Source organism: Myotis myotis, unplaced genomic scaffold (genome assembly GCF_014108235.1).
Source record: "Myotis myotis isolate mMyoMyo1 unplaced genomic scaffold, mMyoMyo1.p scaffold_m19_p_1, whole genome shotgun sequence".
NCBI lineage: Eukaryota > Metazoa > Chordata > Mammalia > Chiroptera > Vespertilionidae > Myotis > Myotis myotis.
This window is the reverse complement of record NW_023416313.1, coordinates 34643197-34715285: the sequence shown is the minus strand read 5'-3', so window position 1 is coordinate 34715285 and position 72089 is coordinate 34643197. Positions and strand designations below refer to the sequence as shown.

General features: G+C 43.5%; 1 protein-coding gene and 1 pseudogene across 4 annotated transcripts; one reads left to right on the top strand and one right to left on the bottom strand.

The window, feature by feature from the left end:
• Positions 1–29597: 29597 nt before the first annotated feature.
• On the top strand, positions 29598–58552 carry HOPX (HOP homeobox). Of its 4 annotated transcripts, XM_036334960.1 has the most exons (4): positions 29598–29981; positions 32695–32809; positions 51414–51570; positions 57751–58552. In XM_036334960.1, the coding sequence occupies exons 3-4, from the start codon at positions 51427–51429 to the stop codon at positions 57826–57828; spliced, it is 222 nt and encodes a 73-aa protein (XP_036190853.1). In that variant the 5' UTR covers positions 29598–29981; positions 32695–32809; positions 51414–51426; the 3' UTR covers positions 57829–58552. The 4 variants fall into 4 exon arrangements, with proteins under 4 accessions (XP_036190853.1, XP_036190845.1, XP_036190863.1 ...); XM_036334952.1 differs by lacking the exon at positions 32695–32809 and having other exon boundaries at positions 29605–29981; XM_036334970.1 differs by lacking the exons at positions 29598–29981; positions 32695–32809 and adding an exon at positions 33752–33871.
• Positions 58553–60555: 2003 nt separating this feature from the next.
• On the bottom strand, positions 60556–60933 carry LOC118669126 (annotated as a pseudogene).
• Positions 60934–72089: the final 11156 nt, after the last annotated feature.

Genomic DNA, 72089 nt, shown 5'->3' with positions numbered 1-72089 from the left:
ATCCTAAATCTACCTCTCTGGTTCAGAATTCTCTCTGTGTCAGACTATACATTAAGTGGTATAGGCTATTTATATCTCACAGGCACTTAAACTCAAAATGACCAAAATTAAGCTCATTTTCTCTACCCCTCTAATCTCCTGCCCAAATCTTCCCTTTTTTCCAGCATTTCCTCTCAGTACCATCATTCACCCAGACAGAATATGAGACTCATCCAAATCCCTTCTCCTTACCTCGCCCTTCCTCTTCCAATCTCCTGTCTTATAGATTTTACCTCCTAAATACCCATTTCCCGTTCTCCACCATCTCTGTCATGGGCCTATTTTAAGCTTGTGTCTTTATTTAAAAACCAAGTCGGATGCAATAACCTTTATATTGATTTTCCTGTCTCAATGTTCACTCCCTCTGCTTGATCCTTGATGCTGGGGCCAGTGTGATTTTTCTAATTGCTGGGAGTATACAGTTTTGACTTAAACCCTACAATGGCTCCCCACTGTCCACAAGGTAAAGTCATTATTCATCAGCTTGGTGTTTGCAGCTCTTGGTGATCTGGTTCTGGCTCCTTCTCAGGCTCATCTCCAGCCACTTCTACCACAAACTCTATGCTCTAGCTACATAATTTGCAGTCTTCCTGCCAGGCTGTGACTTGCTTTCTTTCCTTTGGAAGGCCCTCCTCCAATCTTGTCAGCAATGTGAATGCCAAGTAATCCTTCAAGACTCAGTTTTAAACATTTCTTTGACTTTCTAAAGGTAGATGGGTGTCCTCTACTGTCCTCTGCATTGCCTTTATTGTAGCTCTTTGCTACCTTATTTGCATTCAGTTGTTCCATACTAGTGTTCCCTGTCTGCCCGTGAGCTCTTTGAAGACAGAATCCTGTGCTTTTGTCTTCGATTCCATTACTTGGCCCTCACTGAGCATCCAGTGAAGGTTTACTGAGTGAATAACTGAAGAATGAACAAATGAATCAACTGGTCAGTGCAGTGCTGAGTCTGCAGATGAGGAGATACATGGGCCCAGCCATGGGCAATGGAGAGAAGGGGAAATGGAGCAATTCCTTTCCCCTCTAAGGGCCGGTAGCCTGTGTTTATCACTTTATACAGATGCACCTGCTACAAGCCTCCTAATTTAGTGAAGTCAGCCCATAAGGTATAAATCACGTAAAATCAAAATTAGCCCCTTGAGAATCACTTATAATGCCTCTAAAGTACACTGTGAAGATATACCATTTCTCAATCCAGTACATCTGGTTTCCTCTCTGGTATAGGAACAGATCTATCCCTTCCATTGAGCAGCAAATGAAGTAGTTGGCTTGCAGTCAGGGGCCCTGTTGAAAGAAAAATGATCATCACACTCATCATGGTGAGCTTCTCCTTACTCTGAGATATAGTAGGAAACTGAGACTGAATAAGAGACCATCTGATTCTAATCTAATGTATTTCACTTCCACTCAAGGTTATACATACTCAGTAACACTCCACCAACCTCCCCTGCTCCAGTCACCCAAATCCCAAGCCACTTTTTTACTTTAAAGCCCCTGCCTAAGCCTGGTCCCCCCTTACCAGCCCAACTACTTGCCCTGCTCCTCTCAGGAGGTAGTCTTTGTTCAAGTGAGGTCAGCTTTCTACCCGATTTCTACTCCAAGCTCTTTCCTACCTTTTTGTCTTTGCTCAAGCTGTGCACTCTGACAGGATGCCTTCTTATTTCTCATCCTTTATTCAGATCCCACGGACAGGTCAAAGCCCCACACATTTTAGCCTCTCCAAAGGTTCATGTCTCTCCATGTCCATGCTGATCTCTCCTATTTCTGAGTTCCTGTTGCCCTTTGGGTCAGCATTTAAGTTCACCCTTTAACTCTTGGTCTATGGAACTTTTCCGATGGCTGGGAGTTTTGCAGTCCATTAGACATAACTGTACGTATCTCTTTGTAGAAGCATATCTTAAAATCAAGACAAGTAGGTAATTAGAAGGACTGACAAAATCCAGTACTGGTAAGACTATATAGCAACTGAAACTGTCATACACAGCTGATGGAAGTGAAAACGGTACCATTAAAGCTAAATATTTTTATATCCTTTAACCTAGCAATTCTGTTCTTGGATATACACTCAAGAAAAATGAATGCTATGTCTACCAAAAGACATGTACAAGCATGCTCATACCAGCTTTATTCATATAGTCCAAACTTGGAAATAATTCAAATGTCCATCAATAGTAGAATGGATAATAGTCTATCCAACAGAATGTTTCACAGCCATGAAAAATCATAAATTATTGCTCAGTGCCAGCTCCACTCACCATTGCTAATCTTTGCAGTGCCCTTTTACAGCCAAGGTAGCAGGAAGCTCAGGTAGCCTTGGTGACATCATGAGCCTAAAGTCACATAGCAAGCACATTGAAAAAGTAGATATTTGAATGTAGATCCAGGGGCGAGGAGTGTCCCAGAAATGACAACCTCAGAGCAGTATCTAATAAGCTGCACAAGCAGCATATCCAAAGGAATATCTCAGTGGGCACCAAATCCTGCCAAGGCAAATTCTGCTTCATGTGGTCAGCGCCTACACAGCAGGTGGCACACCATGGTTGGAGTTTGAGCCTCACAGTCAGCCAGGCTGAGGGTTGATCCCATGCATGAATGCCAATAGCAATCAAGACTCAATTACAACAAGAGGGCTTACATAACCCACACAAGGGACATTCCTGAATCAACCAGTTCAGGTAATCAAGGAGACTGCACCACTGGACCCCACTGAAGTCATATCAGATCTACCTAATACATACAAAGAAACACAGAGAGGCAGCCAAAATGAGGAGACAAAGAAACAGGCCCCAAATGAAAGAGAGAGAGAGAGAGAGAGAGAGAGAGAGAGAGAGAGAGAGAGAGAGAGAGAAATTCCCCCCCCCCCAAAAAAAAGAGCTAAATGAAATGAAGGCAACCAATTTATCAGATATGGAGTTCAAAGTAATGGTTATAAGGATGCTCAACAGCATGAAAAATGACATGGAATGCATAATAAAGGACAAGTCATAAATGAAGAATATAATATCTGAAATGAAAAACATACTGGAAGGAATTAATAAGTACCTCAAGCCAAGGGTTGAACCCATTCACATACAGTTCAGTTGTTCAAATGGGACCAGCTCCCCTTCCTTTCTACACTATTACCCTGGCTCATTATGCCATGCTATAATAGTTGGTCACATTGTTTGCCTTCTAAATGGAACTATGAATTCTTGAAAGAACTGAAGATCAGAGAGAAGTGTCTTGGCCAAGGCTGCACAGCTAGGAAGAAGCCAGCATGGACTTGAACCCAACGTTCTCCATATTTGACCCTGGGATATTTTACTTCTATTATAGTCTTTATCTCCATTCCATCATTCTACTTCTTTCTCTATCTAGGAATTGAAACATATTTTCAAAAATACACTTTTTACTTTGGAATAAGTTTAGACCCACAGAAAAGTTGCAAAGATAGTACAGAGAGTCCTGTATACTCTTCACCCAGTTTGCCCTAATGTTACCATATTTAATAACCATGCTACATTGTCAAAATTAAGAAATTAATATTACTATTATTAACCAAGCTCCAGACTTTATTCAGATTTGATAGGTTTTACCACCAATATCCAATCTAAGAAACTACCTTTAGTTGAAACTATCTTTCATATACTAGAACATCAAAACCCGCTCTTTAATTCCAATAGAAAACATTGCACAATTCTGGCTGTGCTTTTCCAAGTCCTTCTCAAAGAACTTTTTGCTTTTCAATGACCATCCTCAGGGACATGCAGTCTAGACAGCTCTTTAGAGTACAAGGAACAGGGAACCCCTCAGACTAGCTTAAGTAAGGCCATGGGGAGAGCCCACAGGAAGTTATGTACAGGAAGCAAAGAATCAAGGAATCAAGGACAGCAACTGGAATCATTGTCAGGAATGGAGGCTATGCTCTCAGGCTTGTCTCTGAGTCTCTCTCTCTCTCTCTCTCTCTCTCTCTCTCTCTCTCTCTCTCTCTGTCTGTCTCTCTCTCCTTTCTACACTGTTACTCTGGCTCATTATGACATGCTATAATAGTTGGTCACATTGTTTGCCTTCTAAATGGAACTATGAATTCTTGAAAGAACTGAAGATCAGAGAGAAGTGTCTTGGCCAAGGCTGCACAGCTAGGAAGAAGCCAGCATGGACTTGAACCCAACATTCTCCAGATTTGACCCTGGGATATTTTACTTCTATTATAGTCGTTATCTCCATTCTACTTCTTTCTCTATCTCTCTCTTTTCTTCCTCTCCCTCCTCTTTGCTTCCCTTTGTACCTCTCTTTTTTTTCTTCTCTCTCCTAACCTAGTTTCTCTACTTAATTACCCTACAATGCCCACACTGGGCACCTTAGCCCACAATCACATAGTTTAATCATGTGCCACCATCTGTAACTTTACTCTGCTTAAAACCTAGCTCCTATATTTTGGCCAACCCCTAGTCATATGGGTGCTAGTCATTCAATAGTCAGTCAATGGATGGCAGTAAAACTTGGGTCTGTTTTTCATCCCAATCAACCTTGAAATATATCTACTACATTTTGTTTGTTGTTACTGTGGCAGAAAAATCTATCTTGATGCAGGTTATCACTAATTTTTGACAATAACTATTAGAGTCCACTCATAAAAATTAGAGGAAGGAGATCATCAAAAATTGAATTTGTAATTGTTGAGGGGGAGCTAGAGAAGAATGAAATCTCTTGGCATTATTAAACACAGGGTTGCAGAGACTCTATCTCAAAGGATTTGGAGCAATCCATATGAAATTCAAACATTTCCCAGAATTTCAGTGGAAACAGAATTTAGCTAATGCCCTAAAAAAGAAAGTACACAGCTAATCCAAATTTGCTAATTAATAGAACACACTGGCTCTTTTCCCTTTGGGAGAGGAAAAAATAACCCTGCTTGTAAATTCATGTTTTCTTAAACAGACAGACTGAAATTTACTATAGTTCTTCAGGGATTTCAGACTTTAATTAACCAATGGGAAATTTCTTTGAATGCACATACACATCCTCATCCCCCACTGCTGTTTCCACCCTTCCTCTCCTTCCTTCATTCCCACCATAAATATTTACAGAACACCTACTACAAACTTCTAGGTCTTGAAACAGCAGTTAACAGAAAGCAGTGAAGGGGTTCAGAGCACATCACCTCAAATTCTGCTTCTTTGGCATATTGATTATTTTGCACTAAAGTCACTTGAAAACAACAGGTACAAGAAGAGCATTCTGACCTCCCCTCTTCCTTCTGAAAACAGAAAATGCAACTCCCATGTGAAAGATGCCCTCCCTGTACCAGAAGAAAGACAACATTCTTATCACCAGAGATGAGGAGTTGAGACAGAGAGAAATTTGTACAAATAGGCCCTGTTAAAATAACTCTATGTTCCTTCAGTCCCCCATACTTTTAGTTACTCTTTTACAATTGTCATTCTTTGTTCAACCTAGTGTATAAGACTTAGGCCTAGACATTTCTTTGATTCTTCATTTTCCTCTGAGGACGTCCATGACATGTAAATTTTTAATGAAATAAATTGTGTACACTTTTCTCCCCTTAATTTGTTAAGACAGTTTCAGGAAGAAACCCTAAGAAGGTAGAGGAGAAATTACAATAATAAATAAATATTTAGAATATTAAATGTGCTTTGGGGAAATATAAAGCAAGCTGGTGGAGGAGGGGGTCAGGGAGTGCTGGTGAGAGGCACTACAATTTTAAATAAAGTGTCAGGGAAAGCTCATTGTGGAGGTGATATTTGGGCAAAGACTGAAGCAGGTGAGGCAGGAAGTCTTGCAGACATCTGGGGCAAAAGCAAATGGAAAAGTGCTGCTGGTGAAGTGTGCCTGGAAGTTTGAGAGCACCAAGGATCAACGATTGGGGGGTGGGGGAGGGTGAGTTGTACAAATGCAGGGTTGGATCCTATTTTTATATTTCCAAATTTTTATATTTTTGTATCTTGGTTTATTCTCTGAGTAGGATGGAAAGTTGCTGGAGGGTTGTATTCCTTTCTTATTGCTGCCATAACAAATCACCACAAATTTACTGGCTTAAACAACATAAATTTATATCTTACAGTTCTATAGATTGGCAGTCCAACACAAATCTCACCAGGCTAGAAATACGAAGCATACGTATTTTAGTCCTGTTGGCAGGGTTGCATTCCTTACTGGAAACTAGGAGGGGATCTGTTTCTTTGCTCATAGGCTTGTTAATAGCGTTCAGTCCATGCAGTTGTAGGACTGAGGTCCCCTTTTCCTTGCTGTGGTTTGTGGTCCCTTCCTCCATTTTCAAAGCCAGCAGTGGAGGGTCAAGTCCTCACTGCACATTTCTCTGACCCACTCTTCTGCCTTCCTCTTCCACTTTTAAGGACACATGCGATTTGATTACTCCCACTTGGATAATCCAGGACCATCTCCCCATCTCAAGGTCCATACCCGAGGCATATCAGCAAAGTCCCTTTGTTATATAAGGTAACTGTTCACAGGTTCTGGGGATTAAGATGTGGGCATCTTTGGCAAACCATTTTTCTGCCCACCATGAGGGCTTTGAGCAATGGAGCAATGGTCACTTTAGCTGCTCTGTTGAAAATAGTTGGGGTCGGGGTAAAGAAGGGGTAGAGAGGACAAGAGAAGAAACAGAAAAACTAGTAAGAGGCTAAAGCTATGGGAAAGATGCTGACTTGGACCAGGAGAGGGGCTGTGAAGGAGAGATGAAGTTAGATAATGTGATGGTATATTTTATGGGTCAACTTGGCTGGGCTACAGTCCCTAGTATTCAGTTAAACCTAATCTGGATGTTGCTATGAAGATATTTTGTGAATTAAAGTCTCTAATTAGTTGACTAAGTGAAAGAAATTAACCTCGATTCAGGGTGGGCCTGATTCCATCAGTTGAAAGGCTTTATAAGCAGAGCTGAGGATTTTTAATAAAGAAGAAAATCCATGTATTGAAAGCAGCTCCAACTTGTGCTGAGAATTCCCACCTGCCTTTCTTGAGGGCCCACCTTATGGATTTCAGACTTGCCTAACCAATCCCCACAATTCTATAAGCTAATTCTTTGTAAGAAATCTCTGAATATGTATATCCTACTGGTTCTGTTTCTCTTCTTGAACCCTACATCGATATACTGAATAAATCTCATGATTTAGATTGTTAGAGACACTGACTGATATAGATACTGAATAAATTTTGAATGCAGTCCAGCAGGTGGACTAGAAGTGGGATGTGAGAAAGAGAGGAGTCAAGAATGACTCCAAAGTTTTCACTCTGCCCAGCTGGAAAGGTAGTTCACTTGTCTCCCTCTAATGTAGGAATCGCTCCATGATGAAAGCCACCCGAAAGAGCCTATTCAAGTAACAGTGAGTTACTTACTCCCAAGGAAGCCCCTTGGACATGACAAGCAGGAATGGGTGAGTTATCCTGGCCAGGCCTGACGTAGGCAGGTTCCAGTCCAAGGGGCAAATAGAGAATAAAGTCACTACTGTGCTCCAAACTCATCCAGACTATTGTGGTTTTCCATTCTTTCTGGAAAAGCAGAATTTTTTACTGTTCTCTACTGTGAACCCCACCTCCCCCATTGGCCCACATTGTGTGGGACCAGTTAGCTGAACCCTGCCAAACCAAGCAAGGACAGTTGAATAGAGACCTTATGAATAACTGTTGCTCTGTGGGCTTTTTTCCTTGTGAAGGAACAGGGTGTGCTTGAAAGTAGAAAGTGAAGTGGTTCTTTTGTTTGCTTGTTTTTTAAAAAAATCCTCCTGGAAGGCAGAAAAGAAAAAGAAAAAATGGAAAGAACAGTATTGGTCACTTGTACTGCTCTGGTTTACACAGTGGTTGGGCCCCTGACCCCTCTCTAGGCCTCCCAACCTGGCACTGACTAAAAACAGAAGAAATGAAAGGAACTTTTCCACTAGTCTGGCAGCTATGACAGATGCTGAGGTGGCAGAATTGTGTGGTACCAGCCCACATGTGGAGGCCTGCATTTCCTTGTACCTTCCAGAATGCAGCAGCCAACGCTCCACAAACCTGATTGATCTAAATTGCAAGGTCCTGATTGGTTTGCTTGCATAGCTCTGATTGATCTAAATTGCAAGGTCCTGATTGGTTTGCTTCCTGTGTTCTGATTAGTTGTTATTGAGCTACTTTGATTTCTCAGCGTAGATGCAAATGAGGATATAGCTGCACAGTTCTAATTGGACAGGACAGGTCTCAGTCCATTGGTGGAAAGACAATACCAGGAGCTCCATTACAATGACCAACTCAGAATGCAGGAGTACAGTGCAGGAGGTCTGGCTTTTCCTTAAAGTGCGGTATGCGTGAGAGGCTCTGTCAGCAATGGCTGCTAGCTTCTGGTTATGAATGTGGGCCCAGTTAATCATGAGAAGTCCTTCATGGAAGATATATTCCTTCTTGAGGTTCACACATACAAATGGCAAAAGATTTCATACCAGGAAGTACTTTGTTAAGCCAGCTAATTTCCAGAGCTTTCTTCTTTCCTGCCCTTCTATTCTACATTGGACCACCAGTTAGAAGTCAGAACCAGATCCTGTACCCTGATAGTGTTTGTTTTTCCTTCAAAAGCCAAATCCTCAAGTTTCAGGTAGACTTTTAATGATTTCTGCAGTGTCTTTGCTCTCTTTCCACCTGAACTACTTACTGCTAAGGTCAAACTAGACAAAGTCCAGATTGCCTCAGATTCATACTGTAAAGAAAGTGAAGTATTTTTGTGCCTCTGCCCTTGATCGCTACAGGAAAGGGAAAAAGGTCCCCAAGGGCCCTGGTTTGGAATGGAAACATACTCCATACAAGATTTCTGTGAAGATTAAATAACTTAGACCAAAGAATTTTGAGAGCTGCCAAGGGCTCCAAAGATAAGATATAAAGAAGCATTGGCTGAAACTCAACCTAGATTGACAAACATAATGCAGATGTAAGAAGCTGAAACAGCTTCTGCAGTCCCTGGGCATGGCAGTCAGACAGGTATATCCAATCATCATTGATGGGAAAAGGGGTCTCCCAAGAGAAGAAGAAAAAAGAGATTCTTGGGCCAACAAAATGCTAAAGAAGGTGAGAAATGGCAGGCCGAAAAGTGAAAAGTGATAATGATGTAAGAGGATCTGTGGCGTGTTCCCATTTCTATTCACTCAGGTTATAGAGGTCAGTGCTAAGGGCACACCCCGGAGACCTGTGGGAAAACCAATTCTGAGGAGCCCGTGTCACCCCCGTCTCAGTACATGGGGTGAAGGACACCCAGAGCATGGAATCCGAGCAGTGTGGGGAATTTTGGTTTCTATATGGTGCTTTCAGACAACATATTTGTTACTTTCTGTTAGTTAAACTTCTTTTCTGATGATCTTCTGGTATACATGCTAGGAAGAAAACTGAGCTGGCCATGCTTGTCTCACATTTCAGCTGTTCCTAAGAGTGCTTGGCAAAGGAGAATGTGGGTGGAAAGTGTGTCGGCAAAATGCTTGGAAACATACAGAAGGGCGCACTGCTCTCAAGGATGAAAATAAAGCTGATATAAATTGATGACTTGCTATAAGCCAGGCACTGTTCTAACTATTTTATATGTATTAGTTCATTTGCTCCTCAGTACAATCCTATGAGGCAGGATGGTTATTTTCCCCATTTAATGGTTAAGGAAATTGAGGTACAGAAAAGTTATTTGCCCAGGTAAAGCCAGGTTTCAAACTCAGATTACCTAGCTGCATAATCTTCCATTAAGTGGATATAGCATATTTCCCTAGCCTGTCTCCAATTAGAAAATGGGGAAATAACATGGTAGCAAGGGCAAGAATCATTTGGGTTGACTAGGATGAACTATAAAGATATAGCATTATAGCCAGGCTGGTGTGGCTCAGTGGTTGAGTGTTGACCTGTGAACTAGGAGGTCACTGTTGGATTCCTGCTCAGGGCACATGCCCAGGTTTTGGGCTCGATTCCCACTAGCGGGGCATGTAGGAGGCAGTTGATCAATGATTCTCATCATTGATGTTTCTATCTACCTCTCCCTCTCCCTTCCTCTCTGAAATCAATAAATAGAATATTTTTTTAAAAAGATATAACATTACAGCCTAGAATGTTAAAATGCATTTGGCCACTGCATCAGTAAGGATGCTTTTGCTACAAGTAACAGAATATCTAACCAAAATTAATTAAACAAATAAGGACATTATTGCACAGAGCAATAAGCTTGATTCAGTTCAATTGAGTTTGATCAATTTTGTCATCAGGACCCAGATTTTGTCCATCTCCTGGCTCTGCCTTCCTCAGTGTATCAGCCAGGTCTCCCTCCTACTAACAAGATGGCGACAGCAGTTCCAGGCACACATGTCAACCAGATTAAACCCAGTGAAGAAGGAATTTCCCATAAGACCCTCAGCAGACTTTACAGGTCAGTTGGATTAAATTGGGTCTCATATCTATGCCTTAGCTGCAAGGGAATCTGAGGTTATGAATAGCTAGAATTCACAGCTATATTGAAAGGACAATTTCCACCATCAAGAAGGGGGTGGGATGGGGGGTGTTGTGTCACTGATTTATCATCTCTCTCTCTCTCTCTCTCTCTCACACACACACACACACACACACACACACACACACACACACACTTCAATCTCATATCCTCCTTCTCACTCTAAAGAGTGAGATTGGAATTGGGTCATTCCCTGTTAATAGAATTTGTGTAAACTGCTAGAAATGAAGTTCCTAATGGCCACTAGAGAAAAGTTCTACTATTTCCAGCACCAGAATGACAGTAATCATGCCTGTTAGAATTAAGTTCAGCTGCAACAGGGACATTAAACATGGCCTAAATGTGACTGGGGTGTATTTCTCTCACATGTAAAAGTCCTGATTTGGCAGTTCAGGGCTGGTCATGGCTCCATAGCTCTGACATCCCATTACCTAACAGGATTGTCATATAAATGAAATAAGGTAATTTTTGTTTGTATTGCTAATTCCTACCCGAGGATATTTTTCCATTGATTTTTAGAGAGTGGAAGGGATGCGGAGAGACAGAGAGAAACATCTATGTGAGAGAAACACATCACATTAATTGGTTGCCTCCCGCACATGCCCTGACCAGGGCCAGGGATTGAGCCTGCAACCGAGGTATGTGCCCTTGACTGGAATGGAACCCGGGACCCTTCAGTCCAAAGGCTGATTCTCTATCCACTGAGCCAAACTGGCTAGGGCTAAATAAGGTAATTTTTGTGGAGTCTAGACATCATAAACTCTCTCTTCTTATTTGATAATGAAGGAAATAAAAACTAATATTAATTGAGATTTATTTATATTCCAGGCCCTGGGAAAAGGCTCTCTACATATTAATTCATTGAATCTTCACAACAACCTCCCTCCGCCCACCCACCCCCGCCCCCATTTTACAGATGGGGATTCTGAGAAATAAGGTGTCTTGGTAAACATTGCCTAGTCAGTAATTTAGTACAGAGCTGTGATTCAAATCCAGCCTGTCTGATTCCTGAGCCAACAAATATAACCACCAGGCTCTTCAACCCCCTCCCATGTCAGAGCCCTCCCAGCATCTGTCTCCTTCACTTCTTTGGCTGTAGAACAGTCACAATGTAACAGGGAAAGCAGAGTATATACCAAAAAAGGTGAATTTACAATATAAGGCAGTGTCAAATGAATGGTATAATTTGGATAAGGGAGAAGTTCCATTTCCCTGGAAGTGAGGAAGGAAGGTATCAGAGCAGAGAGGGTGACCAAGTTGAGTTATAACAGACATACAGGATATTGAAGACTAGGTAAAGTCTTGGAAGTGGGAAAGGAGATAGCGTGATTAAGGAATAGCAAGGACTCAATTCTGGCTAATTCTTGGTGTTCTGAGAGGAGTCCTGAAAGAGCCGTGTGTTAATGAAGATTGGAATTCTATAAAGAAGGGATCTAAGTGTCATTCTAAAAAGCTAAACTGTATTCGGTGGACACTGGGTGGTTTTGAACAGTGAAATTAAGTGGTGGAAGTCGTTTTTTTAGTCGTAATGTGGTGGTTACAGGAGAGGTGACTTAGCAACATGGAGGCTGAGAGACAAGTTGCGAGGCTTTTGAACTGATCTAGACATGAGGTAATGAGAACTTGAAGTGTTAGCATAAGGCATGAACGGAATGGAAGGGATGTGAGCGACATCACTAGAGCAGAACCGAGGGACTTGGTGACTGGATCTGGGAGTGAGGGAACTGGAGGGGTGGTAGATGACTGCCAAAGCCTGGTGACTGGAGGATATTGTTATAAACAATCTCTGACTCTTCATCCTCAGCTAGTCTCTGTAGCCACTGAGCATCTTTATGTATTCACCATGCACCAAAGGTTCTTGGACCAGCTGACCACCTTCTCTCTTTTCTTTGCTGCAAGTATTCCCTGTAGTAAAACCACTCTTTCTTTAAAAAAAAATATTTTTATCGATTTCAGAGAGAAAGGGGAGGGAGAGAGAGATAAAAACATCAATGATGAAAGAGAATCATTGATTGGCTGCTTACTGCACGCCTCACACTGGGGATCAAGCCCGCAACCAGGGCATCTTCCCTGACTGGGAATGGAACATTTACCTCCTGGTTCATAGGCCAATGCTCAACCACTAAGCCACACCAGCCAAGCTAAAACAACTCTTTAAAAAATAAAATCATTAAGCTATGGGTAAATAATAAACATTGTGAATGTAAACATATTATACCTGAAAACTTAAAATAAAAATGCAAAGTAAAACTGAGCACTAAATTTGGCTCTGAGGTTCCTAGAAGCCAAGATAAAATGAGAAATAGAATGTTTCTTGGAAATGATTATGAAAAAAAGACCTAAATACTTAGATCCCTGTGCTTAGAATTTAGGTGTAGAGGATCAAAATAGCATTTTGATAAGAAAAGAAAAGCTTCAACTTGTATTCTTGCTCACATGTTACTCCACATGACTATTATATAATCAAAGTGAAACATACCTTACTAGCTATACTTACACTGAGTAGAAACCCAACTTTAAAGTGAATAACTAAAGCAAAAAAGAAGGGGAAAGGATATGCTTGGTATCTCAGGAGAGGAGAACGTTATTTGGGTTTGCTTTTTGCTTCTTTGGCCTGCCTAAGGGTAACTGCTACTCAGGATGGCATCTTAAAGTAGAGTAAATCAAATAATTTGCATGCCCTTGATTCCCCGCCCCATTCAAGTATTGAACCAACTAATTACACACAATTTTCTCTCACCAGAGAAAAAAATGAGAACTTTGTAAATAATAGAGGGCATCTATCTTTTTTTTCATTTTGCTTTTCCGGTTGGGTGTTTTTTGCTTCTTCGTATTTCAAATCTTTGACTTGATTCTTGCGATCCTCTGGTCTGCTGTTGGGAGTCTGTATAATATTCTTTATTTCAGTCAGTGTATGCTTAATTTCTAGTTGGTCCTTTATCACAACATCGAGGGTCTCACTAGATTTCTTGTAGATCTCATTAAGTTTATCGGCAGTTTCTAGAAAATTCTTGAAAAACCTAAAAAGTGTGGTTTTGAACTCTATATCCAGTAGTTTTCTTTCCTCCATTTCTGCCATTTGTGTTCTGTTTCTTTGTCTCCGCATTTTTTATGCTTCCCTGTGTTGATAAAGTGGTTTTCTGTGCTGAGTGTCCTCTAGGGCCCAGTGGTTCAGCCTCCCCAATTACCTGAGGAGGACACTCTTGGTGCACCCCCTTGTGGGCTTTGTGCACAGTCTTGTCGTAGTTAAGCCTTGATTGTTGTAGTTATCACTGGGAGGAATTGACCTCCAGGCCAATTGGCTGTGAGAATCAGCTGTGTCTGCAGTGGGAGAACTTCTGTGCTGGAGACACCCCTCTGGGGCAAGATTTGCTTCAATGGGGCTTTGGTGCTCACTGAGTCTGCCCCCTGAGTGTGTCCTTTATGTTTCCACGGAGCTGCAAACTGGATGGTCCCACTCTGACTTCTGGGTTTCCTGGCTCCTGGATCTCTAGGGAGGTGCTAATCTAGCCTTTGCCTAAGGCTATCCAGCAAAAGCCTCCCTGCAGGGCTTGGGCGGGGCGGGTCCCACTGGATCAACAGGACAGGGCTAGCAGTTATGGCTGCTCTCAGTCTTGCCCTCAGAGGCTCTGCTTCTCAGTGTCCCGGTAATCGCTGCAAGCCCCTCTGAGAGAAAGCTACCCTCGAGTTCCGACCGATGCCAGACAGTCCCGCTTCTCCCGTATGAGTCTGGGTCCCTAGAGACTCACCCAGAACTGGAGCTCAGAGCCTGAGACTCCCTCCTGATTGAAAACGACAACTGCGCCCTCAGCCGCCAGTCCGCTCCGCATGCACCTCCGCACCTTAGTATTTTACTTCCGCACTGCGCCTCCTCTGAGTCTTGGTATGCTTTTCTCTTTCCTTCTAGTTGTAGGATATCCACTCAGCCAGCCTTCCTGTGATTCTGGATGATGTCCATTCCGTCTTTTAGTTGTATTTTTGAAGTGGTTGTTCAAGGCAGCAAACTCCGGTGTTTACCTATGCCACCATCTTGGTTTCTCCCAAAAGAGATTCTGCTGGGATGTCCAGCTGCTGACTCAGGGTTTCAGATTTTGAAGGCTCCCCTTAAGATTTCTGGGACCCTCTAGGGAGTGTTTTACAAACAATAATAACAAGCCTGCTCCCAGTGGGTATCTGCCAAGCATCATCTGAGTTTACTGGGCACCTGCTAACAACTTCTGCCATTCCTGCTGCTCCCTTTGCAAAGAAAGGAAAAAGTAGATGTTTGGCTTCTGGAAAAAGGAGAAAGGGATGTGGCTTGCACAGGACAAAGTGCTTGTTCATGAGACAGCTGACACCTGGGCCTGCTCCTGATTTATTATATCACCTTGCACAGGTCACTTTGGTGCTTTAATGATTGAACAGCATTTTGAAAATATCAAATGCAAGGTAAGTGCTAGGACAAGAAAGCCAAAGACGTGTGGCTTCCTTAATGAGGCAGCAGGATGTGCCTGTCCTTTTTTCTGTTCACTTTAAACTTCCAAAGAAAGTAAAAATTTTAATGTCTACATAATATTGAGGGAGGACAATCTTGAGTGCTCAGAGTCAATAAATTGCTCTTTGAGCCTCCTTAATGGACTAGTTTGCTGGATAGGTGAGCCCTGGGTTACAAGGAGGATAAAGTCTTGGAAAATCCTAGCAACTTGAAGTTATATAACCAGGGGCATTAGGACTATAGGAAATTTGGGAGGGGATGCAACTTCATAACCAACATTTGATAATTACATTTTAATAAGAAGGGTATTTAATCCTAAACTGCTCTGATGGCATTAATAGCCTTTACAAAAATCTGTACTTAATTTTTAAAGAAGGTGTTTGGTAGGTAAGAGAGAATGGAAAGGACCATGGAAAGGAGAAGACAGACATACATTTTGAAAATTTTAGCTGAGATTGGGCCCTGCTCCTCCATTCATTCTCTCAGAAACTGTATCAAAAGAAGCTCCTTTCACCCTAGCTGGTTTGGCTCAGTGGATAGAGCATTGGCCTGTGGACTGAAGGGTCTCAGGTGTGATTCCAGTCAAGAGCACATACCTGAGTTGCAGACTTGATCCCCAGTAGAGTACGTGCAGGAGGCAGTCAATCAATGATTCTCTCTCATCATTGATGTTTCTCTCTCTCTCTCCACCTCTCCCTTCCTCTCTGAAATCAATAAAAATAATATATATATCCTAATATATAAAAACCCAGGGTCCGTAATGACCGAAGCTCTACCCACCAGAAATCAATCCTGCCACAGCAACCCAGCACTGACTGCCACTGCTGCAGGCGCAGCAACCAGCACTAAATGCTGAGGGGGCTGCGGATCAGGCCCAGAGAGAGGCTCGAAGAGAGAGGCAGGGTCTGATCCACAGCCTCCATGGCAGCTGTTGATCATTGTTGCCTCTCTCTTTCTCTCCAGGTTTCATCAGCAGCCGTGCCTCTGTTTCTCTCCTGGCCTCCGTAGGGGCTGCTGATCAGCCCAGCCTCTCTGATCAGGCCCAGATGATAGGCCCAGAGATGCTGACTGGCATAGAAACTGACCAACCAGAACGAAATCTGGGTGAAGTGCAAGGAGCCAATGGCTGCCTAGGAGGCGGAGCTTTTGACGCTGACTGGCATAGAAACCAACCAATCAGAACCTAATCTGGGTGAACTGCGAAGGCAGTACCTAAGGTGAGGGCTGAGGAGGGGTTTTAAGGGCAATAGCTGATTGGTGTAAGGTGTAAGAAAGTGGTTCAATTTTTTAATAACTGGTTTGGCAGTATAGTGCATATGGCTGGCTATCAGTCCAGATATAGGAATCACGTATTTTTGTCCGCCAAGAGCATCTCCTCCTGCTGAAAAAGGCTTTTGCCCCTATTCAAGCAATCCTATTTTATATAATCTATCTATACTAATAAAAGGGTAATATGCTAATTAGACCGGATCGACCAGCCATCTTCCGGACATCTGACTTCCTTCCAGACAAAGCCATGTGGTGGGGGCTGAGGCAGAGAGGGCAGTTGGGGGCAAGATCAGGCCGGCAGGGGAGGGCCGTTGGGGGTGAGTTCAGGCCGACAGGGGAGGGCAGTTAGGGGTGATCAGGCAGGCAGGCAGAGAGATTAGGGGCAATCAGGGAAGCGGCAGGTGAGCAGTTAGGAGCCAGCAGTCCCAGATTGCAAGAGGGATGTCCAACTGCCGATTTAGGCCCGATCCAACAGTCAGACATCCCCCAAGGGGTTTCCAATTGGAGAGGGTGCAGGCTAGGCTGAGGGAACCCCCTCACCCCATGCACAAATTTCATGCACTGGGCCACTAGTATGTATATAAGAAGCTCTTTTCTTCAGGAAAGAAAAAGCATGTTATGGGTTGACTTGTGTCCCCTCAAGATTCCTGTGTTGAAGTCCTAATCCTCAGTACCTCAGACTGTGATTTGACTTGGAGACAGCATCATTGAAGATGTAATCCATTAAAATGAGGTCATTCTGGAGTAGGGAGCATGCCCTAATCCAATGTGACTAGTATTCATATATAAGGAAATCTGACACAGACACAGGCACTCAGGCGAAACATGTGAAGTGAAGGCAGAGAGTGGGGTGATGCTTCTACAGGATGAGGAACAGCAAAGATGGCCAGCAAAGCACTTGAAGCCAGGGGAGGGACATGGAATGGTTTTCTCTCACAGCCGTAGAGAGAATCAACCCTGCTGACACCTAAATCTCAGATTTCTAGCATCCAGAACTGGGAGACAATACATTTCTGTTGTTTAGACCATTCAGTTTGTGGTCCTTTTTATGGCAGCCCTAGCAAACGAATCTAGCACATTGTATCCCAGAGAATCAGAGGTAACATGGAAAAGAAGAGATTAAAGGTAGCTAACATAATATTTTTCAGTACTTTTAGAGATTTATTTAGCTTAATATATTAATTTCTTAAAATACAAAAATTTCCATTAAAGGCTTTGATCCTCAGTTATTTATACCTTCTGGCATATTGTACTTTCGAAAGGTGGCCACAAGGTCTCCCATCCTACACTTCTCTTCCAGAACCTCACCATTTCTCCATTAAGTAGTAAGATCAATTCACCTTGGATTTAGGTGGGTTTGTGACTTACTTGTAACCAACACAATGCAGTTGCAGTGATGCTACATGACTTCTGAGGCCACGTCATAAGAGTTGATGCAGCTATTGCCTTGGGGTCTGAAATGCTTGCCCGGAAGCACCTAACTACCTGTGGCTGCCATGTTGTGAGGAAGCGCAAATCAGTGCTTATGGGGAGACCACCTGGAGAGAGACACCCAGCAAGACTGCAACTGCTCAGCCCCTCTGCTGTTCTAGTCCCACATAACAGACTCCAGACCAGAATCTTCCCACTGAGGCTTCCTAAATTCCAGTCCACAGAAATGAGGAGAGACAATAAAGTGATTGTGGTTGGTTTAAGTCACGAAGCTTTGGGGTGATTTATTATGCAGCAATGTCTAATGGGCATGCCTTAATGCATTACTCTGATAATCAAATTTCTTGACTTTTAAATGAACTGTTCCAGAATTTAATTTTCTTTTTAAAAGGGTGGGAAACACGGGAGAAAAGATGATTTGGTAACCTAGAAACATCTACTTTGCAAATGTCCCCAGAGTCCGGCGGGAAGTTTTATGTGCCACCCAAACCCAGCAGTGTTGCTCTCCTTGGCATTCTGCCGCATGGTTAATTTAGAATGTAAATGTGAAGGAGGCACCATAGGACTGGAATCCACTGATCACACTGATGTTTATGTAAATCAGTGAATTCCTGATTGGAGAGTCCTTTTTGCTCTACTCCGAAAGGTGCCCTGATTATGCAAAATTGTGCATCAATTGCCTGGGACATGAACTAGTTAGTGATCACTGGTACCAGAGTCTTGCATGTTGAATTTCCAACTTTTGAAGGCTTCTACTTTCAATCAGAATCTGGCACTCGTTCTAATGATTCTTACTTTATGGGTGACGGGGGCGGGAAGACTGGCGTGGGGAAGATATGTGCACTTTGAATCATCCCCAGCCCTTGGCATCTTCCTGCTAAGAGCCCCCCCTGTTGTTAGTGCTGACATAGCTCTGCTCAATTATGAAGGGCCCTTTCCCCCAGTCACTTCATTCCACTCAGAAAAAGGCCTGCACCCTTTTGAGACCTCCATGTTCCAAATACTCCTTATCAGCCTGCCGCTTGTTTTCTGTGGTGTCTTTGATTAAGGCCTTCTTCTATCAGGGCATTTGAATAAGTAATTCCCCTCCCTTTCTGTTATTGGAGTTCTTGCTTGCCGCTTCTGGTCTCCAAGACAGCCCTCAGCCTGTACTGCCAGGGATTCAGATGCCTGTGAAATCCACACTTGCTTGTGCAGCAAATGCCTTGCAAGGGAGTCCTTTGGAAAACTGACTTATTTTCCCTTTTCAGCCCTGAAACAGTAGTTAGTGGCAAATAGTCATTCAGAACACAGCTATTAGTTAAGCATCTCCGCAGACAATAGCTGAGGAGCAACAAAGACCCTGAAAAGAAAAGGCCCCATAATCCCTTATTTGTGACTCCCAAGAAGTAGCTGCTAAAAGTGACTTTGGCAAGCGGGCAGCTGCTTCTGCCATGTACCCTTACTCAGATAATCGCAGGGCCTGGAGAGTCCTTAATCCCCCTTCTGCATGAGCCAGGGCCTGCCAGGCTTTCTGAAGACGGTTCCAGAATCCTCACGTGCTGTCCTCACACCTACACTGGAAAATCTTAGGGGAGGTCTCAGGAAACACATTGGGGTTCTGAAAACTCACTGGGGAGAGGAGACAATTACTCCTTTTGGAGCAGAGGCAGAAAGACATTATTTTCATCACCCGATCCTCTCCTTTCTTTATGAACAATCTTTGAATAGCTATCAACCTTACTCCTCAAATACCCTACGAGGTTATTATTACCCTCGTTTGGCAGGTGAGGAAATTAAGGTTCAGAGAGGTTAAAGTGCCAGCTATGAAGTGACATACCTGGGACAGGGTGACCAACCACCTGGGACTGGGGAGTTGGGGGGATGCAGGACTTTTAGTGCTAAAACCAGGACAGTTCTGGGGAAGCCAGGAAGGTTGGTCACCTTAGGTTTGAACCAGGTCTACACTGTCTCCAAAGCCTTTCATCTGATCCCTGACACCATCCTCACTTGTCCTTAGCCTGAGCTCTGGCCCTGGGACAGGTTGGGCAGCTACTGGCAGCACCATGAAGAGTTCATTTCCCTCTGAGTCAGAGAACAAAGTCAGGGGCATCAGCTCTGGGAGATGAACCCGGACACCAGGGCGGCTTGTAGGTTACTCAGAACCCACTGGAAATACTAGTCTTATTAATACTAGTCTAGGCAGTTAGTCAGACATGAGCAGAGCAAGGACGATGGATGGGCCAGGTACAAAAACTCACCAGGGCAGACGCCTAGCAAGGGAAAAAACTGGGAAAACAAGAACCTCACCCCCAAGGTAACCTATCCTACCCTAGCAAATCACTGGTCATGCAGTTTGGACCCCTCATCTTTCACATCACTGGTCATGCGATTTAGACCCCTGACCTTTTCCTCCCTAAAGATACCATCTAGGCCTCAATTGTATTTCAGCTCCAGGCCCAGAAAAGCAGCAAAACCAGACAAGTGATGCTGTGGCTGCCTCAGGACCAGCTGCATTGACTAATGACTCCCTGCAATGGCATCGACCAATCAGTGGAAACCTGAAAAAGCACATCTGGAAAGCTGATGAGTAGTCTATTGAGACCCTCTCCTGAGACCTCCCCTAAGATTTCTATCTGCAAGAGACATAAATACACTCAGGATGAAGGACCCAGCTCACACTCTCCCCCAGGGCACACCTGTGAGCTATTCCATTCCTCCTGCTTCCCCCTAAGGGACCCCACGAGATGTGCAGCCAGCAGAGCAATGGGCAATGGAAGCTCGTCCTGGGCTAACCCCCTGAACCTGCCTCCCCCTTTTCTCTGACTTCTCAGTGAGCCAAAGCAGCCCGGCCTAGGCTCTCCTGTTATTTCTCCTATGCCCTTCCTTGTTTCACTGTCCTAGGTATATTTTTGTTGCAACCAATAAATTCTTACTTACTTTGCTACACTTTGTCTCCTGATTGAAAGCTTTCTTTCATCTTGCCAGGAACAGTCTGGGTGCTTATTCCCCAGAGATGTAAAAGCCAGATGCAAGGGTGCGTACCACCATTTATGTAATTCACCACATCAGAGGACATTTTACAAGAGACCCCAAATCATTACCCACCGCACTGCCAGGACCTCACTACAGAAGTCTCCGAGAAGGCCCTGAAGGAGGCAGGGTTTTGCTGAAATGCACAGAGCAGAATTGCACTGAATACATCAACAAAATCAGCCTGTGGCATATTTTTGCCAAAAGAAGAAACCAAGACATTCAGACCTTTTTTTTTTTTTTTTTTCAAGGATGATCTACAGTTCCTTCCTCCCTCCATCCCTTCCCCTTGGCTCCTTTCTTTCCTTTCTCCTTCCCTTCCCTCCACCCACCCCTCCCACCAAGGGTTTTCTCTTTCAAGTTGTCTCCCTGGATTGCAGTGAAGGGCCAGGAACTGACCCAACACCTGGTGAAATCCTTGCAGCTGGAGCAGAATCCTGATTGCTTCCACCTACACACACACACACACACACACACACACACACACACACAGCCACATGTTACCTTCTTGGTGCTGGAACCTAGGAGGGCTGAAGCGGCCACGTTGTTGAGGGGAAGGACTCAGGACCCTTGGGGAGTGGCTCCTCACCAATGGTAGGGGAGTGGAGTGTTTCATGTTCTAACAGTTGCTGAGGTTGCACCTGTGCCCTGAAACTTTCTCTCAGTCCTAAGTGGGGGTCGCCGACCTCCCCCCATGGCTGTTTGGGGGTCCTTCTTCTCCATCAACCTGCTCCTGAATTTCCCCTTGGAGGACAGAACATTAAGACAGAAAGGACCGCAGAGAGATCATCTAGTTTGACTGCTTCCTTATGCAGAGGGAGCTACGGCATGGAGAGGAGATGTGAGCTTCCAAAGTCCCACACAGACCACTCAGAGGCTTCTGAGGTGGCGAGCAGGAGAGAGGAAGAAAAAGGTCTTTAGTTTCTAATTAAAACTCCTTCGTTCCCTTCAGCTGATCCACAATTTTACCCCAGATTATTTTCAAAACTTTCTTCATTATGTCAAACAAGCAATATATATATATATATTTTGTTTTGTCTTCCAACTTTATATTTCTGTTAGCTCTGTTCTTTCTTATTCCTCTCTGTTCCCAAGTAAAACCATGTACAGAAATCGAGTGTCTTAAATAAAGATGCTCAGAGTTCCGGTTGGGGGTACTCCATAGGCAGAATGGATCCTGCTCTTCCTCTCCTGCATGGTGAGTCTTGGTTGCAAAGGTCGAGCTCCACAATAGTTAGGAGCACAAACTGTGCCTGGGTTTGAAGCCCATCAAGCAAGCTTTCTACCAGAGAGCTCCCCACCCCCTGCCTTCTAAAAGCACAGGGCCCATCCCTGAAAGTGCAGGAGTGGGTGTGGGGACACTCTGTCCTCACCCTGTGTGTTAAGGGATTACAGTCAGGCTGCAGTGGCCCCAATTACAATATCTTCCCATCATTCATGAAAGAGGCAGCCTCTCAGGTGAGACTCCACCCCCACCCCTCTGGAGAATGTCACCATGCTGCTTCGGGTGCAGCTCCGCCAGCAGCAGCAAGTCCCAATGCTGAGAGTGAGCAGTGAGGTGTTCACGGTGAAGAAAGATGCCTCCCTCCTTCCTCCTTCCACAGACAGGGTGATACTCGCTGTGAGCAAAGGCCTTCCCCTCTTCCCACCAATAGCACGAGTGGGTTTTGGCAGGAAAACAAGGCTTGTGACCTCCCTGTTCATTAGACTCCAGATGAAACTAAATGGAACAAGGAGGAACTGTGGTTCTTAAGCCAAAGAGCAAAGGCAACATGGGTCACACCAGATGGAACAGCCTTGCACCTTCCGTAACCGCGTTGCTATGGGTGAACGTATCCTAACTCCCAGTCACCAGCTGACTCAGACGCCACAAGGACAAATGGGTTAGGTAACGATGGAATCCGTGATTAGAATGAAATACCTATAGCTTACCGAAAGGATGACCTAATCATTATTAGATATACAAAAACTACAAAGAACACAGAGAGGTGATGTTAAAACTTCCAGTCCCCCTCCACCAGGGAATTTGTGAAACCCTCCTTCAGGAACAGCCAAGGGAAACCTCTCCAACCTAGGCCACTTGGCATCCTCTTCTATGTCCCAGTTCTCTGTCATTTCTGATCCTCTTCTATTTCCCACACGGCTCCTCATCCCAGGACGCTGGGCGAGGAAGTGCGCTCAGGGAGTCAGAATTTCCATGCCATCTGCAGAGAATTCCCAGTCTTTCTATAAGTTCATATCTTAGGACAGAATTTTCATCAAGCATGCTTCTATATTCTGGCTACCCCACTTCCTAATTTGCTTCTTTACAAGTCAAGCCCCCTTGGTGGGGTTATATCCTTCACAGTGAGTTTTCTTAAATGCCTTTGGTGGTTTTCTGTTCACCAGGGCACTTCAGTGATCTCCAGCTCTTGGCAGGACAAAAATAGCTTCTTCCACTGTCCACATATCACTGCCTTCTCTGTGGCTCTACCAAACACCCCTATTTGCTGTAGTACTTTGGGTTTTAGGTTTAACTATTTCATGCCTACCTACCATGTGTGCATTGCACAAAGATGACTTGGGGAAATCTGGCTTCTTGAAACTACCATTTAGTGAGCATGTACTATGTCCTAGGCATTATGCAAAGTGACTAGCATATATTATCTCTAGACCTGACAGCAAACCTGTAAGATAAGCATCATGGTTCTCATTTTATAGACGAAGATACTGAATCTGAGAGGAGTTACATAACTTGCCCTGGATCACAGAGATGGTAAGTGGCAGAGGTGGGACTTGAACCCAAGTCTACGTGATTCAGAAGCCTGTACTCCTTTCCTTTCCACCATTCTTCTGGTCACTCAGCAGATGCTTTTTGAGCCCATACCATCTCCCAGATAGTGTTCTTTCTTTGTGGAGTATAACATCTAGCTCACCTCATCCTTCATCCTAATTCTCTTGATCGGTGGCAATGGAGGAGAAAGTTCCTGAAGTGCATTGCAAGAACAGCAAAGAGAAGGAAAATAATTATCTAACTGCAGGTGTTAATTTGAAACTTGTTAACCACCAGAGGAAAAGAAGTATGTGAGAATTACTGTATCAGCCATATGTTTCTAGTTTACACATTCCAGGCAGTAGCTGGAGCTCCCAGGCAGAGACAGATGTAAACATGTGGGATTATGGAAGTTCACTGAAATATAATAGACAAGAGGAGGAGCAGGAAAGTGAGCCTCCAAGCTTGCAGATGGTTTTGCAATCTTTTTATAATTACTTGCAGTATTGGAGTTCATGTTTCTAAGAAATCAACAGCATCATCAGTCCCATTTGACATAAGAGAAGACAAGAGGCTAATGATTGTGTGTTATTCCCTGGACATACAGAAAACCAGTAATGATATAAGGACCTAGTATCTAGCCTGGCCAGTGTGGCTCAGTGGTTGAGCATCGAACTATGAGCCAGGAGGTCATGGTTCAATTCTCAGTCAGGCGCATGCCCGAGTTGCGGACTCAATCCCCAGTGGGATACGGGGATTGTGGGGGGGAAGTGATGGATGATTCTCTCTCTCACCATTGATGTTTCTGTCTCTCCCCCTCTCCCTTCCTCTCTGAAATCAATCTAATTTAATAAAAGAGAAATATGCAAATTGACTGCACATCCGCTATGCCCCAAGCCATGCCCACCAGCCAATCAGAGCGAATATATGCAAATTAACCCAACCAAGATGGCGGCCGGCAGCCATGGAGCTGGAGCAAGCAGGAGGTTTGGTTGCCCTGGCGATGGAGGAAGCCAAGCTTCCCGCCTGCCCTGGACGGCTGTGGCCTCCGCTTAAGGCAACAAAGTTTCAATTATAGAAGAACAATAAATCCCAGATACCTGCTTCCAGCCAGCCTCCACTGGGAGCTTGGGTGGCTGGGGGCTGTGGCCAGCCTGCAAACAGCCATCAGCCCCTCACACAGGATAGCCACACCCTCATGGGGTGAGGGTCCCCGCTGGGGGGCTTGGCCAGCCTGCAAAGAGCCATTAGTCACTCACCCAGGCTGGCCAGGCACCCCAGCAGGGACCCCTACCCTAAAAGGGCTGTGGCCAGCCTGACAATAGCCATCAGCCCCTCACCCAGGCTGGCCAGGCACTCCAGTGGGGAACCCCACCCTGAAGGGGATGTGGCCAGTCTGAAAACGGCCCTCAGCCCCTCACCCAGGCTGGCCAGGCACTCCAGCGGGACCCCCACCCTGATCCGGGGCACCCTTCAGGGCAAACCAGCCAGCCCCCACCCATGCACCAGGCCTCTATTCTATATAGTAAAAGGGCAATATACAAATTGACCCTAACAGCAGAATGACTGAGAATGACTGGTCACTCAATGCAGGAGCTGCCCTCTGGAGGTCAGTGCGCTCCCACAGGGAGTGCTCTGCTCAGCCACAAGCCTGGCTGCCAGCTGCCAGTATAGCAATGGTGGTGGGAGCCTCTCCCACCTCCTCAGCAGCACTAAAGACGTCCGACTGCAGCTTAGGCCTGCTCCCCGCTGGCAAGTGGACATCCCCCGAGGGCTCCGGGCTGCCAGAAGGATGTCTGACTGCCAGCTTAGGCCCAATCTCCCCGGGAGTGGGCCTAAGCCAGCAGATGGTCATCCCCCGAGGGGCCCCAGACTGTGAGAGGGCACAGCTTGGGCTGAGGGACCCCCCTGAGTGCACAAATTTTTGTGCACCAGGCCTCTAGTAAAAATATATTTTTAAAAAGAAAAGACCTAGCATTTACACCTGCAGAAAAACATCGCTGTGGCCAGCTACTTCTCTTAATTGTGGGTTGTTGAAATAGTTTTAATTTTGCTCAGAGCCAAAGCAAACTTTTTTTTATTATAAACAAAATGCACAGAAACAGAGAACTGATATAGTGAAACCCAGTAGCAATGGTTAAGATTGGTGGCCAGGCGATAAAGCAGTTAGGTTATCAGACTATAAAGGACTTCTTGGATCGGCTGTTGGTAGCACGTTTCTACTTCTTCTCTCTTAACTGAATCCTGTGTTGTTTCACATACCACAAAAATTGTCTGGAAAAGGTGGACCTTCTCTTGGACCCATGAAATGAACCATGATCAACCTGATTCACTTCCTTTTTGCAAATGATGGATCTAACCAATGTGGTGGTCATTTGGCCCAGTTTTCAGCAAGGAGAAAAAACTGGAATTTTTTTAGGAGCTTCTAGAAAGATTTTTCCCTCTAACAAACAAAAAGAGATACTAAAGAGGAAGCCCATGTCCCTTCCTATCTGTCTCTGAAGCTCAGAGAGTGTGAGTCTGAGTAAGTCTGTGTACAGGCCCTTTAAGAGGAACTGCTTAGGACTCTAGTAGCCTCTGTCTCCCTCAGCTTCAATCCCCGCTGGTTTTTAGAGCCAGACCTTATGGGGACTTCTCTTCTTGCACGGGAACCCTGGTGTGGGGCTGGGAACCCTCGCTCCTCAGGGGATACCTCTGCAGCCAAGATATCCCTCCTAATTTTTATCTGCCACACGTGGGTATGGAACCACACTGTTCTGCATCTTCACCCCTCCTACCAGTCTTATTTTATTTATTTTTTTATTAAATTGATTGGGGTGACATTAGTCAACATGAATATATAGGTTCCAGGTGTGGGTTTCTACATTACAAGATATGTATATTGCACTGTGTGCCCACCACCCAAAGTCACCTTATGTTAAGACCCTCTTCTTCCCCCTACCACCTTTCCTCTAACCACCACACTGCTGTTGGTGTTCCCGAGTATCAGTTTTATATCCCAACATATGAGTGAAATCATATGGTTCTTAGCTTTTTCTAACTGACTTATTTCACTTAGCATAATATTCTCAAAGTCCATCCATGATGTTGCAAATGGTGCTATTTCATACTTTCTTATGGCTGAGTAGTATTCCATTGGGTACATGTACACAACTTCTTTACCCAGTCCTCTACTGTGGGACACTTTGTTGTTTCCATGTCTTGGCCACTATGAATAGTGTTGCAATGAACATAGGGGTGCACATATTTTTGTGAATACATGATTGAGTTTTTTGGGGGGTATAAACCCAGGAGAGGGGTTGCTAGGTCATATAGTAGCTCTATTCTTAATTTTAAAAATATATATTTTTTATTGACTTCAGAAAGGAAGGGAGAGGGAGAGAGAGATAGAAACATCTATGTTATGAGAGAATCATTGATTGTCTGCCTCCTGCATGCCCCACACTGGGGATCGAGCCCACAATCCAGGCATGTACCCTGACTGGAAATCAAACTGTGACCTTCTGGTTCATAGTTGACACTCAACCACTGAGCATGTTGGCTGGACTATTCTTAACTTTTTGAGGAATCGCCGGACCGCTTTCCATAATGGTTATACCAGTCTGCATTCCCACCAGCAGTGAATGAGGGTTCCCTTTTCCCCACAACCTCTCCAACACTTGTTATTGATTGTCTTATTGATAATGGCCACTCTAACAGGTGTGAGGTGTTATCTCGTTGTAGTTTTTATTTATATTTCCTTAATTGCCAGTGAGGTTAAACATCTTTTCATATATCTATTGGCAGTTCATATGTCTTCTTGGGAGAGGTGTATTTTCAGGTCCTCTGCCCACTTTTTGGTTGGGTTGTTTTTTTGTTGTTGAGTTTTATGAGTTCTTTATATATTTGCGAAATTAAACCCTTGTTGGAGCTACTGTCTGAAATATAATCTCCCATCTGGTTGGCAGCCTCTTTGTTTTGTTGCCATTTTCTTTTGCTGTGCAGAAGCTTTTTAGTTTGATATAGTCCCATTCATTTATTTTTGCTTTTACTTCCCTCGCCTTTGAGATTACGTTCATAAAATGTTCTCTATGAGTCGCGAGCTGCCAGCTGCAGGGCTGTGTCTGTGGGCCATCCTCCCTTCTCATCTCCCTGTTTATTCCCCCATGCCCACTTTTAGATGTTTCCATGTGTGGGTCTCTCAGGCATGTATCTGTGTTGAGCAGGAATTTCTTTGTTGAATCATAGATGGTTAACTTGTTGAAATGTCAGGGGGAGAGGAAAAGATGCACCTTTATGCTGCCATTCCTCTGATGTTACTTTCCTACCAGTCTTGAGGTGGCTTCTTCCTTAATTCGCTAGCGGTAGGACTTTCCTTCAGCCAGATATCAGGTGGTCTGAATGATGGCTGTTTTGTAGTTTAATTGTAATTTTGATGTGGTGTGGGAGGAAGTGAGTACCGTGTTTACCTACACTGCCATCTTACCTAGAAATCCTTCTTAAGTGATGTAAAGCTGCTCTATGGTTTTTGCCACCTTTAGTTTCATCTCCATAATACGCTGGATAAAGAGAAACAGCTTGAAGCAAACACACCATACAAGAGCGAAAGAAATGTGTCTGAACCAAGATGAGACTCTGATAATGCCAGGCCCTCTGTCTGGGGTTACATAGCCTTCAAAGGATTTAGAAAATGAGCAAATAGCACATACTTATTGAGCACCTACGATGTGTCATACACTGTGCAGGGTGCTGGGGTCACCAGAGTGGACAAGGCAGGCAAGGTCATTGAGACCATGGATGTCACATTCTGGAAGATAGGTGATAACAAGCGAAGAAATAAGGATAGGTGAAAATATTCGTAGGCAACTTTCTTGGTGTTTGTTCAAATCAGTCCTGAGTGAAAACCCAGACTGTAGAAGCAGATAGGTGTGGTTTCAAATTCTACCTCTACCACTTGCTGTGACCTTGAGGAAGTGATTTAAAATTTCTGACAATCAAAAAAAAATTCTGAGAATCAGTTTCCTCAGCTCTAAAATGATGATAATAAAAAACTAACTCCTAGAGTTGTGAGGATTAAATACACAAGAAACCCACTGCAAAGTGTTTTACATGGAACCTGGCATATGGTCAGTTTCTCAAGATTCTAGATGACGATCAGGGTGATAATGGTCACCCTCATCCTCATCCTCATTTTCATTGTCATAGCAATTTGTGCCAGGCACTGTGGGTGTCAAAGGATGAACAAGACCCTGCATTCAAGAAATCTGGGAGGCAAGAATTCAAATTTGGCCATAGAACAGTCAAAAGTTAGGCAATGAATTAGGCAGGAAACAAAAGAATTCCTCTGGTAACCAGGGATGGGGTAGGCTAGGCCTCCTGTCTCTACTTTTCTCCCACACATGTTTTATAACCATTATCCCTTTTTCGAAGAAGGAAAGAAATATTCTGAATGATTGCTGCTCTTCTTTTACAGACAGCTGCTGTTCCCAAGAGAATCAAGCGGGCTTTTTCTTTCTCCAGTGAAGTGAAAAATATAGGACGTGCATATCTGGATGGCACTTACCAGCCTGTGTCTGTGCAAACACACACAGATACTCCCGTAAATGACCTCACCAAGCCCCGTCTCCCTTCCTTCATCCTCTTGAAATCATACCGGCTTAATGCGTTTAGTATTCTGCAATTGACTATTAACTGCCATATTTAGCTAGAAACTAGAGATAAACATTGACTAATCGGGTCCCCACACCCACACACATACCCTCACCCTTAGAAATATTTCCACTGATGGTCACACGAACCACTGAGCACCCTCTCACCCCTGGAGAGCATCTTCCCACAGGCTTGCTTACACACTGGCTTTTTATTTGAGCTCTCAACTCTCAGATAGGAATTTCATTAACAAAGGAAGGGGAGGGGAAATGAGGAGGAAAGTATAGACGCTGGGGGAAAGCAGTGACAATCGTTTTCAAAGGGACCTAATATTGTGTCATCCTAGGCTGAACCTCCCTTATAACTGTTCTTTATTTGTACATTCTGTGCCTGAAAACAAAATAACTTTTCATTGATTGGGCAATTATCCAGGCTCTTAGCTTGGCACCCAGCCCCCAGAACTGTGAAATCAGCCTCACCAAGCCTATGCTTTGAAATGAGAAAACATCTAACTGGAAGCCCATTCAAAATAAGAAACTTGGCTCAAGGCTCCAGGGTCCTGTGTGTCTTCCTTCTCTTGGCTGCATCTCTCTCATCCAATCTCGGTGCAGAATCTCGCTTGGCTAAGAAGTAGATCAGGAACAAGAAATCAGTAGTGCTGAGAACGTTCCATGAGACTCTCAGAAGTCACCGCCTGAATATCAAACCTGAATAACCAGAGCGATGTAACCTCGGCATACTCGTAGTTGTTTTCTTTCTGCCTACGCTGCAGGCTTTTCAGGTCCTTGCTTGAGAGTGAACTCACAGGCGTAAATAACGTGCTGTCAACCGCCTGTGTCAGGCAGCTCAGCTATTTAAGCAGGCCGGCATCGGAGAACTCAGCTTCCAAACCCAGCCTTCGCCACTTCCACGTAAGTAACTTTCAAAGATCTGCCTTTAATGTAGGAGGAAGGAACTTTGTGTAGAAGCCACGGAAATGCTCCAGTTACCATATTTGCTATGGTAACTGTTGGGAAAGGTGGAGGTGTAAGGGAGAATGAAAGCTAAGAGCTGGTCCCAAGCAGGGAGCCGGAGAATGCTGAGGGATGTTCGACATCAGATCCTCATAAAACGTGCATGGAGTTGAGGTGGATTCGGAGCGAGGGGCTGTCTATGTTGGCCGTCTGGCCAGTAGGTGAGATGTTTTTCTCACTCTCTCCTATCTCCGCAAGGCACTTTGAAACCAGCGCTTGTATGGCTGTGCTCAGTTACACATGAGTTTATCATTTCAAGCCAATACTGCTGTGCTACGGCTCAGTTTAAAATTAGACATAACGTTGTAAAGCGAATCATGGCTATGGAAAGTGCTTGGATTTTTTTTCTAGAACTAAGATCAGATTTTGTATTAAAATTTAAGAAATATGTATACCAATAAAGTTTTTACATTTGTAAAAAAAAAATAAAATTAGACATAATATCATTTTAAAATATTTTTGTGTTCAATGCAGTGGGGAAGGGGAGGTATCTCTGGTTTGAGTAGAGGTGGCTCGACTGTAAATTTGCAGTGCTATTTCTTGTTACTTCTGGTTCCCAATATACTTATCGGTTATGAAGATGAAAATATTGACCTTGTTTAAGGTGAAAAGGAACCCCATGCTCTGGGGTTTTGAGAAAATGTAGGTTTGTGATATTTGAGCACAATGGTACCCAGGTAAACTGTTAAGTAAAGTGGAACAAGAATTATTGTGGGAAAAAGGGGCACAGCATACCACAGAGCTTAGGTGAGACGGTCTTAAAGAGAAGAGGAATGCAAAAAGTTTCCATGAAGTAGCACTTCCCTCGACAAGGTCTGTAGTGTATTTAGTTAAGAAGGGTTAGGATAACCAGAGCAGGCAGAAAACAAAATAAAGGTAGCGGGGAGGAGAGAAGGGAGGGAGGGGGAGCGGATGGCAGAGGATTTATAATTAGACATTATAGTCACAAAATGCATATAGGAATACAATAAGGATAACATTAATTCCATAGTTCCTCCCTTGGGCCAAGAACCTGTGACTAAGATTAAGAATCTGGTGAAAGCCAAGAGCCTTTTGAAGGTAGTCCCCTCACCCCCTTGTCCCCAGTACACACCATGATGTTCATTTTCTAGACCGCTGGAAGTCCAAGCCCTAAATTCCATAGTTGAAACCAAGGCTTTTATTTTATTTATTTATTTTTGCTTTTTTTTTTTTTTTAACTGAGCTGAAGCTGCTGATTTAAGACCCTGAACCCACTGGCAGGCACTTCTTAGCCACCAAACTGAAGCTCAGTTAGAAGGTCATAAAGGTCTGATTTCAATCAAGCAAATTATGATTAGGGGGCTTCTCTGAGCAAAGATAAGTTGGGGGCCAGGAAGAAGAGGAAACAAATGAAAGGTAGCTCCTGTTCTCAAAGAGCTTGATATCTAAAGAGCAAAAACAAAATGATAAGAGGCCAGGCAAAAAACAGTACACACTGTGTGACTTCATTGATAGAAAATGCAAACTAATTGTTAGTAACAGAAAATAGATCAGTGGTTACCTGGGGGAGGAGGGCAGGAGGAAGAGGGCTGGGAGGATTACCAAGGGCACAGGGAAATTTGGGGATGGTGGGTGTGTTCATATTGTGATTGTGATAACCATTTCTTATCAGTGAAAATTTATCAGATTGTACACTGTAGACACTGCAGCATTATATGCCAATTACAACCCAACAAACAATACTTGAGCAATAGATCTTTTTTAAAATAAACAATTTTTATTTATTTATTTATTTATTTATTTTTAAATATATTTTTATTGACTTCAGAGGAAGGGAGAGGGAGAGCGAGCTAGAAACATCAATGATGAGAGAGAATCATTGACTGGCTGCCTCTGGCAAGCCCCCCGACTGGGGATTGAGTCCCAAAACCTGGGCATGTTCCCTTGACCGGAATCTAACCATGACCTCCTGATTCATAGGTTGCCGCTCAACCACTGAGCAATGCCAGCCAGGCAATAGGTCTTTTTTTAATCATTAAAAGCAGCTCTAAAAATCATCCTATGCAACATACTGAAAATAAAAAATGAGTATGCCTAGAAAATATTAATTCAATAAATAAATCCACAGAGGCAGAACTGTGGATTTTTGTACAACTTGGAAGGTCCCAGGGATCATTTAATTTAGTTTTGAACCTGGGACTGGGTCCCACCCCAACCAATTAAATCAGAACCCCTGTGCAGCCTGACATTGTTTTTTTTGAAACTCTCCAAGTGATTCTGATGTAAAACCCAAACCCTTCACTTCACAAGTGAGGATAGTGAGGCCCAGAGAGAGGAGGGGTCACTACCCACTGGACCACACACCCCAGGACCCAGGGAGGACAGCAACAGGACCTCAGAGGAAGAAGGACCCCTAAGGCCATCGCTTCTGGGTCCTCAAAACCACACTACCAGCTCTAGCTAGGATAGGGTGTTCAGAATGTTCAAGCACATTCTTGAAACCCAGATATGCTCTGGGGCGGTCAGCAGGAGGAATTACTCAGAGCCTCAGAGGTGCATTATTTAAAGATTGTGCTAGCGCATGAGAAGGGATGGTGAGGAGGGATGTTTCAAAACTAAAGCTTCCTTTTGTTCCCTACATAATACCTAGTGTAAGCCAGAGGATTGTAATTACTGTAAAGAATCATGGCTGACGCACCAGGCGCTCGGCTCTGGCGGACAGCCACCTTGCTCTCTCAGGAACTGGCCTGAGTTCTCAGCATTGGGTGAGTCTTTTTGGCACTACAGGGTCTTTTCAAAGTGATTTCCAGATCTCAACACCAGGCAGAAGCGTGAGTGGGTGAAGTTTGTTCTTGTGGCTTCTGTGCTTCTTGTCTGTCCCTCACCTCAGCACCTGTGTGGGGGCAGGGGTGCCCACGGCCTAGGACATCTGGCCATGTTGTTCATGGTTTCCCGTCCCTCCGCCAACCCAAACATGCCCGATTTCCGGGGTGTAATATCCTCAAAGCTTTACTTACTCATTTTGGAAAACTAATTAAAGTTATAGTGTTAATAGATAAGATTGCTTAATGAGTTATGTCTCTCCCTGGTATATTAAGTAGGTTCCAGCAAGATAGCACATCTGAGAGTTTTCCAAAATGTTACATAAATGTAATTACCATTTGGGACAATCAGGAAAATCAAAGTTTCAGGCAAAACTCATAATCTCTACTAGTCAGAATTCCAAGCAACTTGCTGGGGGAAAATATACCAAGATTGGGGGTTTTCAGTAGAATTCTTCAAATCACATCCCATAAGGAATTCCCTACAGACTGTGGGCCCTGAGAGATTTCTTTTTCTGAATTGGTTTATTTTTTGTTAAATGCATTCATCCTCATCTGAAGTGGCTGCATTTAACTTATCTTTCTGGGGGAAAATGGAGAGCCACCTTAAGGTTACTAAAATGTCAAGAAATTCTTCTCACGGGCTTTATAAATATTACCTGGTTTCTCCTTTGGAACAGGCTGCCCCTGATAGAGCAGTTTTTCTGCCTTAGTGACAAGGAACCCCCTTCTTACAGTTTGTGGCAAGGGGTCCCCTAAGTTCCTGCGACTGTGGGCCCTTGACAGCCCTTTCTTTCATTGGAGAGCTGAGACTGCTGCAGCTCCTGTTGGCAAGTGGCGGCTGCCCGTGGCACCTCCTGCCTCTGGGAGGGGCGTGGCCAGGTGTGTAATTAACCTCCCTGGGAGCTGAAGCAGAGTCTCAGGCGTCTGGGAGCCCAGGGCAGCTGGGCAGCCAGAGGGCACCGTCTTTACTGGTGAGAGCAGCAGCGAGGAGGGGCGGGGAAGGTAAGCACCACCCTGAGCCCCAGGAGACAGGGACACGGGGAGATGGGGGGACTCCAGCTCTGGGGGAAAGGATTAGGCTGCTGGCGTCGGGGTGGTAGCCAAATCTGTTTCATGCTGCTGTTTGGAAGCCAAATGTTTCCTCTTTTTGCCATTCAAAGTTTCACTTAAAAATGTTTTTATTTAAAAAGTGAGTGATGGGTTTGCACAGGTGATAAAACAGGTTTGTATAACTGTGACAGAATTTCTGCCAAATTCTCTTAGTGTGGAATGGCTTAATTTACATAGACTTTTTTTTTTAAGGCCGCGTCATAACCTAACCCTGGATACATTTTTAGAAAATGTTGATGGCTTCCTTAAACTTTTAAAGCACCAAGTGAATGGGGTTGGTGGATGGGGTTGTGCAAAGATGAAATTGTTAGCAGATGAGTGGGCTGTGGCCCAGAGTGATTTATAAAATACTAACCTGCCCATTTAAAAACCAACACCTGCGGATCCTGAGGCAGCCCCTGGATCACACCCATCCTGCCTGCTGGCCTTGGGTGGGCTGGTGCAGAATAGCCTTGAGGCTGCAAGTAAAAGGGATTCTCCTGATACACCGAGATAGGGGGTGGGGGTGGGGAGGACTGTTCTCTTCCTGGCCCTTGCTGCCTTGGCCGCCTCTGCCTTCAATGACCCTCGTGTGGATTTGTTATTCCAGCACTATTGATTCTGAACACACGTGGGTTTGGGGTGTGTGAGTACACGAGCAAGCAGGTACAGGTCAGCCTGTCCTTATTTGCTGGGAAAGTGCCTTCGTGGATCCTTATGTTGAACACACCCTTCCACAGAACTCCAGTGTAGATAAGTCCTGGCAGAAGATAGCCTGTCTTGGGGAGCAGAGTGTGGGGCTGGTGATCAGGAACCTGGGTTTTATTTGCAGCTGTAATGGATGCATAACCCATGGATACAGACGATAGAGTGGTAAAGGCCTGGGAGGGTCATGTATGGGGTGAGGGCATCAATGGGGGGAAAAAACCCATAAACAAATAAAGCAGGAGGGAACCCAAAAGATCAGTTGTCCAGTGGATTAATAGCACCTGCTTTTATTCTCAAAAATGCATGGCCTGAGCAATGAGCTCTGTGGTCTCCTATGAAGGCAATGCATAAGACAGTAACGTGAGTTGCTCTAAATGTTGGGATTTGTTGGTGGCTGAGCTGAGTCTGGACCCAGGCTTGCCCATGCCTCATTCTGGCCTCTCTGCCAAGTCACTCACTCCCACCATGACTCAGTTTCCTTATTGAAAGCTTTGTATCTGGACGGCCCAGACAGAAACTGGTGTACCTATATTGTCTTGCCAAAAATAAGTTCAGTATACATGCTGGGGGAATTGTCCATCACAAGGCCAAGTTACTTTATTTGTTTCACGTTCTAAAAAGCCTAGTGATTGGTGTTAGCTTGTGGCCATGTTTGGATAGCAATAAAAGCTCTTTTAGAACTAGAGAAGTTAATTTTTACCCATCCTCAAATCATTTCTTGTAATTTGCTTCTAGTAATTTTGATAAAATATTGACCAAACATTAAAACCCTGCCAGATCTTTCGGAACTGCCTTGTTCTTTTATGATAAAAACAAAGCTGCCCTGGCCAGTGTGGCTCAGTTGGTTAGAGTGTCATCCCATGCATTGGAAGGTGGTGGGCTTGATCCCCAGTTCAGGCACCTGTGAAGGCAAGCGATTGCTATCTCTCTCTCACATCTATGTTTCTCTCTCTCTCAAAATCAATTAAAATAATAATTTTTAATATATATATTTTTTATTGATTTCAGAGAGAAAGGGAGAGGGAGAGAGAGAGAGAAACATCAATGATGAGAGAGAATCATTGATCAGCTACCTCTTGCACTCCCCACACTGGGGATCGAGCCCGCAATCCAGGCATGTGCCCTGACCCAGAATCAAACCGTGACCTCCGGGTTCATAGGTTGAACCTCAACCACTGAGACACGCAGCCAAGCAATAACATTTTAAAAATAAAAACAACCTAAGGCAGACATCTACCACTTCTAATCTCTTAGTGCATACTGGGCAGGAACTAATGCCAGTCATTCTACCTAGACAGATTATGATTGAAGTTTCCTGGGATTCTTAAGGACGTGACAGATATGCTTAGATAGTTAGTCTTTGTTGATATATTTTCATTTCCTTCCTGTGTGGTTTCTCCATAAGGAAATTTACATAAACAATCTTCTTCAGCTCTTATATTTCCTCACTCCTTTCCAAATTTCTGGTCTACCAATACCTAGGAGTGAAATCTGTTTGTTGTTTTTAAAATATATATATTATATATTTCACAGAGGAAGGGTGAGGGAGAGAGAGCTAGAAACATCAATGATGCAAGGGAACGATTGATTGGCTTTCTCCTGCACGCCCCCTACTGCAGACTGAGCCTGCAACCTGGGCATGTGCCCTTGATGGGAATTGAACCTGGGACCCTTCCGTCCATAGGCCAATGCTCTATCCACTGAGCCAAACCAGCTAGGGCTGAAATCTGTTTTAGAAATAAACTTTAATTCAGTAACCCATGCCTGGGAGTATTTACACTTTATTATGTATTCCTCACACACTGCCTGGGGAGTGGCATGGCACTGTTCGGAGATGGCCAGAACTGGGGTTTATGAAGCAGGAGTGAAGAAAGCAAGAGCACTGGACCTGATTCACATTCCACAACCTGAAAGGGTGGAGACTCCTTGGAACTGGCTCAACAGGGCTCCTAGACGACTAAATAATAATAAAATCAAATCTGTAAGGAACAGCAAGAGGACCTGATGTCATTTCACTTGGAGAAGATAAAGCTAGAAAGCTATTTGATGATGGTGTGGGAAAGTATGTAGGGTAGTCATGAAGGTCAATGGCAAGCTATTCACCTTGCCCTTTGAAGGGAAAAAAAAAGGACCAGCAATGGTGTAAGCTGCAGCATGAAGGGTATTGAGTGAGCCATGAAGTATCCCACATCATGCAAAAAATACATTGGAAAGAATTATATAGTCAAGTTCCAAAAGATGAGGCAGACGAACAATTTTTTAATTTATGAAGTTTTTTTCTTTTTCTGTCTTTAGGCACAAGACCATTTTTAAGTTTTACATCTCAATCTATTTCTTTGGCACTCTTCTATCCCTTTTGCTCTCTCTTTAAATTCAACACCATATTTCTTTTTAATTCTTTATTGTTTAAAGTATTACACGAGTCTCCTTTTTCCCCCATTGACCTCTCCCCCGCCACCCCCTCCCCTCAACACCATATTTTTAAGATCTATCTACATGGTTGATTATATTTCTAATATTTCTAAAGAATTATGTCTAACTTCTTTTTAATAATCTGCTACTTATATACACTCTTTGCTTATGTAATCCTCTAGTGTTGGACATTTCTGCTGCCTCCAGTTCCCATAAATAATTCCATAATGAACAGCCTCATACGTATACTCAAGCACCCTTTAGATCTGGCTGGTGGCAGACAGGGGAAGGGAAGGAGTGGGCTAGATGGCCTGTATTTTCTTTAAGCAATATGAAATATTGAGTTGTCCTTGAGAAATGGAGACACATGACATCATAAGTCCTAGTCTAGTATTTAAAACATTTAGAAGTTTCTCTGGGTTTTTTAGGACTTTAATAGTGACTGAAATAATTTTCTGAGATCAGTGTTATTTTCTTAAACTTGAGCTAGTCAGTTTTACAAGCATTTTATTTCTCCATATTGATCTTTTTTTTTTCTTTTAAATGTGTTTTTATTGATTTTAGAGAGAGAGGAAAGGAGAGGGAAAGAGAGATAGAAGTATTGATGTGAGAGAAACATCAATGCCCCTCTGCATGCCTCTTGTTAGGGATCGAGCCCACAACCCAGGCATGTGCCCTGACCAGGAATCGAACCAGTGACCTCTTGGTGCACAGTTGATGCTCAACCACTGAGCCACACCAGCCGGGCGCTCCATATTGGTCTTTGCCAGGGTGCTCCAACCTTACTAGTTATAAGGTTGAGTGAAGGTTCTAAAATGCTTCCCTAATTTAATGACTACAAAACCTGATGTCATTCGGTTGCCCAATATTATGTCCTGAGTCACTGGGAAAGCTGGATTAGAACCTTAATACGGGTACTTTGTACTTATATAGTGTTTATAATTTAAAATGCTATTCATAACATATCCCATCTCACTGAACTCTACAGCAACCCTGTGAGACACGTGGGGGAAGGATTATAGCTTCACTTGTAGATGAAGAAATGAAGGTTCAAAGTAATTAAGTGAGTTGTCCAAAGTCACTTTGAGGTCAAAGTGATGTTGCTGGAAGGAGAATGAAGGTTTTCTAAGGCTCCATCCAGCCTCCTTTGGCAACATTATGTTTGATCCTCAGGGAAACAATGTACTGTAGGTTCAGAGTTATCCCCTGAGCTGGGCTTTCTGGCATATCCGTCCTTTTCAATGATTTTGTGATATTAATGAGTAGGCTAGAGCTGCACCGCCTCTGTTTGTCTCATTAGTCATAATAACAACTCAGTAAGGCCCATATCACTGAGCCACATGGTAAGAAACAGCATGTATGGTTGGACTTTGGCATAATCTGGGGTTCTACAAAGCACCAGGTGTGTATCATTTTATCCGTTGCCTAATTATAGTAATAAAATAAGCATGGTCATTGGACCATAAAAAATAATAATTGATTCAAGTATATTTGTGCAGAGATAATTCCATTTTTCTCAGAGTCTGTTTTGTACATTTCACAATGTGTACAGACAACCTGAGGAAATGATGCCTGCTTGCATCAGGCAGGTCACAATGACCTATGAAAGGGCAGCCTAAACATCTACTGGTCACGCACATGCAATACCAAGAAGGTCTCTAACTGCTGTTCCTGACTAAGCAATTAGGGCCTGGGCAACCATATTGTAGAGCCCAGCATACATGAGAAAAGCAAATGAACTTACAAACGAACAGCCCTTTTCACAGGCACTGGGAATGAGTACATTTTCACAAAGAAATGCTATGTTTTAACATTCTAAAGTGACTGAATGGCTGCAGAGCATTATGACAATTCTGTATTAGATTTTTAAAATACCAGGATGGTTTCTATCATCAGTATTTAAGTTTTTGAGCACCCCTTCTCTTCTATGCCACAAACACATATATCATCCTCACCTATAGTCTATGAATCTAGTTCATCTAATTAATGCCCTCCTAAATAAAGTATAATTAGGAAGCTAAATGGGTGACCAAAAATTAATAACACACTTTAAAACATAGAGGGAATATTTATTACTTGTCCTTTTGACTTATTTGTGCCATTTTTTTCTCTTCACAAACTGCTTTAAAAGTTGATCTTTTTGTTATTTGCTTCAAAGCTTAGTAGTGCACATTTCTTTTTCTGTTTAATGGTTTTCTTTAGAAAATACTGAGATCTCTGCCCCCTCCATAGGGGAAAAAAAAAATCTTTCTGTCAAATTTGTTGTTGTGTTAGGGCATCAGACACTTTTAAAGAGAAGATCTAATCATACAGTTTACTTCACAAGTCTCACCTCTCTTGTATTATCTGGTTTGAAAAGCCCTACGCACACGGGTGTGCTCCGTGGAAATCTCTAGTACAAGCCGTTTTTGTTCCTTTGTTTCCATTTGATCATAGGATGGGACTGTGTTTGAGATGTAATGGATATTCGCACTTATTAAGCATCAGCACAACCATACTAACAATACCCAAAGCAGGCAGAGGCCCAAGCATTATTCATCCTACCAGACAAATTTCTACCCTGCGTATTCAAACTGCAATAAAAACGAAAGGTCAGGAAATTGGAAGCCATCCTGTATCCTCCTTACTTTTAACCACACAGGGTTGCAACAATAGGCTTTCTTAAGAGTAAAAAAGAACCTGTTCCTGTGGTTTTATTCTCTAAGATCCTAACAGACCTGCATCTTACTAATCCGTAACAGCATAACAGATGCCTAAATGCAACAGGAACATTTTTATCTTTCTACACCTGAGTGACAAATTTAACATTTTACCTATGATAAGGGGACCAGATGTCCAGGTTTGCCTAGGACACTTGTGATGTGTGCCTGGTATCTTGGTGTAATTATTCATAGCACCTCTTTTAAATTTAAATGTTTCACGTTGGATGGCAAATTATATGTTCATGATAATTTAACAGATAGACTGAACATTAAAAAGCATGTTGGTTGAAAATGTTTCATGGGCTTTTTAGTTGTCCTTTGAAGTAGAAAGTCAGCACAGAGTGTTTGGCAAATCAGGGACATGGCTTAGATTGGACCCATGTCCTCCCATTTCTCGGGCCAATGACATCAGTAAACTGTTGATGAGGAATAACATGATAAGTTAAAATGCAGGCCATTCTGATCATTAGCATTTTAGAGGAGAAATGATCTCAGAAATCATCTGGCCCAATATCTTCACTTTTCTTTATTTCTTTTTTTTTCTTTATTGATTAAGGTATTGCATATGTGTCCTTATCCCCCCATCTTCACTTTTCTGAATGAAGAAATAATGTAACATTCTGGAAATGGCTATGTCACTTTAGTTTCCTAAGCTGTTTCATGAGCACAATCTCACTGGACCACAACTGCAGTAAACAGACAAGGAAGGAAGTTCTCGGCCACATTTTACAGAGAAGAGAGCTACATTCCGCATAAGCTTATAAACCTCACCCACGGTCCTGTGACTGTTAAGCAGGAGAGTTAAAATTGAAATCCAGGTCTGACTCCTTGCCTAGTGCTTTTCTACTACTCCACACCCGTGTAATATTTTCATTTAGTATGGGAATTTAAAATGTATCCTCTATAGCCCTACCAGCATAGCTCAGTGGTTGAGCATCGACCCAAGAATCAAGGCATCTGGGTTTGATTCCAGGTCAGGGCACATGCCTGAGTTGCAGGCTCGATTCCCAGAAGGGGACATGTAGGCGGCATCCAATCAATGATATTTCTCTCTCATCGATGTTTCTATCTCTCTTTCCCTTCCTCTCGCTCTAAAAAATCAATAAAAACATATTTAAGAATAAAATAAAATGTATCTTCTACATACAATTTTCCCATTAAAGATATACAAACATTCCCTCTGTAACTAATACTGTATATTCAAAAACCTTTTATTTCTGCTTCTCTCTTACTCTTCCCACCTACAAAGAGCTCTGGCCAGCAACTAAACTGTTCTTGTCTGGCAGCGCTGCTTGGTGGCTGGCTCGGGGAATGCGACACATAAACTCTCTTCCTCCTTGTCCCTTGGGTAGAAGGATGAGGAGGAGAGGACCATGCGAAGTAATCTCTGGCATCCTCTTGATTGTTCATTGATTCTGTCTCAAACAACCTGCTGCTCGCATCCATGCTTTTCAACATTTCCCTTCTTCCCCTTCCCCCCTCTTTATTTCATCTATGGCACAAATACAGCTCTAATTATTGTCTTCATACGATAAAGGAAAGTCATACTTTTTGCAGTGAAAATAAAGTTCAATTGGCATGCATTCAATAAGCATTCACTGGACACCCAACAATGTGTCAGAGACTATTCTGGACACTTGAAATACATGAGTTGTGCTATAATCTTCTAAGATCATCAAAAGTTCCCTGAAAACCTCTTCAATATCTGCACCAAAACCTCCTTTCTCTAAGCCGAATTTTAACTAAAACTGCTTTTTCTTCAGCATTAGCTTTCAAAATGAAATGATTTCTTATTAAATTTCACTAGGATATTTGAACAGGATTATTTTCAACACCCCCCGCCCCTACAACTCCAGTAACAAATATGTACCATTTTAGTTACATTCCTTTTTGTGGGTTAGCCTCAGAGTCTAACTACAATTTATAATGTTCTTTCCAGATAAAACTTTTTCTGAATTCCACACCATCATCATAGAGGTAGACCTTTGGAAAAGCAACCTGTTTAAAATATGGATATCTTTTATAAGGAGATAATGGACATGAGATTGCCCTCTTTCATTAGCCTATTTATTTCTAAGGATGTGGATTAATACTCCACTTTATCACAGCACATTCAAAAAAGAAGCCTAAAGTTTGATTATTATCTTTCCCCAATTCCTTTTGTTTCCATATACAAAACTTTGGATTAGAACATGAGTTATCAATAAAAAAGGACTCAGTGTGTATGCCAATAATTTTATGTCTGGGATTAATTATTGATTCACCGCTGGTAGTCATTCACAGACACTCTCCCTTCCAGTAGCTGCCATGATATCTTCCTATTTTCTGTAAGTGGCCATAGAAAGTCTGGGCCACTGAGAGACTTTTTGCAACAGTATTAGGAAGTTCCTTAATCAATCAACCAGACTCTGTACACCTAGGGATTAAGTAGAAGAAATAGTCTGGTCTGGTTGAATGGATGCAGTAACTTTTTCTCATTTGTATACTATATTATTAACATAATGTCATCTTTCAATTATGTCTGTGCCAATTACAGACGAGCATGTGGGGAAAGAAAGCCAGTCAGGCTAGTGGTGCTGGTGACATTCACTGAAATCACTGGCTTGACCATTTAGTTGTGTCAGAGCTGTGTCTGGTCAGCAGCCATGAGAAACATGCCACAGGGAAGGAGCGCTGCTCTCAGACTAGCCCCACCCCATAGGGGAGCCAGGCAGACACAGGACACCACATTACTCCTTCCTGGGTGGCTCCACATTGCTTTACTGCCCCTCTTTCCACAATCGCCCATCAAGGCTTCTTTGTCTGCATAATTGCTCAATACAAGGAAGAAATACAGGGTAGTGGTTAATAGCATGGATGCAGGAGCTAGACTTGCTGGGTTTAAAACCCTGCTCTTCTGCTCACTGGATTTGTATTGGGGGAAAGTTATATATATCCCCTTGGGAAAGTTATATAAATTTTCATCTATATCAGTTTCCATATGTGTAAAATGGAGATATTAAGAGGGCCTGTTTCTCTGATGATTAAATGAGTTAATGCATTTAAGACATTTAGGACTGTGCCTGGTGCATAGTAATCACTCAATAAATATTTTGTTGTTATTGTTATAAAAGGGGTGAGGTTTCTGTATGCTGTTCAAAAATATGAATCAACTCTGTACTGTTTGGGGCAGTGAGGACCAAGAGATATTAGAAGGTTGGAAAGTTATTTTCTCCAATGTTATGTTTTGGTTTTGAACATGGCCAGTCCTAGTTGTTGAAAACATGAGCAGTGTCTTCCTAACTTCTGTTCTGAATCAAGTCATGCCAGATGGCATCATTTAAGTTCAGTTTAACAGACATTTAATGAGTACCTATTAAGTGCCAGATACTTCTAATGAAAGCTGGAGAGATTTAAATGTATAAGAGATGACATATCCACCATAGAATATAATTTAGTGGGGAAGACAGGCCCATGAACAAGTTATTTCAAAACAATTTCCATTTGGTCATTATTCTCATAGGACAAGAGAGCCTAGAAAAATCTACTCACCAATTCATAGTGTATTTGTTCCTGCTTATTTTTAACTTTCTCACTACTCAACTTTTTCTTATTAATGTTTCCTCATTAATAGATAAAAGGGTAAATTGGGGAGTGAAGTAGAGGAATGAGCAAATAAACCATTAAATTAGTGAAAATACCAATAATTAAGTTGAAATCAATACACAGTGTCGAAGTGCTAATGAGAAAACATGCTCACGATATGATCCCACCCCCCACTTCGTTAGTCTTCAGAAATTCCACCCAGGGAAACATTCTCATGAAGCAATATATACAGCATTTTATTTTTTTTAAGGTTCTGGTTTCAAATATTGTGCCAGCCCAGAAAAGCTTAAAAAGGGGACTGTTACCCAGAAAGAGTGAGACTTATAAGCTGTTCTGACCAGTTTGCCACCCAAGAGATGCCCTACTGAATGCCTAGCTCACAAGATATTTAAGAACAATATCTTCCGTAAGCAGGCACCTCACAGTTTGGAAGCACTGTCCCTATAACTATATATGAACTTTCGCTCCATTAACTTAAATTTCATTTTGCTTTTAATTCTGTTGGGTTTCCTGAAACGGGGTGGGGCTTCTAGGCACGAGGAAATCGAATTTAAAGAGAAGGGCCTGGAAAGCAGTAAGCTGAATTAGCACAACAGAGAGCACATACAGACGTGCACATCAGATATGCAGAACTTCAAAGAAAAGAAGGCAGCACTTCCTATATTTAAGCCTTGGATTAACGACGAAGCAATGCAATCCCAGAGCAGGGAGGAGACGTCGAAAACCAAACCTCATGATTTCTTTGCCTGACAAAACTTGGGGGAATAAGAGTACATGGGATGAGATGGTCCCTGGCGACCAGTTGAAATGGCATGAATTCAAGTATGAGTTGGCATCTCAGTCTTCCTGACTCACGGAGTCAAGTGCAGCATGTTCTGGGAGAACACTGTGCTTGCCAGGGAGCTGGCAGGTGGCTCTTAGCTTTTTACCCTGAGCTCTTAACCTTTTACGCTGGGTCAACAGTTAAGAGCTCAGCTTTTACTGGACAGACTTGAACCAATCTCCCCAGTGTATCTGCACCTCCAAAAATGGAGTCAGAATAGAGCTTGAAAGGGGTGATTCCATCATCTCTGTTGCCTTGGTGGGAAGTACACACTAATGCTTTCTAGGGAACGTGTGGAGGTCTGTGAAAAGACTGCAGCCGCAGCAAAGGGAATGAGGCTGGAGAGACCACAGTAGGACTGGCCCACACAAGAAAGACCACCCCCACCCCCGGCCCAATTCTTCACTAAAAGTGACAGTGACTAAAATTAGAGCTCAAAGGTTCAAATCGGGGATTCAGAGATATCTTAGAATTTCTGACATCAGTAGAGCGTGAGGAGAATATACAGTATTCTGTAGGTCTAAATCAGTGGTTCTCAACCTTCTGGCCCTTTAAATACAGTTCCTCATGTTGTGACCCAACCAGAAAATTATTTTCATTGCTACTTCATAACTGTAATGTTGCTACTGTTATGAATTGTAATGTAAATATCTGATATGCAGGATGGTCTTAGGCGACCCCTGTGAAAGGGTCGTTCTACCGCCAAAGGGGTCGCGACCCACAGGTTGAGAACCACTGTACTCTAAATCGATCTTGATGCTAATGACATCACAAACTGCCTTTACTGCTGTAGCCAAAAGAAAAGGTAGACTTCTGAGCCTTCTTCTGACACTGTAGACAAGTTAGTTAACCTTTCCTGATTGCAAAACAGGACTAATTCCATTCTAATTCCTAAGAAAGGATTGCGAAAGAAATGAAAAGAACTAATATCTATCTGCTGTTGAACTGTAGCTTAGTACCCCGTGATCGTGGTATTGCAATTCCAACACTTAAGTACATTATTCGATTTTACATGATTATATCCTATTTTAAACTCACAGCCTAATAGTCCATCTCTTTTATATTTCCTGTCTATTCCTACAACTTTTCTCCTTCTTCATTCAATCATTTTAAATTCATCTCTGTAGTTTTTATTTGGAGACATTCACTTTTTTGGAGAGGGCAATAATTGATATAATTAACAGTTTTAAAGTGCAGAATCAAGCTCTGACTTCTGTAGATGGGGAAATAGTAACATTTTTAACATAATACAGACAAGGTCTGCTGTAATTAGTTTTCCATACATCTTTTGTATTGTTCTTGGTCACCAGTGGGAATAATGAGCTAGCCAGGAGACAAAATCTAAATTCTTTAAAAATACCTCAAATCTCTTAGGCTGGAATAGGAAATACTCTTATAAGCAAACAGTAAACATTTGGAATCTTTTAGCTCTAAGAAGTTAAACAGGGTGAAAATATAAATAGCTTCAGGAAGGTTTAGATATTATTCATGGATAAAAAGAATACATAAAAATAATAGTACCCTGTCCAGTACGGGTAAGTGGTTAAAGCGTTGACCTACACACCAAAGGGTGATGGGTAAGGGCACACACCTGGATTGCAGGTTTGTTTCTGCCTCAGGCAGGGCATGCGGGAGCCAACCAATTGATATGTCTCTCATATAACTGTTTCTCTCTCTCTCTCTCTCTCTCTCTCTCTCTCTCTCTCTCTTTCTCCCTTCCTCCCTCCATCCCTCCCTTTCATTTTTATCTACAAACAATGAAAAAATATCCTCTGGTGAGGATTAACAAATAAAAAAATAATAGCAAAAATTTAAAAATTTAGCAATACAAGTGTTGATGAGGATGTGGAACAAAAGAAATTCTATGCACTGCTGGTGGAAATGTAGTTTTGTTCAACAACTTTGGAAGTCAAGTTAAAATTTGTTGTAAACTGTATAGCCACATACCTTATGACCAGTTCCACCCGCTGTATATGTCCTAGACAAACCCTCCTAGATGTGCCTCAGGAGGCATATATGAAAATGTTCATCACAACAACAACAAAAATGCAAAAAACTGGAAAACCCCAAAAATTCACAAAAAGAAAAGAGCTCTGAATATGAATTAACTTCTCTAAATGTAGAAATATGGATGGGCCTTATAAGCTTGTTGACAAAAAAAAGCAATTTACAAAAAAATATATATGTAGTGATACCATTTTTATACATCTCAAAAACATACAAATCTAAAAAAAAGTGTCCTTTTAGGGAACCATACATATGTGAAAGAACTAATTTTAAAAGCAAGAAAATGATTAATACAAAAGTCAGAGCCTTGGTTTCTTCTGGAGGTAGATAAGCCAGAGGCTGGGATTGGGAAGGAAATACAAGTAGCTTCCATAGGCCTGGTAATAATTTAATTTATGTTTCATAAATTATATGTAGATTACATATATATATATATATATATATATATATATATATATATCTCCTTAGATACCTAATAATATTTGAGTGGGAAATGAAAATTCTTATTTCCCTAATCATCTAGGTAGACTTGATGGAAAGCAACTCTCATGCTTATTCTGAAAATGTAATTTGGTACAAAACTCAGATGAAATAGAAGACAGACAATTGATCTGATCAAGGGTGCCTTTTCCTAAGAAAAATAAATAAAATTTCTAATTTCCAAGTAATAAATGTGAAAAACCAGAAAAAAATATAAAGAATAAAAATTTTAGGTCATCTGAAGTCCCACAATCTAGATATAACCACTGTTAACTTTTTGTTATATTTTCCTCCAGTTTATTTTTTTCACTATGTAAAATTTGAATCAATATAGCATTTAAAAATGTGTTTTCTCATAAAGGTTTGGAATCTTGTTTCCCTAGAGACAGCAATGACATTATGTGTACACAGTATATTCATAGTCTAATGTTCAGTTTTCAGTTCTATTCTATAAGTTTTCTGTATAAATGACAACTTAACTTTTAGCATTTCCCTCACTGGAACATTTAAGGAATTAGAGGAGGACAATCAAACTCAAGGTTGCCAAATCTTTTTCACTGTAATTTTTAGCTTCTAAATCAATTATGCAAATTGGTCTGATGGGGTGGAAGGAATTTTTCTTTTGATGACCTGCTTTCTTAAACTCTAATCTCAACACAAGAATACATTTTTTCTGAAAGTTTTTAAAAAGGGTTTTACATTATTTCTAATTTTTGAAACCATGGAAAACAGTCTTTTGATAATTCATAATTTTAAAGGTAATTTCCCTATTCCTGACCATATTTACAAAAGATTAATAGCAGGCTGTTTACATTTTCCTTCCATGTGTATTTTTAAAACCTTATTCCTTTAAGACTACCTCAACTTACCATCTCATCAACTGCTGAGAGGATACAGTGTTAGAGTTAGAAGATATTTCAATGCATCTTTATAGCTATAAGATATAAGAAGCTCTAAACATCTATAGTAGACTTTAAGGATTAAACTGCAAAATCATATAGGAGCTGGAAAACTTCTTATGTCTCTCCCATGCTGGATTCTTAAAATGTGGTTCTGATTCAGGAGATCTGGGGGGGCCTGGACCTTTCTACAGGTGATTCAGAGGCCCAGGCAAGCATGGGAACTACTGCCCTAAGCTGAAAGACCTTAACCAATCAAAACCCAAAATAAAACTCTCTCTCCTTTAACCAGACCTGTGTTAGTGTGGGGAGGCAGATCAGTATTCCACTCCTATCTGTCAGTTCCTGAGAGACACAGCTTGGGTGATTTCCCTCCCACCTCATCCACAGTAGTGTAGTAAGTGGTGAGTGGCAAAACCCTACCCCCTTCCAAAGACCACCACTTTTTTGGGGGAAATGGCAGCACATCTTTTTTTTTTTTCCACTTAAGAAAATACAAAATGCTTCAAGAGTCCATTGCTTCCAGGAAGTGCACAGTGAACATAAAGGGAATTCCAAGCTAAAGAAAATTGGGAGACGGGCCTGAAGAATGATTCATCTGCTTTTTTTGCTTTTGGCCAGCTCACCATGGGACTCTGTTTATGAGGAGTACCTGCCCCTGATCATCTTTTTTCTCTTGGTTTGACATTAGTGGCTTTACAAAGAGGTGAGAACGGCTGGGTGAGGGAGAAGATAAGTGTGAGTCCATGGCAATCTCTACAAGTTGCCAGTTGTCGCTCTTCCTGTAAACCAGTTCATATAGGTAAACACCTTTAAAGTAAATAAACAGGAGTAGGGAACAAAGGTGGCGCTGTCAACCAGGCATTGGAGTTGATTTAGGAAAAAGCCAGCAACTTTCATTTAACCACTTTGGACATGTTTGTGCATTATCTCCCCCCATCCACAAAAGAAAACACAGCCACAAGACAAACTGCTGTTTGAAAATTTCACAAGACATTAATAACCGCAGCAACAATAGAACTTGTGCTAAAATTAAAGTTTAAGAAGCTTTAAAATATTTTTAGTTCTTTTCATCTAAAATTGTTTAGACTACCTTCAGAGAAACTTTTCAACAGTTTCCTTACTGGCAAGGAAAAGCTTTGCAAGGCCAAGGTCACTAGAATGATTTGGTTTATAAGTTTCCTTTAAAAGAAAGAGAGAAGAGACAAAGAAGCAGCAGCAAGCACTTGTCATCCAAAGAGGGCTGAAATGACAGAGTTTTGTGGAGAAGCGAAGTAGAGCTCACAGTAGAGGTTAGAGCTTCCAACTTCATGTCTAGAAATCAGTTCTGTTAGATGTACCTTGGAGAAGCAGGTGCTTTCAAACGGTCCTCCCACAAATCTCCTCGGCAGCCAGCCAGCCAGTCCAATGGTCCTCAGCCAGCTAACCCAGGGACTGCTTCAAAGTCAACCGGGGCCTACCCATGAAACCTCTTACAAAGGCCTGTAACAGGAAGCCACAAAAACGCAGTAAGAGAAAATGCACCTGATTGAGTCGAGGGGCACTAGCCCGCCCTGGAATTACATACAGCAATTAAATTTTAAAAAGAGGGAAAGTACATGCATAACAGTGCTTGAATCGGAGTCCAGCTTAGACATCTGTTCATTTGATTAATCTTTCTGTGAAGGACTGAGCGCTCCAGAAAGAAGTAGCACGTTTTAAGGAAGAGCCAGCATAACTGTGTCAATGGAATAGGACGGAACCTTTCTGGGCAGCAGTTTCCCGTCTCCTGTGTTCTTTTAGGCAAAATGAGCAGTGGTGGGTGTTTCCAATGGGCGGCTATGGCTTGCATGGGTATCCTAAGCGGGCAGTCTATGCCCATTCAAAATGGCAACAAGCCCTGCCTGCGTTGAACTGTTGCCCTCATGAGATTTTTGGCCAAACTGGAGATGGAATGGCCTGTTGGAAGAGGTGTAGTAGAACATGGGACTGAAACTGAAGCTAAGGCTTTCCATTCCAGGGTGCTGGTCGCTCCCTGGGTGACATTGGGAAAGTAAGTCTTCCTGGGCCTCGTTCTCCTGGGCTGTTATAGGAGAAAATGGAAGTTCTGTGTCAAAGAAACAGGGAGATAGGCGCCCACGGGAGAGGAGGCCTTGCTGACCTGGCTGGACCCTGCCTGACTCAGCACTGTGACAGGAATCCCTGCTAGGAGTTGTTAGGAGGAGGAGCACAGAGCTCCCTAAAACACAGGGAGATTTAGCGTATTTATAGCAGGGGCTATTTGCCTAAAGCCAGCCCTACCACAGGGAGATTTTACAGTGACCTGACAAGTGGCTTGAGCCCAAGATTCTCTGTTACAGGAAAGCCTCTTCAAATGACGTAGAGGAGAGGGAAAGATATTTATTTAGGGAGCCTGGGATGCAGGTCACCATAGAAAGGTTCAGGTAACATTATGCAGGCGGAACTGTGGAGGGTGGCCCTTCCCAGGCACAAACCGTGCTCAGGATTGTAGCTGATGATTTTGCAATCATTTGTTCCAACAACAAACCAATGCGATTTCCACACTTGCACTTGTTTTTTACTGCCAGCAAGGTGAAGTCCCCGCCTGTTAGCACCAAATCCACAGCCAAGGTCTTGAAGACTCTAAATTTACACCTCTATATATTTTAAAGTGGGAGAGGGAGTGGAAGGGTGCACAGCTGGCTTTTGGGGTAGGGGGGCCTTAGTCAGAGGCTAGTTAGGAATGTAGGAAGTCATCATGTTGCCCCAAATCTGCTAGAGCAATGTCTGATTCTAAAGTAAGGAAATACAAGAGAGCTTGAAGCTTGTAATGGACCTGTTCTCTTGACTTTATAGTGTATTTTATTGTATGTTAACATATTTTTATTGATTTCAGAGAGGAAGGGAGAGGGAGAGAGAGAAGCATTAATGATGAGAGAGAATCATTGACTGGCTGCCTCCTGCATGCCCCCTACTTGGGATCTAGCCCTCAACCTGGGCATGTGCCCTTGAGCGGAATCCAACCTAGGACCCACCGGCTAGGGCAACAGTGTATTTTACTACAATCACAGGGGGAGTCTGCGCTTTTAAAGGACAGCTGCTGTAGATGCTCCTCAGTCGGGTTTTGGCTCTGTCTTGGAGTCCTTACCTAGACGGGACACAGTGAGGTGGGCTCTCTCCCATGTCCTGTGGAACAGTGGCCAGGCCACGCTGGGCAGTGAGCAGCAGCTGGCCCCCAGCCTCAGGCTCAGGCCTAAAAATCGGGGTGGAGGGGGGCGGGGAGGAGGAGGGTGCAGCTGCAGGGACTCACACCAGCCCTCAGGGGGAAATTTCTCCTGATGCTCATCTCCGTGGACCCGTGTCCACCTCTGCAAAAGGGAGAGATGAAAGCGCCGCCCAAGTCGGAGCAGTCACTTCTGTCCCACGCGCCCTTCGTCTGGAGGAGGAGGCGTGGGGTGCACAGCCCTCCCTGCCGAGGGCTCCCCGGAGGCAGAGCGCCGTGAACCCGGCACCCACGCCCTCCGGCACCCACGCCCTCCGTCACCCACGCCCCGCGGGCAGCTCCCTCCCCATGAAGCTTTGAAGGCGGTTTTTCAAAACCACCACCGCTTCCTGCGCTCCTTCCTGAGTCTCAGGGCGCGAGGGCGCGCGGCGTCCCCTCCTCCCCGCCACCCAGACCGGGACCCCCGGGAAAGTCGCTGTAAGAGTCCCGGCAGGTTCCCCCGCAGCCCGCAGCCCCGGGGACCCCGCCGCTGTGCGACCGCGGGAGGGGACAGCCCCGCGCCCCGGCCCAGTGCCCGTCCCTCCGCGCGCCCCGTCCCCGGCCTCGCTCACCGCCGCCGCCTCTCCTTCCCCCGCAGCCGCGCCGGGACCATGTCGGCGGAGACCGCGAGCGGCCCCACGCAGGACCAGCTGGAGATCCTGGAGTACAACTTCAACAAGGTCAACAAGCACCCGGACCCCACCACGCTGCTGCTCATCGCGGCCGAGGCCGGCCTTTCCGAGGAGGAGACGCAGGTGAGGCCTCGCGCCCCGCGCTCCCGGACCCCCGCCCGGGGCACCCCGTCCCCGGACCGCGCGCCACCCACGCGAATAGAAGGGTGCCCCTCGCCCTCGCCCTCGCCGCCCTCCCCGATCCCTCATCGCTCTTGCACGCGCTCCGGGGCCGGTTCCCGGGAGCCCCGATTCTGCATCGCTCCTACCGCCGCACCCCGCCTTCCCGGCTCCCTGGCGCCCCCCCCCTCCCCCCGTCTACCCCTGTATCCCTGGCCCGCGGGGGCTCCCCAGGAGCTGCTTAGAAATCTCACGTTCGTCCTTCCTTCACTCTCCTCTGCCGCCCGGGACGAGCTCCCTCCTTTCCCCGGGTTGGGAGGAGCCCTGTCCACTCCGGCCTCGCTTGCCCGGGCTCAGCTTCTCCCCTAGGCGCCCTTCCTGAGGTGCCGCCTGCGCTCTGAGCCCGGCGCCCCCAAATCTCTCCGCGGCCGTGTCAGAGCTGGAGGGGACCTTGGAGACCAGCAATAAACTCAGTCCTCAGGCTTGACAAACGAGGAAACTGAGGCCCAGAGAGAGGGGCTTGCCTGGACGGCAGGGGTCCTTAGCTCCACGCCGTCGCCTTCCAGCTTCCCCGCAGCTGCAGAGCTGAGGTTGCACACAGCCGGGAGCTTTGGTTCGCATATCTGAAAACTCCCCGGCTCTCAGGTTTAATCTTTTAGGGAGTGGGAGCAGGTGTCCCCTTCAAGGCGTGGACTTTTAAATCTATTTTTAAAGCCTCCTACATTATCCTGAAAATTGTTTAGGGTAGAGAACGAAACACTATCCGTGATTGTTAACCTCCAGGTGCAGTGTTATTTGGTAACGCTGACTTTATTTTCCCTTTGGTCATGGAAAGACATGGGTTATGCATGATGCGTACTAGTTGGAGCTGCTCTAGCACCTCTCCCACGGAAGCCCAAAGCACTTCACACCTCTAGTCTCAGCTCTAAAGCAGAGATGTTCTTGTTCTTCCCATTGCACACACCAGAGCATCAGACGGCTTGTCCTCTCCTCACCACGAACCATACTCACATGAGGCTTCAAAGCCTGTAATGGACTAAGACCCTCCACCCCAACTCCAAAATGATTTTTATGAATTGAGCCAGGCACACTTTGGACAACTTGCTTCTAGAAAATCCTTTCACTCCTAAGTCAAATAGAAAGCCAAGCATACCTGTTTTAGCAAAGGGAACAGCAGGATTTAGGAGAAGGTGATTTGCTGTAACCCAAGTCTTACAGCTCATGTTTCTTGGAACCCGTGAGGAGGTGGCCTGCTGAAGTTTTATTATTTAAAATCCCATGCTATATTTAGAAAGGAAGAGTCATCACAGAGACAGTGATTACTCATCCTTTAAAGAGAATGTTGTGGATTTATTGTGGGCACCCCACCAGCTGGGGGTCTAAGCTCTTCTCAGCCTCTGATACTCCCGTGGTGAATTACCATCATCCCCTTACCTGTAAGGCAGAATAATTATGTTGACCTTTGTAATGGCTGAAACTTGCCAGGTATTGTTCCATGCACCCTCCAAGTATTAAATCACGTATTTGTCACAACTATTAGCCCTATTGTTCAGGGAAGAGACCCAAGGCACAGAATCTATACTAATAAAAGGGTAATATGCTAATTAGACCAGACATCTTCCGGACATCCTTCTGGACAAAGCCATGGTGGCCGGGGCCAAGGCAGAGGCGGTTAGGGGCAATCAGGCCAGCAGGGGGAGCAGTTAGGGGGCAATCAGGCTGTCAGGGGAGCAGTTCAGGGCAATCAGGCAGGCAGGCAGGTGAGTGGTTAGGAGCCAGCAGTCCCAGATTTCGAGAAGGATGTCCGACTGCCAGTTATCTCCTGAGGGGTCCCTGATTGGAGAGGGTATAGGCCAGGCTGAGAGCCCCCGCCCCCTGCACGAATTTCATGCACCAGGCCTCTAGTGGTTAAATAATTTGCTCAAGAACACAACTAAGCAGCAGAGCTAGGATTTGAACCCTGGCAGGATGCTATGTTGTCTCCACAGAGGAAGAACGCAGACACCTCAGAGGGCTGGGAGGAAAAGACTGAAATTCAGTCCGTAAAATCCATGCATTAAATGACAGCCATCCCAGCTATATTCTATCTTTCCTCAAGATTCACCTTATATTACAGAACTGACATGAAATCAAGTGCGGGCCAGGAAGAAAGTAAGGGCACCTGCTTCTTTGTGGTTGAGGTCAGCCAATGGAGACCCCTGCACAGCAGGTGCATCTGCCCCTTCTCCCATTTCCTCTCTTCTACCTCCCTCCAATAAACAGATGGTAGACCCAGCCCTGAAACGAGTGGGTGTGGGGGTGAGTCAGCCTCACAGCAGGGCCCCTGGCTTCCTTTTCCTGCCATGGGGGCAACACCTCTTCCTCCCCGGGCTGCCATAGCTGGGCTTGCCTCTCTGCCTTCCTTTTTAGACCCGCAGGGAAGCATCTGAGAGCCCAGAGCTCAGAGAGAGGCAACAGCAAGTTGGGGGAAGAGGCTTCCAAGGTATCCCTCTGTCATCCCCCCTCAGGTGGGGGCTCATCTTCCAACTCCCCATTCTTTCCACCCCCACCCTCCTGCCCCCTTCAACCCCAGTGTGCACTGGTATGTGAGAATGATTTCATCTTTAATCTTTCAAACAGTATTCACATTTTAAAAGTATCTTTTATTTTTAAAGTGTCTTCTGGAGATATTATGCCAATGATGAACTTTCAGACATAAATAGCATTTTTATTTATAGCAGGCTTTGCAGGGGCCCTTTAAATAACTCCTGGAGGCCAGGGTGTGCTAGGACCCCACATAAGCGGGGTATCAGCACACCCAGTTTCCATTCTTTATTAGTGTTGTCCCTTTACACCACTAATAAAGGGCACCAAAATAATTTTTATTTCATATCCTGATTCCCTCATCCCTGACACCCCCACCTCCAGAATTTGAATCATATTATTTATTTTCCTAGAACAAGTAATGCATCAGTAGAAAAAATAAACAGGAGATGTTCCTGTGAGATAATAACCATTGCTGATGATCCGGCAGGGGCATGAGGGGCTAAAAGGTGCCACATTCTCTGACTGGGGGCTTTGATGACCTCTCACTAGCTGTCCCACTGCAGGACAATGTCCTCTGCTGTGGGAGGGGGCGCCTATGGGAACCCAGAATGACGTGAAGGGTGACCTAATGGAAATAACTTTTTAAGTTGCGTTTTCTGAATAGAATAGGTTTTTCTCATGGCAGTAGTTTGATATCTCCTGCATTTAAATGAGATAAACCCCGCAGAATACCGACCCCTGTGTCTTCCATTGTTTTGAAGTCAGTGTTAGGAGCCTCTGGGAAAGCTCTTTCATCAGCCCCTTGGGAGGTCGCGATGATCTGGCGTTTTCTATTATCACTAACTCGAGCCCAGTGTAGCTGGCACTGGTTCTCAGAGAGGTTTCCAGTATTTTTATCTGCTCTTGGTGTCCTGGGACTATTTCCAGAACTCAGTGGTTTTTAGTTGTAGACGTTTTATCAGTGGAATAAAGACCTCTAAAGGTCTCCTCCTGAAAGGGATGAAATGTTAGTTACTAGAGAGAAGGACAGGAACAATGTTATTTTGCCTCAGCCCCTCCCTATCACAGTGTCTAATTATCATCTGTTCACTTGGAGTAAATAAATCTCCATCAATGGGTGAGGGTAATGAGGGCATTCGTTTATAAGCAAGTGAGGGGTGAATGTCTTTCCCAGGGGATGACTGAAACAACGAAGAGCCAGGTGGAAAATTAGAATTGATGTGAGTGAGATGTGGAAAGATTCAGCTCTACGGCGGGGAGGGGGGAGCAAGCAAGGTGCTGGGTGGTTTTTGTTGGACAACAACTGCTTTGCTAAATTATTATATGCACTAGAGACCCAGTGCATGAAATTCATGCACGGGTAGGGTCCCTAGGCCTGGCCAGTGATCAGGGCCGATTGGGGCCTTGCTTCCCCAGCTGCCGGCTGCCAGCTGCAGGCCGGGGCCTTGCTTCATTCTGCACCGCCTCTTGGTGGTCAGTGCACCTCATAGTGAGCAATCAAACTCCCAGTCTCCCGGTTGAACTTCTGAGGGGACACTTTGCATATTAGCCTTTTTAAAATATATATATATTTTATTGATTTTTTACAGAGAGGAAGAGAGAGGGATAGAGAGTTAGAAACATTGATAAGAGAGAAACATTGATCAGCTGCCTCCTGCACACCCCCTACTGGGGATGTGCCCGCAACCAAGGTACATGCTCTTGACCGGAATCGAACCCGGGACCGTACGTAGGCCGACACTCTATCCACTGAGCTAAACCGGTCAGGGCATATTAGCCTTTTATATATAGAGATACTTGGTTTACAATATATATCTTTAGAAAATAGTCGAGCTTTTCTTGAACTTTGTCCCATCCCCTGATGTGAGGGTTCCGTTGGTTAAGCATCTAGATGCCATCTCACCAATTCAGAACTGTGGTCCTTGCTGGTTATTTTCGGTAGCTGTACATTAATATTCTGCCTCATGAATAGTGTAAAGATGTGGGTGGCTCTTCTGAATGAAGCCAGCTCACTCACTTTGTCCTAAATGAATCCTGATAAAAACGAGACTTTCCTCCTCCAAGTTTTAATTAGTCTTTAAAACTCTGCCCTTTGTTCAGCTCTGGCAACTGGAAATCCTATTGAACCAGACCCTGTAGCCTTGAAAACCCCCATAGAGCTACCTCATTAATGAAGCTGGAGCCATGCTGCCCTCACACCAGATTTCATAGTTAACTAAACACACACAGATTATAGAAGAAAATGGTGCCCACCTTTAGCAATAGAACTTTGGTTAAAGCCACCAACGTTACATGAGCTCTCTCTTCTCCTTAAGGTTCGTTATCCCCAGGAGTGAAATGTGGCACCCAGAGAGCAGTCCCCAAAAGGAAGGCTTCCCTACGGGTGGGTAGTCTGCTGTCCCTGGCTTTATAGGACTTTTCTCGTTGCCACCCCACAGTGCCAAGGTGTATAAGACAACTGGCCTTAACAGCTGTGTACAGCATTTCAGTGTGTAAACTCTGTTGTACAGTCAGGGGGAGTCGCAGGTATGGTCCCATGCTGGGCAGCCAACCTAGCATTGGTGGTGCAGAACCCTAAAGTGTCCCGCAGCCTCACTCCCTTCTATCTCCACAGGCCTTGATCCTTAGAAACACTCCTCCTGTGGTTCTCACCCTTTCTTCTGATCTTGAGCTTATGCCAAACTGCCTTGCAGCTCCCTCGATCTCTGCAGAGATGGCATCTTCCCCAGCACGGCCCTAGAGCCAGCCTGCCTGTTTGTTCTGAGGTTACATGTGCAGCTGGGCAGGTGTCCATCTCTGCTAAGTCAGAACCCCCGATTTATTTCTCACAACATTTCCATCAGCACAGTCCAGGTCTAGCATCCCATAGCTGTGCTCTTTCTGCTCTCTTTCTGTCCCCTCATCTGCTTACCCCTAGAACAGGTAAATTCTAGAAATCCCTGAAGGGACAACTTCGACCCCTTGAGCTTACCTCTTTTACAGTTGAGCTGATGGGTGCTCTATTTTTAGAAACTTCCTCAAGTTCTCATAGCCAATTGGTTACAATAGAGCTCCTGTTGGCAGGACACGGGACTGCAGGGCCCCCGGTGGTCACCTACCCGAACAGCGGGACATGAAAATATCAGCATTCTAAATGTACACCATGATGTGTGAAAGGTTGGGAAGTACCACGGAGAATCAAGTCTGACTCCCCATAGAGTCCTCTAACTCATCCTCTCCCAGGTCCATCAATGCTTGCTGCTTCTATTTCTCACTAGTCCCCCTTCCAAGTTTTTTTTGTTTTGTTTTGTTTTTTAAATCCTCACCCAAAGTTATGTTTTAATGATTTAGAGAAGAGAAGAAGGGAGAAAGAGAAACATTGATGTGAGAAAGAAACATCGATTGATTTCCTCCCATACGTGCCCCAACTAGATATTGAACCCACAACCTAGTTATGTGGCCTGACCGGGAATTATGCATCATAACCTCCTGGTTCATAGGTTGATGCTCAACCACTGAGCAACCCTGGCCAGGCAATCCTCCTTTCTATTTGGACCACAGAGGCTATCTTTTAGAAGGGAATGGACATCATTTTTTTTCAGTATGTGACAGGTAATTTTTCACATTTCACTCCTCCAGAAATGGTTTAAGCAGCGCCTGGCCCAGTGGCGGAAGTCGGAAGGCCTACCCTCAGAAAGCAGATCCGTTACGGACTAAGGAGATGGTGGGCATTGGCAGCTTCCCTCCATGAAGACCACCTGCTGTTTCTCTCCTCGGCTTAACCAAGCTGTTTTGGTTTGTCAGTGTAGTGTTGTATGTTCACTGTTAGCTGTCCTGCTATTTAACACAATGTTGTATTTTTTTAATGTACATAACTAGAAAATATAATAACAATAGGAAGCTATGTGCAGCTTCTGTGTAAAGCAGTGGCTTGATTAGGCAAGTGATGTGGCTTGCCTTTCCCTTTGGGTCATGATGACAGATGGTGTGAAAATCATCTAAGTTTGCTTTTGATCATCACCTCCCAATAACAATTTTCTTTCAACATCCATTTCAGAGCAGGCAAGGTCTCTGCTGAAAAGATAACATGACCAAGAGGGAGAAACGTTTCCTTCTGAATCTACTTCCCTAAGTTGTTTTCCTTGTGTTTCATTGAATACAGTGAAGTTGAATGAGAATACAGAGGAATATTTGAGTCATTCCGATTTCATTAAGTAGTTCCTTGGATTAAAGCTGCATTAACTTAGAAAGAACCCAGTTAGGCTAAAAGACAGAAACTGCACAAGACAGAAAAGCAAGTAACTAAGAAAAAAAATCTACTAAAATATTTGATTTACATTATTTAAATGCTTCTGTTAAGTTTATTTTGCTAGCCAAAGTGAACTGCTTTTTGTCTCTAAAATGATATTCTAAATAAAACATTAACTTTTTGTTGAAAATGCACTGAGTCCTCTGAATTTTTTTTTACTGAATAATAAGCAGATCAAAGAAAAACAGGATGCCTCCAACATAAGAGCAGACTGACAAAAGAGCTGTCATTTTCCAGATTCTTGCTACTCAAAGGGTGGTCTGGGACTGGCATCAGCAGCATTAGCTGCAAGCTTGTGAGAAGTGCAGAATTTCAGGCTCCAATGCAGACCTACCAAATCGGAACCTGCATCTTTCACAAGGTCCCCACGGGGTGTACATGCACATGAAAGTTTGAGCAGTACTATTCTAAAAGACTCTGCAGTCCATTTTCACCCATCCTATATAATAAAAACATAGTATGCAAATTGTCCCTTCTACCAAGAGTTCATCTGGGAGTTTGACCAGGAAGCAGGGCCAGCCAGGGGAAGGGAGGGAGGCCCCAGTGGTGGTGTCAGGCGGCAGGCGGCCGCTAGGAACCCTACCAGTGCACAAATTTCATGCACTGGGCCTCTAGTTTTCTATACTAGCACATTAAGCGTTTTAACAGTCTATTAATTAAGGTTGTGTTTGACTGTATGAACAGAAACTTGATTACAGTGAATTAACCAAATAGACTTTTTGTCTATTTCTTTAAATGATTATTGTTTTTACATAAAACACCAGCAGGTAGGTGGCTCCCTAATGTTGTCAAGGGCCTACGGTCATTCTTGTCTTCCTACTTTGCTATCTTCAGCATGTGGCTCTTGTGTTCATGGATGCAAGATGAATGCTTGGCCATTGAGTCTGCATGGCAAGGGGGAAAATAAAGGAAGAGAAAAAGAAAAAGGCCAATGCCAACTAGACTCTCCCCTTTAAAAAGTTTTCCTGGGAGCCCCCCACCCAGCAACTTCAATCTGCATATTATTGGCCAGAATTGGGTCACATGGCCATTCCTAATTCAAGTGAGTGTGGTAAGGTGAGTATTTTATTTTTAAATATATTTTTATTGATTTCAGAGAGGAAAGGAGAGAAAGAGAGAGAGAAACATCAATGATGAGAGAGAATCATTGATCAGCTGCCTCCTACACACCCCACACTGGGAATCAAGCCCACGACCAGGCATGTGCCCTTGACCAGAATTGAACCTAGGACCCTTCAGTCCACAGGCTGACGCTTTACCCACTGAGCCAAACCAGCTAGGGAGATAAGGCGAGTATTTTAAATTGGGCGTATTGCTGCCTTGAGTAAAATCAGGAGGGTTTTTTGGTAGGAAAGAAGCAGGTGGAGTGGATATTGGAAAAGCTATATGAGTGTCTGCCAACCCAGCCTGGAATGACACTAGAGGACACTTCTGAACTCTTACCTACACAGTCTTGTCAGTTCTTTAAAATAAAAAGTCCAAAATAAGAAACACTAACAGTTACCCAGAATACAAATGTTTACAAGGTCTCCTTAAACATCCTTGATACACTTCCTCTTCCTCTACCTTAAAACATTTCTTCTATAAACAATACACAGTGAACTAGGATCTGAACGGAACAGCCTCATCTGCCACCCTCCCTTGCACCATCAGTAGCGGTGGTCTGAGCATCTGTCAGCAGCCAGGGCTGGATACTGACATCACTTTCTGGAAGGAAAGAAGAGAGAAGGTGACAACGAGACAGGAATGTGTGCACATACCAGACACTGACTAACAGATAAGGAGGAAGAACTGTGCTGCTAATGTGACTGTGGGCAAAGTGGACACAGGGCTTGGTGATTTGTCCATGTCAAGCAATGAGAGAGATGATAAACCAGGTCTAAGACCCTTGTCAGAAGTCTTTCTAGAATAACAGAGACATAATTCAAGAACAATCCATCCAGGACAAGAAGAGTTGACCAACTGGGCAGAGAGTGTGCCTTTATCTTGGTGCTGGGAAGAACTGTTTATGACAGAAGGATCACTTCTTGTGCTTATCATGCCAACAGTCATGAATCCTCGAATAGCACATGCTGGGAGGAAATGAGGACTCGCGTCCATTCATTTATTCCAACAAGAGCCAAGTTTTTATTCACTCATTTCTTGCATTTGATGATATTTTTAGCCTGAGAGTTTTTACCAGAATCCTTAACTACCACACAAGTGCAACCAACCACTTTAAGGGGTTTTCCCTTCCTGTCAATTTTTCAGAGGACCTACCCATCTCCCTAGTTTTTTTTTTGTTGTTGTCATCAATATTAATGAGGTTGGTTTGGGGCCTCCACCAACTTGACATACACAGGGTCATCACAGATAGAAGCAAGCTCACTCAGATGGTTTTGGCCTTTGTCTAGGCTCTGGCAGCTCCTCGAACTCCATGTTAGGCCATCATGGATGAGGCTGGTCTTCCACACCTCTTGTAAAGTAGTATTAACACCCATTACCCCTCCAGCTGCAGTGCCTCCCTCAGCCATGGCCATGGTGGTGGGTTCCAGGTGGGTAGCAGGTGAGTTACAAATGGAGCCAAATCCTGAGTGTCCCTGAGCTGCTGCTTCTGTGTGGCTGGGCGGCAGCAGGGAGAGAATCAGTGCCTTTTAAATGTGATTTGTTAACAACCTTCTTGAGTTTACTTTTTCAACTGTAGTGCAAGGGTAGCAATTCTCTACTTGTAAAAAGGCACTTTGTAGAGAGTAATGATAATTACTATTGCTACAAAGTTCTAACAAGGACAGGGTTAGGTACACTTTGACTCCCAAGATAAGTCTTAAGGAGAACCCAGAGCTCTTTGAGTTCTGTTATCAGAAGCCTCTTCTGAACACCTAGTGTCACACACCAGAGTGGTAATACCCACCCCAGACTGAGAAAAACTCTGCACAGTCTCTCTTTCTTTGCCTTGTGTTGTCCAAATTTTACCATTGCAGACACTGTTGCTTAGGCTGATATTTATCTCCAACCCCTTTCTCTGTCACCACCTTTCTCTATTCAAGGTTGTAGAGGCTGAAAAGCTGGAATACTCCCTCCTCCATCCTCACATGGAAACTGTGGAGGTCATGTGACATGATCTGGCCACAGACATTTAGGTTGAAGACTTGTGGGAATGAGGGAGGCTTTGGAGAAGGGTTTTGCCTTTCTTGGTAAAAAGTACAGAGGCAGTGCCTAGCCAGCGTGGCTCAGTGGTTGAGCTTCAACCTATGAACCAGGAGATCACAGGTCACAGTTCGATTCCTGGTCAGGGTATGAGCCCAGGTTGAGGGCTCATCCCCAGTGTGGGGTGTGCAGGAGGCAGCTGATCGATGATTCTCTCTCATCAGTGATGTTTCTCTCTCTCTCTCTCCCTCTCCCTTCCTCTCTGAAATCAATAAAGATATATAAAAATAAAGTACAGAGGCTGCAGTCTATGTCCTTTTCTCCTTTCTTGACTTAAACCAGTGTAATTTGTTAATTGTAGAACTAGAGATAAGGAAAAAAATATGACATACAATACAAGCCATAAAAATTACCCATGACCCCACCAGCCAGAAGTAACCTTAATATTAAACTTAATTAGTATAGTATTATACTGAGAGGAGGCATGTTTTTTACTTAATTTTTAATTAGAGGGTCCCATGACCCTCTCCTTGGGTTTGATTAATTTGCTAGAACAGCTCACGGAACTTAGGAAAACAGTTTACTTATTATAAAGGACATGACTCAGGCACAGCCAGATGGAAGATATGGGGAAAGGGGTGTGTAGCTTTCCCACCCTGTCTGGGCACCCACCCACATGTTCACCAACCCAGAAGTTCTCTGAATCCTGTACCTTAGGGATTTTTATGGAGGCTCCATTATGTAGGCATGATTTAGGCATGATTGACTAAATCATTGGCCATTCAGGATTAAACTCAATTTCCAGCCTCTGGCTCCCCTACCTGGAGGTCCAGGGTGATGGGAGTGGAGTTGAAAGTTCCCACACTCTAATTCAGTGATTTTCAGTTTAGATGCACCACACATGGTGTATGGCCAGAATTTTAAAAACATGAAATACCTGACCATTTAGTTAGGGGCACTGACCTCTTTTCTTTAGATTGTCAAATTAAAAAATGACAACAGCTAACACAATAGTCGTCTGGTGTGAATGAATCAAAATCATCCCTATTTTTTGTCAGATCAGCAAAAAATATAATTTTTGATGTGCTGCAGAATTTCAGTAATTGGCCTATGTGTGCCATGAGATGAAAAGGGGTGAAAATCGCTGCTCTAATCACATGGTTGGGTCCCTTGGCAATCAGCTCCCATCCTGCCTAGGGGTTTTCCAAAAATCACCTCATTAACATAAACTCAAGGCTGGTTGAAAGCAGTTGTTATGAATAACCAGACCCTCCTTTCACCTTCATCACTCTGGAACTATTTCAGAAATTGGAGCTATCTGAGGGCAAAATACCAAATATTAAAACAAAAGGTACTCCAGCTCTCTTATTACTTAGAATATTACAGGGCTTTCGGGAGCTGTGTGGCAGGAGCAGAATGCAGATCAAATATATGGATTTCTTATTCTAAATCACAATGTCACAGATGGAAAGATTCTTCCTAAAAATAAAATTGGCTCTTTTGTTTATAACACCTTGATTTGTTGAGGGTTTTGTAGGGTGTTTTTTTTGTTTGTTTGTTTTTGTTTTGGGGGCATTCGCTTTGAGGCAAGTCTAGTAGGAGAAAAAAAAATAAAGAATTCAGTGGCTGTGCACAAAAAAGCAGCAGGAATTTAGGATTGTGTCTCGTGGGAGCTCAGGCAGGAGGATATTTGAGGTCCTTGGACACTTAGGGAAGGGATGGAAGAGAATGATCTGCAAAGGTCATGGTCAACAGGTAAACTGTCCCAGAGGCAGGTGGAGTTGGCGCAGGGACTATAAAATGTCAAATATTCCATTCTATTTTATTTTAAAATATATTTTTATTTATTTCAGAGAGGAAAGGAGAAGGAGAGATAGAAACATCAATGATGAGAGAAAATGATTGATCGGCTGCCTCCTGCACGCCCCACATTGGGGATCAAGCCCACAACCCAGGCATGTGCCCTGTCTGGGAATCAAACTGTGACCTCCTGGTTCATAGGTTGATGCTCAACCACTGAGCCACACCGGCCGGGCTCAAATATTCTATTTTAAATTAACATCTGTGCAGCACTGAGCCTGCTGCTGCCCTGCTGCCATTGCTCTTTGTTCTCCTCGGCCTTTAGGAAAGCTCTATCACCCAGGATGCCCTAACGCTGGTGACGCTTTGTGAGGCGGGGAAGGAGCTGCTTGAGCCATGTTTGCAGTGTGCAGTGGATTGCAGAAACATTTATTTCTGTCTGCTGTCTTGTTCTGGTAAATGGGGTAACATCACTCCTTTCCATTGGAGAATGTCTACTTCATTGAAGTGTCCTGGAAGAGCAGTTAATCACAGTGCCCCAGATTCCCCACCCTATTCCGAGTTAGACGTGACCCAGGCTGGCCAATTACAATTCATATCCCTTTGCACACAGGGACTGAACCAAGGCATGGGCTCTTGACCTCAGCTGGGTCAGGGTTAGTTCTCTAATAGTCTCTTGCACAGACAGTTGTGGGAATGGAGGGCTGGAGTCTTGGGCAGCCATCTACCCAGCCATGTAGAGAAGGCCACTCTGTAATGTGAGAGCATGACGCCAGGCAGAGATGGGAGTTGGAAAGGAAGACCAGGTCCCGGTTTCCACTCTTCCCTTGGGCTACCCCAGCCGTCCTGGCTCTGTGAACTAATGCATTCCCTTCCCAGTGTACATCTGTCATTGGCAAGGAGAATCCTGACTAATGGCAGAGTGAAGAAAAGTAGAGAAGAATTCATCAAAGGAGGAATGCCAGCCACTAGAGTAAGCATCCAGAAGAAGCAGGACTATATAGGCCAATAAACCCTGAAAATAATTGGGCAGAAAAGCAGGCTTTTCTCAGTTGACAGAGATTGAGAAAACTTACTTTTGCAAATCTAAGGAAAAGATGACAAGTAGATTATTAATACATATCAAGTATGTACTTTTCTGAACTATGTACAAATGTATGGTAGATAGGAGTTGTCACCTTCTTGGGGATACCTTGCTACACTCTCTTAATCTTTGCCATCTCCATTTAGAAATCTGGTTCCATATTATTCCACTGTCCACTAAACAGTCACTTAAAAACCTCATGCCAACTGTTTCAAATGCATCCCTGCCCAAACTCAGTGCCAAGGTAACTAGCAATAACAATGGTAATAAGGAAAATAATTTGAAACTTCACATTCTTTCCCCATGATGGAAATACTGAGGACTGAGAGGTAGTGAAGTGAACATACGTCAGGCAAGGATCTGGGACACCAGCCACTGCTTATGTTGGCAAGACAGGAGAATAAGATCTTTTGATTTTATGAAGCCTGGCGCTGTGATGTGTGGTTTATAGTAAAAACAACTGCAGGCATGAAGAAATGAGGATTTCTAGAGCCCTTCTCCCCTCACCTTCACCAGCAGTTGCCCTCCTATTTCAGCACAGCTGCACTGGGGATGTGCCCCTGTAAGCATAAGTTTCAGTGTACCTTCTATAAGAATTTACTATTTGCACTTAAAACATAAGAAACATTGGATTTAAATCTCAATTTAACAACTAAAGACAGTGACAAACTGACTCATGGTTCATATGACTCATCCTTTGAGTTCCAGATTAGCAATGCAGAAGGATTTTCTTTCTCTTTCCTCCAGATGGGAGCTCCTCTCCCTGCTCCTTTTTTTTTTTTTTTTTAAATATGGGAACTTGACACCATCTGGGAGTAAAGAAGGCAAATTTCTGGGGATAATGATCTTAAGGATAAGAATCCTCAGGGGCATAGGAACTATAATCCAGAAACATAGATTCATTCTGGATACAGAAGTGTGTTCACATGTGAGAAGGAAAGTGCACCTGAATGTTGACATGACCAGAGGGGAGAGCTGAGGCAGAGGTTCTGTTTGTCCCTCAGGCGGTCTTTCCTTCTGTAGTTTTATCTGAGGAGATGGCTGCCTAGCTAAAGACTAATTTTTTCACCTCTCATATAGGTAGGTTTTTAGCCAGCCTACAATCACCTCTGCCCCCTGGTAGTCACACCTTTCTATAGTCCCTTCTCACAGGTACTAGGTAGGGTTAGTCTGTGTGGCCAGTAAAAAGGGCAGAAATGGGGTATGTCACTTCTGAGATTAAGTTCTAAAAGACACACTGTAGCCTCTCTCTCTGTCTCTCTCTCACTCAGAAATTATTTACTCTGGGGGAGACCAGATGCCATGTGGAGTAGCCCTATGGAGAGGCCCACATGCAAGGAACTGAGGCCTGCTGATAACAGTCAGTGAGGACAAAGGTCTGCCAACAACCATGTGAGTGAACTTGGGGGATCTGCGGTGGCCGAAAGAGGAACCAATAAGGTCATGGAAGATGATTTTTACCCACAGAGATATCTGGAATAGAAATTCCTTTATGACCAAACAACACAGCTGAGAAGAAAATGAAAAATATCGGATTCTGCCGAAACCGGTTTGGCTCAGTGGATAGAGCGTCGGCCTGTGGACTGAAAGGTCCCAGGTTCGATTCCGGTCAAGGGCATGTACCTGGTTTGCGGGCACATCCCCAGTAGGAGATGTGCAGGAGGCGGCTGATCGATGTTTCTCTCCCATCGATGTTTCTAGCTCTCTATCTCTCTCCCTTCCTCTCTGTAAAAAATCAATAAAATATATTTTAAAAAGAAAAATATCGGATTCTTCATTCATTTATTAAAATACCCATACTAATACTAATTCAAAACAAACAATGCCAACAAAACTATATGTATTTGTTTGGATGCTTTTGGCTACAAGGGATTGAATATCCAACTGAAGGTGGATTTTTATTTTCTCATATAACAAAGGTAGGTGTCTTCAGATTTGGCTAATTCAACCACCTCACTAGGCTAGAGCTCTAGGTTATTCCCCTAAGATTCTCTTCTCAGTCTCCTCATGGTCACAATATTACTGCTCCAGTCCACGCATCACATCCCACATAACATCATCCAAAGGCAGGAAGGAAAAGCCCTGGTTGTCTCTTCAGACAACTCTCATTTCAATTAATCAGGGAGGAAAAACCTTTCCCAGAATCCCCTAGCAGTCTTTCCCTTACCCCTCATTGTCTGCAATTGGATCACATGCCTCCCTACTACTTGCCTAGAATTGGCCAAGATGGTCAGCACTTACAACAGATTGACAGATAGCACGAGATCATTAAATATTTATTGAATGAAAAAAGGTGAACTGGATTACCATGGTTGCCTAACACTAATTACAGTCCATTTCCTAGAATCCGTTTTCCTAGGACACATTGTCAGTTGATGGCTCAAGAAAACTGGCATTTTCTTATCAAGGAAGAAGGAATGGCTATTGGGCAGTCCCCAACAGCATATGCCACATTATGTATTTCTTCTTAAAGCAGAGAATGAGAGCAACCATTATTTTCTAATGGTAACTCTGAAAATTAATGTTCTGGAATTTAAACAAATTGTTCTTGCAAGAGGGTATCTCATCAGCTTGGGCATCAGTTCCTTCAGGATATTCTCTCTCTGACCCAAGCCTGTCTTGATTAGGTATCTTTCCTGTGTTTTACCAACACCCTTTACCTTCCTATAGTACAACGCTTACCACACCAGATTATACTTCCGTTTGTTCTTCGCCCTTGCAGTAGAGGCTTTTATGTGTTCATCAAACTGTTTCCTTTTCCTTCCGTGTACTCAGCTACATTTCCTGACCTCCTTTGCAGTTAGGTGTGGCCATATGACTGAGTCTGGTCAATGCAATGTGGGTAAGGTGATGTATGCCACTTCTGGGCTTGGCCATACAAACTGGCCATGCAATCTCCTAGCTTTCTCTTGGCTGAATGGAAGACTGTGGACAGAGAACAATGTGGAAGGAGCCTGGGACCCGACCCAGAATACCTCTTCTCTTATCAACTTTAAACAGATGAAATGCATGAAGAGTACATTTTTTAATGGGCTAAGCCACTGAGGATTAGGGGTGTGTGTGTGTGTGTGTGTGTGTGTGTGTGTGTGTGTGTGTGTTACAGCAGTTATTCCATCCCAATTAACATCTTCCCCCATTAGAATGAAAACCTCTTCAAAATAAAAGCCTCTTCTATCTTATTTACCATGGTATCCCTTGCCCTAGCATAGTGTCACATTTTAGGCCCTTAACACATTTTTTTAATGAAATAAATGTAATTCTCTCAACTTGTACCTACCAAGTCCCAAAATAATTTTAACTTGGCACTGCTATATTGGTAATTTTTGATACCTTCTCATAGCTCAACATTGAAATGAACAGTAAATCCCTTTAAAAGGTGGCTGGGGTTACATGTGGTGATTGTCCTGCTTGGCAACCAGAAAGGAAGGAAAAAGCTGCCTCTCTCGCTTTTGAACCTGCATTACTGGGAAGAAGAACCCCAGGGGACAAAGGGAATGGTGAAAGCTTTCTCCCAATTTTTATATGTTTAAAAGGACACTCAACAAAACACTGATGTCAACAAGGTGCTGTGATGTAAAGTCAAGTGAGACAGGAATATTCTTGCTGTTATCCCCGTGTTTCTCAGTGGTTTTTGAAACACCAATGACGTCACCTGGGGTATCTCTTTAGAAATGTAAATTCTGTATTTTTAACCAGTTCTTTCCTGCTCAATAAAGTATGAGAAACACTACTACCTACCCTGCTTTTTCTATGTGTGTGTATTCCCGTTTTACAATAAGTTAACTGGAAACTATTTCAGCATCTCCCATTTCATCAAATCCCTCTCCTTTGTAACTAGCTAATGCCCATGCCAGGAAACGACCCCAAAATAAAGCTGCAGGGTTTCCTTCCTGCTGGTTTGAGTTGGGGTGGAGCAGTCACAGGTGTCCTCTCAGGCCTCCGATTTGATGGTTTTCCTTTCATCACTCAGCTGCAAAGCGTTGCTGGTTCCCTATCTTACCGATCCTTGCAGATTTCATGCTGCCAGGAGCTTGGCCCGGGTTAAGAGAGTTGTTGGCTTCTTTTTTTATCTCAAAAATGACCACTAGAATTCTCATTGTTGATGTAAGTGTAAAACAATTCAACCACTTCAGAAAAACTATTTGGCAGTATCTACTAAAGTTAACTTATGACCCAGCAAGTTCACTCATAGATATATCCCCATGAAAAATGATTGTGTGGCCCTTGCTGGTTTGGCTCAGTGGAGAGAGTGTCAGCCTGCAGACTTAAGGCTTTTGGGTTCAATTCCGGTCAAGGGTACATACCTCATTTGCAGGCTCCTCCCCAGCCCAGGCCCTGGTTGGGGCTCATGTAGGAGGCAACCAATCGATGTGTTTCTCTCAAATTGATATTTCTCTCTGTCTTTCCCTCTCTCTTCCACTCTCTATAAAAATCAATGGAAAAATATCCTTGGGTGAGCATTTTTTTTAAAAAAAATCTTCTAATTTCTATTTCTTCATCCATTTCTATCTTTTCCACAAATTGTCTTCAACTTATGGGGATGAATGGAAAAAAAGTTAATACATTGGCTGGTGGATTTAATGAAGACCACGTGGTTTGGGATACAAGCCCAGATAGGTTTGCCAAACTGAGTGCATGTGGTGCCAAAGCAACTGGTGATCTGCTAGCAATGGAGGGTTCACATCAAAACCCTTGGAAGGCCAAGATTAAAGACTGTGAAATAAACCCAAGTGCTACAGTGAGATAATAAATACAAGAGAGAGTGTGCAAGCCCATTTAAAAGTCCTCACATTTCCAGCTTCTTGTATCATATTTTTGGTTTGGTTTCACAAACTATAAAATCCAGGTTTTTCAGGGCAGAAGTGCCAACCCATTTGGACAGAATCCGACTTTTGTTCCGAAGTGGAACCAATGTTCCTCTGCCCACAGTTGACTCACAGAAACCTAATCCAAAAAGAGGGGAAAAAACTGGAAAGCATAAAACATGCCCTCTGCAAAGTACTGAACACTCTGAATCGCCCACAGAAAGGAACGCGGTGCTGGTTTCGGAAAATTAAGGAGCTGTCTTGACTTGGAAGAGGATTCTGTCCTTGAGGGCATGCAGGTTTCTTTGCTGATTACTGTTAATGAAGACAGTAGGGCATGAGAATAGTCGATTCTTGAGTGAACTTAACTTGCTAAGCAGGCATGAGGCTCTAGGCCAGTGGCTCAAGTTGGCTGCATATTGGAGTTATGTGTGGAGCTTTAAAAACCACTAAAGCCTGACTTGGCTGGCATGGCTCAGTCGTTGAGTGTTGACCTATGAACCAGGAGGTCACGGTTCATGACAGGATTGTGGGCTCAATCCCCAGTGTGGGGCATGCAAGAGGCAGCTGATCAATGATTCTCTCTCATCATTGATGTTTCTATTTCTCTCATCCTCTCCCTTCCTCTCTGAAATCAATAAAAACACCAAAGCAAACAAAAAACCACTGATCAAGGTTCTAGAACAGTGATGGCGAACCTATGACCCGCGTGTCAGAGGTGACACGTGAACTCATTTTTTTGGTTGATTTTTCTTTGTTAAATGGCATTTAAATATATAAAATAAATATCAAAAATATAAGTCTTTTTATTACTATGGTTGCAAATATCAAAAAATTTCTATATGTGACACGGCAACCAGAGTTAAGTTAAGGTTTTTCAAAATGCTGACATGCCGAGCTCAAAAGGTTTGCCCTCACTGTTCTAGAACCTAACCTGACAGAGTACTTGGAAGACTACCAAATATTCAATAAATATTTGTTGCTGTAGGATATAGTAAGCTAGAAAAAGATTTTTCATTGGGATATAATTTACATATGAAATTCACCATTTTAAAGGGTACAGTTCAGTGGTTTTTAGTATATTCAGAGTTTATAACCAGCACACTATATAATTCCAGAACATTTCTATCACCCTCACAGAGAGTCTCCATACCTATTAACAGTCAGTCTATATCCCCCTTTTCCCCTAAGCTACTAGTAAACATTAAACTATTTCATGTCTTTATGGATTTTACCTATTCTGGACATTTCATATAAATGAAGTCGTACAATATGTGGCCTTTTGTGTCAGGTTTTTTTTCACTTAGCATAATGTTTTCAAGGTCCATCCATATTGTAACATGTAATAGTAATTCATTTTTTATGGCTGAATAATATTCCATTGTATGGAAATACCACGTCTTCTGTTCTTCCATTCATTCAATTGATAGACATTTGCCTTATTTCCACTTTTTGTCTATTATGAATAATGCAGCTAGGAACATTCATGTACAAGTTTTGTTGTGAATGTATAGTTTCATTTTTCTTGAGTATATACCTAGGAATGGCATTGCTGGGTCACATGGTAATACTATACTAGTATTTAACTTTTTGAGGAACTGTCAAACTCCTTCCCCAGTGTTGCACCACTTTACACCAGCAAGTACACGAGGATTCCAATTTTTCCATATTCTTGCTAACCCTTGTTATTTTTATTGTTAAACATTTTTATCAATTTTGAGAGAGAGAGAGAGAGAGAGAGAGAAACATCAATCAGTTGCCTCCTGCACACACCCAGACTAGGGATCAAACCCAAAACCTTGGTTTGTGCCCTGACCAGGAATTGAACCCAACTTTTGGTGTATAGAACAATGCTCCAACCAACTGAGCCACACTGGCCATGGTGTTATTTTTTTTAAATATAGTGTGTATGGAATGGTACTCATTGTGATTTTCATTTGCATTTTCCTGAAGATTAATGATATTGAACATCTTTTCATTTCTTTAGAGAAATGTCTATTTAAATCCTTTGCCTATTTTTAAATTGGGTTATTTGTCTTTGTTATTATTGAGTTGTAAGAGTTCTTTATGTATTCTGGATACTAGACCCTATCACATATATGGTTTACAATTTTTTTCTCCCATTTTATGAGTTGTCTTTTCACTTTCTTGAGAGTATCCCTTAATACATAAACATTTTAATTTGATCAAGTCCAATTTACCTATTTTTCTTTGGTTGTTTATCTGGTGTCACATCTAGGTCATGCTAACTTTAATAATAAATACAACAGTTGCTTGTGTCTAGTTAGCTGTGGTAGGCAGCATCTAAGATGGCCCCCATGATCCCTACCACCTGACATTCATACTCTTGTGGAATACCCTTTCCTTGGTGGCTAGCCACTATACCAGTGGTCGGCAAACTCATTAGTCAACAGAGCCAAATATCAACAGTACGACAATTGAAATTTCTTTTGAGAGCCAAATTTTTTAAACTTAAACTATATGGGTAGGTACATTGTTATTAACTTAATTAGGGTACTCCTAAGTTGGCCTTTGCTAAAAACGTCCTCAATCTGATTGAGGTACATTCACTGAAGTTGACCCCTTCCAACTCTCCCATCCACACTCGCCTTGTATACTTGTTTTGGCTATCTTCTTTCCGAAAACCGACTTCTGCGCATGGGCCACGAAGTTTCAATCGCACTGTACATGCGTGCCCGCATGTGGTATTTTGTGGAAGAGCCACACTCAAGGGGCCAAAGAGTCACATGTGGCTCGAGAGCCACGATTTGCCGACCACTGCCCTATACAAAAGGGATAGGAGGACAATTCCAAGGTTAGGTTGCAAAAAGACTATGCCTTCTGTCTAGCTCTT

Excerpts from the sequence above, each read along its gene's own strand:
- HOPX (XM_036334960.1), top strand. The coding sequence starts at position 51,427 with ATGTCGGCGGAGACCGCGAGCGGCCCCACGCAGGACCAGCTGGAGATC. Across the intron at positions 51,571-57,750 it reads TTTCCGAGGAGGAGACGCAG|AAATGGTTTAAGCAGCGCCT; the intron begins GTGAGGCCTCGC and ends TCACTCCTCCAG.